Source organism: Triticum urartu, chromosome 4A, assembly GCF_056163025.1.
Source record: "Triticum urartu cultivar PI428250 chromosome 4A, HENAU_Tu73, whole genome shotgun sequence".
NCBI classification, from domain to species: Eukaryota; Viridiplantae; Streptophyta; class Magnoliopsida; order Poales; family Poaceae; genus Triticum; species Triticum urartu.
Window position 1 is genome coordinate 583176223 of NC_141876.1, and position 68214 is coordinate 583244436.

General features: G+C 44.7%; 3 protein-coding genes across 4 annotated transcripts in view; 2 read left to right on the top strand and 1 right to left on the bottom strand.

Moving 5' to 3' along the window:
• Positions 1-44041: 44041 nt before the first annotated feature.
• On the top strand, positions 44042-48251 carry LOC125552959 (uncharacterized). 2 transcript variants are annotated; one of them, XM_048716682.2, is made up of 6 exons: positions 44042-44340; positions 44585-44726; positions 44847-44905; positions 44994-46610; positions 47106-47271; positions 47362-48251. In XM_048716682.2, exons 2-6 carry the CDS (start codon positions 44606-44608, stop codon positions 48078-48080), a joined length of 2682 nt encoding a protein of 893 aa, XP_048572639.1. In that variant the 5' UTR covers positions 44042-44340; positions 44585-44605; the 3' UTR covers positions 48081-48251. The 2 variants fall into 2 exon arrangements, with proteins under 2 accessions (XP_048572639.1, XP_048572640.1); XM_048716683.2 differs by having other exon boundaries at positions 47124-47271.
• Positions 48252-53949: 5698 nt separating this feature from the next.
• LOC147976826 (uncharacterized) lies at positions 53950-55239 on the bottom strand. Its single transcript, XM_087520984.1, has one exon. The coding sequence runs from the start codon at positions 55237-55239 to the stop codon at positions 53950-53952; it is 1290 nt and encodes a 429-aa protein (XP_087377110.1).
• Positions 55240-67709: 12470 nt separating this feature from the next.
• Positions 67710-68214, top strand: part of LOC147976827 (uncharacterized) — a 1440-nt gene continuing 935 nt past the window's right edge. Inside the window, exon 1 of the mRNA XM_087520986.1 lies at positions 67710-68039. Coding sequence (XP_087377112.1) covers positions 67710-68039 — 330 coding nt within the window. The remainder of the gene's footprint in view (positions 68040-68214) is intronic.

Sequence of the window (68214 nt, forward strand, 5' to 3'; positions counted from 1 at the left end):
AAGCTTATGTACGTTCCTAAAAATAAGGGTGAATCCTCCAGTACGGATGCGGATCTCAAATCTATATGTATTCATCCCAATATTTTTGCTATTATTAAGGAACCATTTGTTACAAATGAATTTTTGGATCTTGTGCCTAAAAGTTTGATAATTAATAAAAAGAAAGAAATTCCTAAAGATGGCAATACTTAGACCTATCCTTGCCTTTTATGCCTAGCTAGGGGCGTTCAACAATAGCGTTTGTTGTGAGGCAACCCAATTTTATTTTCATTCCTTTCTTTTTGCTCCTGTTTAGTAATAAATAATTTACCTAGCCTCTGTTTTGGTTGTGTGTTTTGTGTTTAATTAGTATTTGTGCCAAGTAGAACCGTTGGGAAGACTTGGGGAAAGTCTTGATATCTTGCTATAAAAACAGAAACTTTAGCGCTCACGAGAACTGATGCCATTTTTATTTGGAAAGCGATATTTAGTTAATTCGTTTTGCACATGATTTATAGATAAATTCCTCACGTCCAGAAATTTATTTTAGAATTTTTGGGGTTCCAGATCTTGCGCTAACTACAGATTACTACAGACTGTTCTGTTTTTGACAGATTCTGTTTTTCGTGTGTTGTTTGCTTATTTCGATGAATCTATGGCTAGTAAAATAGTTTATAAACCATAGAGAAGTTGGAATACAATAGGTATAACACCAATATAAATAAAGAATGAGTTCATTACAGTACCTTGAAGTGGTCTTTTGTTTTCTTTCGCTAACGGAGCTCACGAGATTTTCTACTTTAAGTTTTGTGTTGTGAAGTTTTCAAGTTTTGGGTAAAGATTTGATGGATTATGAAACAAGGAGTGGCAAGATCCAAAGCTTGGGATGCCCCAGAAGGCATCCCCTCTTTCGTCTACTTCTATCGGCAACTTTACTTGGAGCTATATTTTTATTCGCCACATGATATGTGTTTTTTGCTACTTCTGTCGGGGATGAGCAATGGTCTTTTCCTACCAATCTATCCCCCTAGGAGCATGCGCGTAATACTTTGCTTTGATAACTTGTAGATTTTTGCAATAAGTATATGAGTTCTTTATGACTAATGTTGAGTCCATGGATTATACGCACTCTTACCCTTCCACCTTTGCTAGCCTCTCTAATACCACGCACCTTTCGCCGGTATCATACACCCACCATATACCTTCCTCAAAACAGCCACCATACCTACCTATTATGGCATTTCCATAGCCATTCCGAGATATGTTGCCATGCAACTTTCCACCATTCCGTTTATTATGACACACTCCATCATTGTCATATTGCTTAGCATGATCATGTAGTCGACATCGTATTTGTGGCAAAGCCACCGTTCATAATTCTTTCATACATGTCACTCATGAGTCGTTGCATATCCCGGTACACCGCCGGAGGCATTCATATAGAGTCATATTTTGTTCTAAGTATAGAGTTGTAATTGTTGAGTTGCAAGAAAAATAAAAGTGTGATGATCATCATTATTAGAGCATTGTCCCAGTGAGGAAAAAAAGAAAGAAAGAAAAGAGGCCATAAAAAGAAGAAGAGAAAAGGCCAAAAAATGAGAGAAAAAGAGAGAAGGGGCAATGCTACTATCCTTTTACCACACTTGTGCTTTAAAGTAGCACCATGATCTTCATAGTAGAGAGTCTCTCATGTTATCACTTTCATATACTAGTGGGAATTTTTCATTATAGAACTTGGCTTGTATATTCCAATGATGGGCTTCCTCAAATTGCCCTAGGTCTTCATGAGCAAGCAAGTTGGATGCACACCCACTTAGTTTCTTTTTTAGCTTTCATATACTTATATCTCTAGTGCATCCGTTGCATGGCAATCCCTACTCACTCACATTGATATCTATTGATGGGCATCTCCATAGCCCGTTGATACGCCTAGTTGATGTGAGACTATCTTCTCCCTTTTTGTCTTCTCCACAACCACCGTTCTATTCCACCTATAGTGCTATGTCCATGGCTCACGCTCATGTATTGCGTGAAAATTGAAAAAGTTTTGAGAATGTCAAAAGTATGAAACAATTGCTTGGCTTGTCATCGGGGTTGTGCATGATTTAAATATTTTGTGTGGTGAAGATGGAGCATAGCCAGACTATATGATTTTGTAGGGATAACTTTCTTTAGCCATGTTATTTTGAGAAGACATAATTGCTTAGTTAGTATGCTTGAAGTATTATTATTTTTATATCAATATGAACTTTTGTCTTGAATCTTTCGGATCTGAATATTCATACCATAATTAAGAAGAATTAAATTAAAATTATGCCAAGTAGCACTCCGCATCAAAAATTCTGTTTTTATCATTTACCTACTCGAGGACGAGCATGAATTAAGCTTGGGGATGCTTGATACGTCTCCAACGTATCTATAATTTTTTGATTGCTCCATGCTATATTATCTACTGTTTTGAACATTATTGCGCTTTATTATCGAGATGAGAGGGGCGTTTTGGTGGACGAGCTGCATGGAGGCCGCTATCTGGAGCGGTCGTCTTGGCGCTGCGATGCGTGATGGCTGCTATTTTTACTATATACGAGACCTATTTAGTGCATATACAGAGGTGCCGCGTACTCATGTTCACAATTTGTACGTGGGCCTGTGATTTCGACTCCGCCTCGTACGCACAAGATGTACTACCTGGGCGGCTTTGAAAATTGGCCCACTACGCGGCCTGGGAGCAGGTGGTGGTTGGTATGGGAAATAAATGTATCTGTTGGGCCTGTCCAGCCACAGCGACGACCATTAAGCCGTCTGTGGTCGTGTGTGGGCACTAGACCCGGGCCAGGTGACCGCTGCTTCTCTCCATGGACGGCATAGAATTCTTCTTCGAGGATTCTGCAGCTGGGTAATGTTCTCTAAAAATCCTATTTCGCGCCAAAGTTTCCGCTGTTGGGTGTGGTTTTGTGAACTGGATTTCGATTTGGACTGTAATTTCCCCCCGTCTTGTTCTTATAAGAGTCAGATCTGGCTGTCCTCTTGACTGCCTTCGCAGGCTCGTGCCGCGCTTGGACGGCGGAGACGTCCTAAGAGATTTAGTTGCCAGCGTGCACCTGCCTGGTGGCGGCACCAGTGGAAGTGCTGACGCGGACGAGGGCTTGATTTCTTCTCTGCCGATGGGGCGAGCTGGAGGACTGATGGATTACGAAGGGGGCGAAGATACATGTGAAACAATGCTCACGAGGAGGGGGCGCGGCTCGCCTGATCTTGGCGGCGAAGGTGTGGGCGATTCCTGCGAGATAGGCGATACAGATGTTGCCTCTGGCGCCGAGGATAACGATGCAGTCGAAGAGGGCGTCGCGGTGTCAAACACAAATCAGTCTTGTTGGACCAAGAGGTGATTTTACCGTCCCCGAACTTTTAGCCTCTTTGCTATTTTTAATGATTTTGCCCTGAACTAGAATTTATGCCTATCAGTTTGGCTAATGGATTTGCTGTGATGCTGTTCATCTGTTGGCTTGTCTTACTAGTCGCTGCACCAAAACTGAAAATTACTGAAGTATATGAGAATTGTAATATCTGAAAAAAGGACAGTAATCCAGCAGCACCAGAGCATTCATGCCCACATGCAGGATATGCTATGTGGATTTCAAGCCGTGGCTAGCATGCCCAGATTACAGATAACGAATGATTTTGCACACTGAAAAAAGAAAAGAGGATGTGCTATCTCTTGTTTCTTTTTTGGTCGGTACAAGTGAATTTTTTGTGAATTACTTGATGATAATTGTATAGCTATGTTCGGTAAACATGTACGTTCTGTGATGTATAGGATGCAATGGTTTAAGACACCATAACCATCTCCTGTTTCATCTATGGGCAGCGATCCTATGGTCGCCACTGTATTTGCTGTTCTCTCAATCCAATTAATTTCTGAAATGGCAGGCTGCTGTTCTTGGGCGGTATAAATAGAGCATTTCCAAACGGTCTGATCGTCAGACCCAACGTTCGGATTCCAAAACGGCTAGCTCGCAGCCTCATCTCCGAACATGGGAGAATAAGCTTGCCCATGTTCGTCAGTGAGTGGAGCTGCTAGCACTGCATGCACATTATGGGTGGGTCAATGGCACGTCTAACCAGCCTGCCATGCTTCGACGTCAGACCTGGGATGCTACTGTATAAAAATACAGAATATGGTGCGGCATATATCATTGCCAGCTCGAATACATGTCATTAAATGCGGCGCTGCAGCTGCTAGATGCGATTACAAACGACTAGGATACCGAGCTGCATGGAGCTCGTCCGCCAAACGGCATTTTCGTTTATTATCCACTTTTATATTATTTTTGGGACTAACCTATTAACCGGAGGCCCATCCCAGAATTGTTGTTTTTTGCCTGTTTTAGGGTTTCAAAGAAAAGGAATATCAAACGGACTCCAAACGGAATGAAACCTTCGGGAACGTGATTTTCTCAACAGATAAGACCCGGGAGACTTGGACCCTACGTCAAGAAATGTAACAGGAGGCCATGAGGTAGGGGGCGCGCCCTACCCTACCAAGCGCGCCCCCACCCTCGTGGGCCCCCTGTTGCTCCACCGACGTACTTCTTCCTCCTATATATATATCCACGTACCCCCAAACGATCAGATATGGAGCCAAAAACCTAATTCCACTGCCGCAACTTTCTGTATCCACGAGATCCCATCTTGGGGCCTGTTCTGGAGCTCCGCCGGAGGGGGCATCGATCACGGAGGGCTTCTACATCAACACCATAGCCCCTCCGATGAAGTGTGAGTAGTTTACCTCAGACCTACGGGTCCATAGTTAGTAGCTAGATGGCTTCTTCTCTCTTTTTGGATCTCAATACAATGTTCTCCCCCTCTCTTATGGAGATCTATTCGATGTAATCTTCTTTTTGCGGTGTGTTTGTTGAGACTGATGAATTGTGGGTTTATGATCAAGTCTATCTATGAACAATATTTGAATCTTCTCTGAATTCTTTTATGTATGATTGGTTATCTTTGCAAGTCTCTTCGAATTATCAGTTTGGTTTGGCTTACTAGATTGATCTTTCTTGCAATGGGAGAAGTGCTTAGCTTTGGGTTCAATCTTGCGGTGTCCTTTCCCGGTGACAGTAAGGGCAACAAGGCACGTATTGTATTGTTGCCATCGAGGATAACAAGATGGGGTTTTCTTCATATTGCATGAGTCTATCCCTCTACATCATGTCATCTTGCTTAAGGCGTTACTCTGTTTTTAACTTAATACTCTAGATGCATGCTGGATAGCGGTCGATGAGTGGAGTAATAGTAGTAGATCCAGGAAGGAGTCGGTCTACTTGTCTCGGACGTGATGCATATATACATGATCATGCCTAGATATTCTCATAATTATGCTCAATTATGTCAAATGCTCAATAGTAATTTGTTCACCCATCGTAGAATACTTATGCTCTTGAGAGAAGCCACTAGTGAAACCTATGGCCCCCGGGTCTATCTTTATCATATTAATCTCCTACTACTTTGCTATTTACATTGCCTTTATTTTACTTTGCATCTTTATCACAAAAATACCAAAAATATTATCTTTATCATATCTATCATATCTCACTCTCGTAAGTGGCCTCATAGGGATTGACAACCCCTATTTGTGTTGGTTGCGAGGATTTATTTGTTTTGTGCAGCTACGAGGGACTCGCGCGTAGCCTCCTACTGGATTGATACCTTGGTTCTCAAAAACTGAGGGAAATACTTACGCTACTTTGCTGCATCATCCCTTCCTCTTCGGGGAAAACCAACGCAGTGCTCAAGAGGTACCAATGGAGAACAATCATCCCCACAAAACTTGGACACACCATATTTATCTTGAAGCTTGTTCACAACTCATGAGCATCCCGGAACGACATGAGTTGAAATATAACTACATTGCTCAAAGCATCAAAAAGCACATTAGAAGCTTGAGCATTGAGATAAGAGTTTTTCTCATCCTCTAAAGATAATCTTGGGGGATCCTTTGGAGGAGAAAAACCCATATCTACAATGCGCTCTAAATTTGGGTCCATGACCCTAAAGAGATTAAGCATGCAAATTACCCAAACATCAAAATTTGTGCCATCAAAACTAAGAGTGTCAGAGAATCCTAATCCCCTAGTCAACATCTTTACTCTCTAGGCGGTTAAGCCTAAACACGAGAGATGAGGCTCTGATACCAAGTGAAAGATCGTGGATGTCGCCTAGAGGGGGGGTGGAGAATAGGCATTTTAAAATAATTATGGTTTAGGCTTGAACGAATGCGGAATAAACCTAGCGGTTAATTTGTCAAGCACAAAACCTAAAACAACTAGGCTCACCTATGTGCACCAACTACTTATGCTAGGCAAGATAAGAAACTATGAGATAGCAAGATATATGACCAAGAACAATATGGCTATCACAAAGTAAAGTGCATAAGTAAAGGGCTCGGGTAAGAGATAACCAAGGCACGCGGAGACGACGATGTATCCCGAAGTTCACACCCTTGCGGATGCTAATCTCCGTTTGGAGCGGTGTGGAGGCACAATGCTCCCCAAGAAGCCACTAGGGCCACCGTAATCTCCTCAAGGCCTCGCACAATGCAAGATGCCGTGATTCCAATAAGGGACCCTTGCGGGCGGTCACCGAACCCGTACAAATGGCAACCCTTGGGGGCGGTCACCGAACCCGTAAACTTTGGCAATCCTTGGGGGCGGTCACCGGAACCCGTCAAATTGCTCGGGGCGATCTCCACAACCTAATTGGAGACCCCGACGCTTGCCCGGAGCTTTACACCACAATGATTGAGCTCCGAACACCACCAACCGTCTAGGGCACCCAAGCACCCAAGAGGAACAAGCTCAAGGGTACCAAGCACCCTAGAGTAATAAGCTTCTCAACTTGTAACTTCCACGTATCACCGTGGAGAACTCAAACTGATGCACCAAATGCAATGGCAAGGGCACACAGAGTGCCCAAGTCCTTCTCTCCCAAATCCCACCAAAGCAACTAATGCTAGGGAGGAAAATGAGAGGAAGAACAAGAAGGAGAACACCAAGAACTCCAAGATCTAGATCCAAGGGGTTCCCCTCACATAGAGGAGAAAGTGATTGGTGGAAGTGTGGATCTAGATCTCCTCTCTCTTTTCCCTCAAAAACTAGCAAGAATCCATGGAGGGATTCAGAGTTAGCAAGCTCGAAGAAGGTCAACAATGGGGGAAGAACACGAGCTCAAAGGATAGGGTTCATTGGGGAGGAAGACCCCCTTTTATAGGTGGGGGAAAATCCAACCGTTATGCCCACAGCCCGCACAGAGCGGTACTACCGCTCCAAGGAGCGGTACTACCGGTAGGGCAGTAGTACCCCTTTGAAAAACAACAACGAGGAGGCAAAAGGCCAGTAGAACCGCCGGAGAAAAAGGCCAGTACTACCGCTCGACCGCACGGTACTACCGCTAGGGATAGCGGTACTACCGCAAATGGTAGCGGTACTACTGCTTGCGAGCGGTACTAAAAATATACTTCCGTGCCTACCTCCGCTGAGCAAAACACGAGATTTTGGTCCGGAGCGGTACTAGCCACGGAAGTAGCCGCGGTAGTACCGCTCCCATGGGCGGTAGTACTGCTGCAGCTTTTTTAAGGACACCAAAACTGACACAACTTCTGCAAACGGACTCCGAATTCAACGAAACCAAGTTTGTTGGAAAGCTAGCGACAAGGGCTAACACAATCTTGAAAGAACTAACAATAAAAAGCAAACTAGAAAAGGACCATAAGAAAATGGTGAGAACCCTTCCTTGGATAAGACCGGTAAAACCTCCAACACCGAAAACATCATAGAAGATGTATGCGAACTCTGTTTTTGATGAACTCAAGCTTGTCATCAAGGTGACCATAAGCTCTAAGACTCAGAAAGAGAACCAAACAAGAATCAATAAAGATTTTGCAAGGATGCAATGGTTTGAGCTCTCTACGAATGATACGATCAAGCTACTCATCGAGAGCCCCCCTTGATAGTACGAAATCGATCCTATAACCCGGTCTCCCAACTACCATCATGAGACCGGTAAAATAGAAAACCTATCAAGGGCAAACCTTTGCCTTGCACATGGTCCACTTGAGCTAGATGATGACAATCCTGACTCCCTCAAGTTGGACCATCTTTCTTGATTGCGTTGGCTCGATGAAGACTAGTTGATTGCTCCCCCATACTCCACTGTGGGTGAGCCACTCTTCCGCACATCTTCACAAGTCCATTGTCACCACAATGGACGGCAAGCTTCAAGCATTTGATCTCTTCGTGATGCTTCACTTGAATTTGCACACCGCAACCTAACCCCACAAAGAACTCTCACGAAGATCATGGGTTAGTACACAAAGCGTAGTTGACAATGCTTACCATACCATGGGATCGCTTGATCGCTCTAAGTACATCTTCTATGCTTTGTGTGTTGATCAACTTGATTCACTCTTTTACTTAGTCTTGATCAACCTCTCACAAGACCAATCTTTAGATAATTCCTTGAATAGCACCTTGGTCATCATAAACTCTGCTTGAAACCAACAAATGTACTCCAAGAAAAGCCTATGGACAAAACCTTCAAATATAACTCAAGGCAACCATTAGTCCACAGAGATTGTCATCAATTACCAAAACCAAACATGGGGGCACCACATGTTCTTTCAATCTCCCCCATTTTGGTAATTGATGACAATCACTTTCAAGAGAGTTTATACAAGGAATTATGCATCACCATGCAATGCAACAACCAATAATGCATGCGTATGAGATGCAAATGCTTAGGAACAAAACCAAAGTAAGGAGAAAACTCTGAAGACTTCTCCACAAAACTCTTTGAAACTTCTCCCCCATTGGCATCGATTGCCAAAATGGGCGAAAAGCTTAGAGGGCCAATATAAATTGTGGTCCTCCATAAATTGTGTATTTCTCAACAAGAGAGTGGAATGCACTACACATATCCAACTGTCAATACTTGGAGGAAGACAAACTATATTGAGGCCCAAAGATTGCAACAGAAAGATATGTCACAAAGACAAAACAAAGAGAGACACAAGCAATCAGAAGATACCAATTAAAGCAAGTAATCAACGGATATCAATTGAACCAACTAGACCAATGATCCTACGTGCCACATGAATAAAGATATTATGATATGAGCAGAGGATTGTTCTAAAGAAACTAGAGAAGCTCCCCATGATTTGTGCACATCAAGAATTTTTGTATTTGGATACAAAGTGCACAAAATAGGATCATAGCTCCCCCAAAATCAATAGAAACTTACAACAAGTGCAAGTGAGCATATAGGAAACAAAGCCTAGTACTTGAAACAAACACATGGTTGAGCAACAAGTAAAAGAGGCAACTTAAGAATGGGCTCAACCAAAATGATGTGTGTGAGTCAAGGCAATGCACTTGAGAAGACTAATGTACGGATGAGCATTAAGCATCTATAAAGTCTTGAAAGAATGAGGCACACGGTGCAAGGCCTATCATTCCCACACACAACTAGCAAATGGGTTCACAAGCTTACTAATAAGCATATAAAGAACCTATGCTTGTGACAACCCGTGTTGAAGATAGAAGATGAAAGCCTCATCAAGATGAGGGATACCAATTAAGATGGCAAAAGCCTCGTAAAGATAAGCATGAGGAGAATAATCTTCACCACACATGAGTGCACCAGGATGCAACGATAGAAGACACGCACTCAAGGCAAAAGCTTTCATGGAGCCACCAAAGAAATAACATAAGAAAGACAAGGTGGACATGAAAGAAAGGATATCAACTATATATACAACTTCTCTCAAGTGTATAAGATTCTAGGTAGACGAAATCATGATGATATATATCTACAAAGAAGGATGTACACCCAAAATAGTTACAACATGAGGAACAAGATATCCAAAGGGAGGTCATACATATAACAATAAGATATTTGCTTGGAAGGATAGCACATGGCTAGATATGGTCTTATTGTATATAAATGAAGTCCACACACGAACAACAAAGACATCACAACTAGCAACAAGAGATCATTGTTGGGATGCTTTGAGAATGGAAACAAGTATCACAAGTATGAATGAATAACATGCCATGATACAACCTAGTTTTCATCACGATCATATGATTTGCATTCGGTACTTTGATAATTTGGTATGTGGGTGGACCGGTGCTTGGGTGTCGTCCTTACTTGGACAAGCATCCCACTTATGATTAACCTCTATTGCAAGCATCCGCAACTACAACAAAAGTATTAAGGTAAACCTAACCATAGCATGAAACATATGGATCCAAATCACCCCCTTACGAAGCAACGCATAAACTAGGGTTTAAGCATCTATCACTCTAGCAACCCATCATCTACTTATTACTTCCCAATGCCTTCCTCTAGGCCCAAATAATGGTGAAGTGTTATGTAGTCAACATTCACATAACACCACTAGTGGAGAGACAACATACATCTCATCAAAATATCGAATGAATACCAAATTCACATGACTACTAATAGCAAGACTTCTCCCATGTCCTCAGGAACAAACGTAACTACTCACAAAGCATAATCATGTTCATAATCAGAGGGGTATTAATATGCATATAGGATCTGAACATATGATATTCCACCAAATAAACCAACTAGCATCAACTACAAGGAGTAATTAACACTACTAGCAACCTACTAGTACCAATCCCGGACTTGGAGACAAGAATTGGGTACAAGAGATGAACTAGGGTTTTGAGAGGAGATGGTGCTGGTGAAGATGTTGATGGAGATTGCCCTCTCCTGATGAGAGGAGTGTTGGTGATGACGATGGCGAGGATTTCCCCCTCCCGGAGGGAAGTTTCCTCGGCAGAACAGCTCTGCCGGAGCCCTAGATTCGATCCGCCAAGGTTCCGCCTCATGGTGGCGGAGTTTCGTCCGAGGAGATGGCTTATGATTTTTTTTTCTCATCGAAAGACTCCATATAGCAGAAGATGGCCATCGGAGGGCCTCCAGGGGGCCCACGAGGTAGAGGGGCGCGCCCAGGGGGGTAGGGCGCGCCCCCCACCCTCGTGGGCAGGGTGTGGCCCCCTGGTGAACTTCTTGCGCTCAGTATTTTTTGTATATTCTGAAAACGTCTTCCGTGAAGTTTTAGGACTTTTGGAGCTGTGCAGAACAGGTCTCTAATATTTGCTCCTTTTCCAGCCCAGAATCCCAGCTGGCGGCATTCTCCCTCTTTATGTAAACCTTGTAAAATAAGAGAGAACTAGTTGGGCATAAGTATAATAGATAGGCATAAGTATTGTGACATAATGTGTAATAACAACCCATAATGCAATAAATATCGATATAAAAGCATGATGCAAAATGGACGTATCAACTCCCCCTAGCTTAGACCTCGCTTGTCGTCAAGCGAAAGCCGAAATCAAAAAATATGTCCACATGTTTAGAGATAGAGGTGTCGATAAAAGTAAAATACGGACATGAGGGCATCATGATCATTCTTAGAACAACAACTTACATAATTCTTGTCATATGATTTCTTATGCTAGAGTAATAATTCAATCACAATTTCAAGTATGAATCGTAAACTTCATTGAAAACTACAAACAATAATCTTAGTCATTGGAGCAATTACAATTTATCATAACATAGGAAAGAGTCAATATATAAGAGCTTTTCAGCAAGTCCACATACTCAACTATCATATAGTCTTTCACAATTGCTGACACTCACGCAATACTTATGGGTATGGAGTTTTAATCGGACACAGAGAAAGATAGGGGCTTATAGTTTTGCCTCCCAACGTTTTACCTCAAGGGTAATGTCAACAATAATAGTTCATGAAAACTCACATCCAATTAGCCATATATACCAGGATCTTTCCAACATACTGTGCTTGCCAAAGGATAAACTGTAAAAAGGAAGGGTGACGATCACCATGACTCTTATGCCAGGTAGGAGATAAAAGTAAAAGATAGGCCCTTCGCAGAGGGAAGCAGAGGTTTTCATGCGCTTTTATGGTTGGATGCACAAAATCTTAATGCGAAAGAACGTCACTTTATATTGCCACTTGTGATATGGACCTTTATTATGCAGTCTGTCGCTTTTATTTCTTCCATATCACACGATCGTATAAAGCTTATTTTCTCCCACACTAATAAGTCATACATATTTAGAGAGCAATTTTTATTGCTTGCACCAATGACAACTTACTTGGAGGATCTTACTCAATCCGTAGGTAGGTAGGTAGGTATGGTGGACTCTCATGGCAAAACTGGTTTAAGGGTATTTGGAGGCACAAGTAGTATCTCTACTTGGTGCGATGAATTTGGCTAGCAAGAGGGGGAAAGGCAAGCTCAACCATGTTGGATGATCCATGACAATATAATTTATCTTAGATGTAAGAAAACATAACCCATTATGTTGTCTTCCTTGTCCAACGTCAACTCTTTAGCATGTCATATTTTAATGAGTGCTCACAATCATAAAAGATGTCCAAGATAGTATATTTATATGTGAAGACCTCTCTTTCTTTATTACTTCCTATTAATTGCAACGATGACCAAAACTATGTTTGTCAACTCTCAACAACTTTTATTCATCATACTTTTTCTATGTGAGCTCATTACTCTTCATAAGATCCATATGATCTCGTTGTTTCCTTTTTTATTTATTTCTCTTTTCTTTTATTCACTAAGGATCATGGCAAAATAATCAAGCCCTTGACTCAACACTAATCTTTATTATATATAGCTCACGGACTCGATTACATAGAGGGATCATAAAGCAAAACTCAAAACTAGATCATGCCATAAACTTTATTCTACTAGATCAAGATATTACCAAAATGATCGAACTAAGAAAAATGGTAAAGATAAAAGTGATGGTGATTGAAAGCACAAGTGCTCCCTAGGTGGTTTTGATAATTGATGACAACATATCTCTTGTTGGACTAACATTTCTATCTAGCATGTTTCAGATAAGTTCAACAATGGAGTGGCATGGACTAAAGGTTGTGGGAACTCCTTCAAGATGCTAAGGACAAAGGATTGGCTAAAGCTTCAAGCTCAAGACTCTTCATTTTACATTTTAGTGATCCAAGATCACATTGAGTCCATAGGAAAAGCCAATACTATCAAGGAGGGATGAGGTGTTGCTTAATGAGCCTCTTGCTTCATGTGCTTAATGATATGCTCCAAAATCCTCAGCTACTTTCCCACTTCCACATATGACCTAAAACCTAAGCCAAACTCGGTCCTACCGATTCTTCCTATCCGGCGCCACCGAGTTTCACTTGTCATAAGCCACTGCCAAACCCTAATCATTTCGGTCTCACCGATGGGATCTCGGTCTCACCGAGATGGGCTTGCAAACTCTCTGTTACCCATTGCAATATTCTCGGTCCCACCGAGATATGCAATCGGTTCCACCGAGTTTGCTTGGCCAAATCTCAGTTTCACTTATTACCCAAATCGGTCCCACCGAGTTTGAGTAATTGGTCAAACCGAGTTTTGGATTTACCCTAACCCTAGCACATCGGTCCCACCGAGTTGATCCAGTCGGTCCCACCGAAATCTCTAACGGTCACTAGGTTTACATTTTCGGTCCGACCGAGTTTATTGATTCGGTCCCACCGAGATTGGAAAACTGTGTGTAACGGTTGGATTTTGTGTGGAGGCTATATATACCCCTCCACCTCCTCTTCATTCGTGGAGAGAGCCATCAGAACGCATACACCATTCCAACTCATATGTTCTGAGAGAGAACCACCTACTCATGTGTTGAGACCAAGATATTCCATTCCTACCATATGAACCTTGATCTCTAGCCTTTCCCAAGTTGCTTTCCACTCAAATCTTCTTTCCACCAAATCCAAATCCTATGAGAGAGAGTTGAGTGTTGGGGAGACTATCATTTGAAGCACAAGAGCAAGGAGTTCATTACCTACACACCATTTGTTACTTCTTGGAGAGTGGTGTCTCCTAGATTGGCTAGGTGTCACTTGGGAGCCTCTGACAAGATTGTGGAGTTGAACCAAGGAGTTTGTAAGGGCAAGGAGATCGCCTACTTCGTGAAGATCTACCGCTAGTGAGGCAAGTCCTGTGTGGGCGATGGCCATGGTGGGATAGACAAGGTTGCTTCTTCGTGGATCCTTTGTGGGTGGTTGCTTCTTCGTGGACCCTTCGTGGGTGGAGCCCTGTGTGGACTCGCGCAACCGTTACCCTTGGGTGGAGCCCTGTGTGGACTCGCGCAACCGTTACCCTTCGTGGGTTGAAGTCTCCATCAACGTGGATGTAGGATAGAACCACCTATCCGAACCACAGGAAAAACATCCGTGTCTCCAATTGCGTTTGATCTCTCCAAACCCTTCCCTTTACATTCTTGCAAGTTGCATGCTTTACATTCCGCTGCTCATATACTCTTTGCATGCTTGCTTGATATGTATTGTGTGTGTTGAAATTGTGCCTAAACTCCACTTAAACCGAAAAAGCTTAAAAATTGCAACTTGAGCATTATGTGTCTAATCACCCCCCTCTAGACACATCTACTTCTAGATCCTACAAGTGGTATCAGAGCCTTGGTCTCCATTGCCTTGGTTTAATCACCATTGGAGGAAGATGGATGTGTCTACATTAGGGAGTCTTAGACATAGAGTGCCTATTCTTGATGGATAGTATTTCCATGAGTGGAAAAATGAGATGCTTGTAATCTTCAATCAATATCATTTGAACAAGTATATTGCTAGCCCTTGTGCACCTCATATTGATCCTTTGCATCCTACCCTAGATGAAGATATTGACATGATTCACAATCTTAGAACTATTGAGCTCATCATTAGAGGATTGCCCAAAAATTTGATTGCTAGTTTGCCTACTCACAATTGTGCCTATACCATATGGAAATTTCTTGAGGAACGATTTCCCGATTATTCCTTGAAAACTTTGGATGAAATTCTCCATAAATCTATTGCCTTGAGTAAGATGAACTCTAGTGATCCTAGTTTTGGTAAATGTCTTTTTGAACTTGCCAATCTTAAGCATGCTAAAGGAGATGTTGGAATCATTAATGATATCATATTCAAAGCTATAAGAATTCATAAAAGTAACCACTTTGATCATTTATCTAATGAATTACCCTCTCTAGGAAATGATGAGTCACAAGATCATGATGAACATGAATATTATGATGATGATGATGATGATGATGATGATAGTGACTTTGATCTTGACGATGCAATGAGACATTTTGGTCTTATGGCAAATCTTCAGGGATATGAATCAGGAGGAAAGGAATGGGTTCTTGATAGTGGATGTACTGATCATATGACCGGAGATGAAGAGATGTTTCGTGAGCTTGCTGAAAACAACGGCCCTCGAAAATATGTCACCTTTGGTGATGATTCAAAGGGTAAAGTGGTTGGCCTTGGTAAGGTGGCCATCTCACATGATAGTTCCATTCAAAATGTCATGCTCGTTGAATCTCTTGGCTACAACTTACTTTCAGTATCTAGACTTGCTGATTTTGGTTTGAATGTCCTATTTACTGAGGTAGATTGCCAAGTATTTCGTCGAGACAATCATAAAATGGTCTTTACGGGTATGCGTAGAGGTGATCTTTACATTGTCGATTTCTCTAAAAAGGCACAACCTAAAACATGCTTTGTTGCTAAATCCTCAAAAGGTTGGTTGTGGCATAGACGACTAGGTCACGTTGGCATGAGAAACCTTGAGAAGCTTATTAAAGGAAATCATATCCTTGGAGTTAACGATGTCATATTTGATAAGGATAGACTTTGCGGTGCTTGTCAAGCAGGTAAACAGGTTGGAGGAAGACATCCCGTGAAGAACATCATGACCACAAGGAGGCCACTTGAGCTACTTCACATGGATCTTTTTGGTCCCAACGCCTACAAGAGTCTCGGTGGAAACTCTTTTGGTCTAGTTATAGTTGATGACTTTTCAAGATTTACGTGGGTGTTCTTTCTTAATGACAAGTCGCAGGTCCAGAAGATCTTCAGAAACTTCGCTAGGAAGGCCCAAAATCAGTTTGATGTGAAGATCAAGAAGGTTCGGAGTGACAACGGAACGGAGTTCAAGAACGCAAATGTGGACACCTTTCTTGACGAAGGGATTTCACACGAGTTCTCGGCTACGTACACACCTCAACAAAATGGAGTTGTTGAGAGGAAGAACCGGACGCTCATCGAAATGGCAAGAACGATGCTTAATGAATACAAGACACCAAAGCACTTTTGGGCAGAAGCGGTTGAGATAGCTTGTCACGCAACAAATCACTTATATCTTCACAAGCTACTCGGCAAGACGGCATACGAGCTTCTCACCGGTAACAAACCCCAAGTTGGATACTTTCGAGTATTCGGCTCAAAGTGCTACATTCTTGATAAGCATCATCGTTCAAAGTTTGCTCCTAAAACTCATGAAGGTTTTCTACTTGGTTATGGCTCAAACTCTCACACTTACCGTGTCTACAACAATTTCACCCGAAAGGTTGAAGAGACGGTAGATGTGAAGTTTGATGAATCTAATGGCTCGCAAGTAGAGCAATTGCCAATTGGTGTAGGAGACAAAGACTCTTCAGAAGCAATTCAAGACTTGTCCATCGGCAAAATTCGTCCAACGGAGGTGAAGGAGAGTACTTCATCCGTCCAAGTGGAAGCTTCTACTTCACGACAAGGTGAACCAAGAATCGACACGGAAGCATCCACAAGTGGGACACACCAAGATGAAGAAAACGAGGAAGTACGTCAAGATGAACATCAACAACCTCCTTCTCCACCACGACAAGAGAACAACGACGTCAACAATGAAGAAGGCCAAGAAGAAGAACAAGATGAAGAAGATGTTCAACGAAGACCCAAGCAAAAGCTCTCACGAGTTCGAGCAAGAATTGCCAAAGATCATCCCGTCGAGCAAATCCTCAATGATATACAAACCGGGAGAATCACTCGCTCAAAAACTCGTTTAGCTAACTTTTGTGAAAACTATTCATTCATCTCTAGCATTGAACCAATGAAGGTTGAAGAAGCATTGGAAGATCCGGATTGGATAAACGCTATGCATGAAGAGCAACATAATTTTGAGAGAAACCAAGTTTGGACATTGGTTGAGAAGCCCGACAACAACCACAACATCATTGGTACCAAATGGGTGTTTCGCAACAAGCAAGATGAAGATGGACAAGTGGTTCGCAACAAAGCACGTCTCGTCGCCCAAGGGTACACACAAGTCGAAGGTATGGACTATGGTGAGACGTATGCTCCCGTTGCTAGACTTGAGTCCATTCGCATCTTACTTGCCTATGCTAATCACCATAATATCACCTTGTACCAAATGGACATTAAAAGTGCTTTTCTAAATGGTGAAATAGAGGAGGAAGTTTATGTCAAACAACCTCCCGGCTTTGTCAATCCTAAGAAACCAAATCATGTTTACAAACTTCACAAAGCTCTTTATGGTCTTAAACAAGCTCCTAGAGCATGGTATAAATGCTTGACCAAGTTCCATACTACAAGTGGTTTTGAAATTGGTAAAATTGATTCTACTCTTTTTACTAAAAGGGTTAATGGAGAACTATTTATATGCCAAATTTATGTTGATGATATCATATTTGGTTCAACTAACCCTCTCTTTAGTGAAAAGTTGGGAAAGCTAATGTCAGAGAAGTTTGAGATGTCTATGATGAGTGAACTCAAATTCTTTCTCGGGTTGCAAATCAAGAAAACTAAGGAAGGTACATTTGTCTCTCAAACAAAGTACACCAAGGACTTATTCAAGAAGTTCAATATGCAAGAATGCAAAGGTATGTCTACACCCATGCCTACTAGTGGACATAATGATTTGTCCAAAGATGGTGAACCTGTTGATCAAAAGGTTTATCGCTCTATGATTGGTTCATTGTTATACCTATGTGCTTCACGTCTCGATATTATGCTAAGTGTGTGCATGTGTGCGCGATATCAAGCTGCTCCTAAAGATTGTCATCTTAAGGCTGTGAAAAGGATAGTGAGATATTTAATCCATACACCAAATTTTGGCATTTGGTATCCTAAGAGGTCTTCTTTTGATCTTGTTGGCTATTCTGACTCGGATTATGCCGGAGACAAGGTTGACAGAAAGTCCACTTCGGGTACTTGTCAATTTCTTGGCAGATCTCTTGTGTCTTGGTCTTCCAAGAAACAAAACTCGGTATCCTTATCCACCGCCGAAGCGGAATACATTGCCGCTGGTTCATGTTGTGCTCAATTACTTTGGATGACCCAAACTCTTAAAGATTATGGGATTTATGTGAAACATGTTCCACTGCTTTGTGACAATGAAAGTGCTATCAGAATTGGTCATAATCATGTACAACATTCTCGAACTAAGCATATTGAAGTTCGTCATCATTTCATTCGAGATCATGTTGCTAAGGGTGACATCAATCTTAAGCATGTTCGCGCCGACAAGCAATTAGCGGATATATTTACTAAACCACTTGATGAGAAAGTGTTTTGCAGGTTGAGAGGAGAATTGAACATCATTGATGATTCGAACTTGGAGTAGAAACTCCACTAGATACATGCAAGACATGAGCTTATGACTAATCCATGATATATCTCTTATGATAACTATCTATGTCTTGGATATATTTGCACCTTGCATGTTGTCTAACCCATGTAGGTGCTTGGTTGAATCTAATTCCATGAGATTGCGACTCACTCATATCTTGAGCAATCTCTACATCACCAAGACTCTACACAATAGTGGTTGAAGACAGGGAAGCACAAAACCACTCAAACATATCCTTTGACAAATTCTATGTTAAGCTTCATGATTGTCATTTTTGGATACACAAGTGCTCTTCCTTGCAAGAACTAACCCATGTAGGTAGATGAACTCAAACTCCAAGTGGTGCTCCCAACTCTTGATGAACTACATCAACCTTGAGCACCCACACAAGTTCAACTACATGAGCAAGAACCACACCACCACCCAAGGTATGTTATTCCATCTTAGAGAAGCTTTACTCCAAGACATGAGTCAAAGCAACTCAACAAGATGTGAATACATCAAGATGCTTAAATGAAAAATGGTAACCCCATTTTGAGCTTAAACAATGAGTATGACCTATGATCAAGTGTTCTCACTTGACTCCTAAGTCAATATACTCTAACATAGGTGACTATGTCACCGCCCAATTCTAGATGAAGTTCTCTTGTGTTCTTTTCTGAGTTATTGCATTTGTCCCTTGCATATTTGTTTCCTTCTTTTTCAAACAAAACAAAAACAAAAACTTCATCTAGAAACTTTCACTCTTTTCTTTTTTTTTGGTTCTTGTTCTGCATATTTCTGCATCAAATTCATTGCAAATCTTTGTGAGATCTTACTTGACTAGTGAGCTGAGGTGACAAGTGTTTTTCTCTGTGATGAACTCGGTTTCACCGAATTGCCATTTTCGGTCCAACCGAATCCCTTCGGTACTACCGAAACATGCCACTCGGTGCCACCGATTTCGCAACAGGAAAAACAGTTTGCCACATATTCTATATTTCTTCTGATCCAGCTCCACTCAATGAATCTTGTCCTCTACAAGCATCACAGTTTTATTCCCTGCTTTGTACTGAATCTCAAGGACCAAACCTATTCGACGGATTCTAGGAAAAACCTTCTTGGAAATTGATGTCAAAGGGGGATAGAGAGATCACATCAAAGCTTATCATCAGGGAGAGAGAGATCACATCAAAAGCTTATCACCTACAAAGGAGAAAGTACTAAGGGGGAGAGAATACTCAAGGATCCCATATATTAAGGGGGAGAAAGAAATCTCCAAGGGGGAGAGAATACTCAAGGATCCCAGATGCTTGATGTTCAAGAGGAGAGATGCCACATGTCTTTTTGGGGGAAAGACATGTTCATATGAACTCTGGGGAAAGACATGTTCATATGAACTCATTTGAATTAAGTTCTATTCATATCTTTCAGCTCTGATTTTCTGTTTCCTATCTTCTCCCAATATCCCATGTACGATTCAGGGGGAGCAAGACACCTAAGGAAAAGAAATCAGTCAAATTCATTGCATATCTTTATTCTTGGGGACATGTTGAATTCAATGTGGTACCTTCTACTCACTCTCTACATGTCATCCCAGTCTTAGTATTCTTGTGGTTTCTTTTGTTTGCTCTGGCTAGTGGACGTACCTGTGTTATCTAACCTTGTTTGTGCAGGTCCATTCCATCCTAAGCCAACTCAAGACCACAAGGTAAGTATATGCATCAAAATCATGAGTATGAGGAGTTCTTGCTTATGTACATACTGTTTGCAAGAAGGACTCATGAGCATGAAGGTATTTTCCTTGATAATCTTTTGCTCTGATGCATATGGCCAAGATGCATGTAACACATTGCCTACTCTGTCATGGTTATGCTCTCACATGCCTCTATATTTCATATTTACATGAGTGCATACATGTAGGGGGAGCCTATGCTCGTTACATGTCCTTCCAAAGCTTTACTTGCTGTTCTTTATATCTTTATCTAAAGCTTTGATGTATGTTGCCATCAATTACCAAAAAGGGTGAGATTGAAAGCACAAGTGCTCCCTAGGTGGTTTTGATAATTGATGACAACATATCTCTTGTTGGACTAACATTTCTATCTAGCATGTTTCAGATAAGTTCAACAATGGAGTGGCATGGACTAAAGGTTGTGGGAACTCCTTCAAGATGCTAAGGACAAAGGATTGGCTAAAGCTTCAAGCTCAAGACTCTTCATTTTACATTTTAGTGATCCAAGATCACATTGAGTCCATAGGAAAAGCCAATACTATCAAGGAGGGATTAGGTGTTGCTTAATGAGCCTCTTGCTTCATGTGCTTAATGATATGCTCCAAAATCCTCAGCTACTTTCCCACTTCCACATATGACCTAAACCCTAAGCCAAACTCGGTCCTACCAATTCTTCCTATCCAGCGCCACCGAGTTTCACTTGTCATAAGCCACTGCCAAACCCTAATCATTTCGGTCTCACCGATGGGATCTCAGTCTCACCGAGATGGGCTTGCAAACTCTCTGTTACCCATTGCAATATTCTCGGTCCCACCGAGATATGCAATCGGTTCCACCGAGTTTGCTTGGCCAAATCTCAGTTTCACTTATTACCCAAATCGGTCCCACCGAGTTTGAGTAATCGGTCAAACCGAGTTTTGGATTTACCCTAACCCTAGCACATCGGTCCCACCGAGTTGATCCAGTCGGTCCCACCGAAATCTCTAACGGTCACTAGGTTTACATTTTCGGTCCGACCGAGTTTATTGATTCGGTCCCACCGAGATTGGAAAACTGTGTGTAACGGTTGGATTTTGTGTGGAGGCTATATATACCCCTCCACCTCCTCTTCATTCATGGAGAGAGCCATCAGAACGCATACACCATTCCAACTCATATGTTCTGAGAGAGAACCACCTACTCATGTGTTGAGACCAAGATATTCCATTCCTACCATATGAATCTTGATCTCTAGCCTTTCCCAAGTTGCTTTCCACTCAAATCTTCTTTCCACCAAATCCAAATCCTATGAGAGAGAGTTGAGTGTTGGGGAGACTATCATTTGAAGCACAAGAGCAAGGAGTTCATTACCTACACACCATTTGTTACTTCTTGGAGAGTGGTGTCTCCTAGATTGGCTAGGTGTCACTTGGGAGCCTCCGACAAGATTGTGGAGTTGAACCAAGGAGTTTGTAAGGGCAAGGAGATCGCCTACTTCGTGAAGATCTACCGCTAGTGAGGCAAGTCCTGTGTGGGCGATGGCCATGGTGGGATAGACAAGGTTGCTTCTTCGTGGACCCTTTGTGGGTGGTTGCTTCTTCGTGGACCCTTCGTGGGTGGAGCCCTGTGTGGACTCGCGCAACCGTTACCCTTCGTGGGTTGAAGTCTCCATCAACGTGGATGTAGGATAGCACCACCTATCCGAACCACAGGAAAAACATCCGTGTCTCCAATTGCGTTTGATCTCTCCAAACCCTTCCCTTTAGATTCTTGCAAGTTGCATGCTTTACATTCCGCTGCTCATATACTCTTTGCATGCTTGCTTGATATGTATTGTGTGTGTTGAAATTGTGCCTAAACTCCACTTAAACCGAAAAAGCTTAAAAATTGCAACTTGAGCATTATGTGTCTAATCACCGCCCTCTAGACACATCTACTTCTAGGTCCTACAGTGATACGATACCGGGGCACTCCCCCAAGCTTGGCAGTTGCCAAGGGGAGTGCCCATACCCATGTGATTATGTCTCTCTTTTTGGGGATGGTGATGTGATATTCTTGGCGATGATGCACCTCAGGATACGATTCTCCTCCTCGAGCTTAGTGACTTGCTTCTTGAGGTCCATTATTTCCTTTCGGAGTTTTCCTGTAACAACCAAAGCTCCCTGCACCCAAGGGTGTTGCATAGCTGCGGTAGAACCAGTGACACTCTTTTTCATATTCTCATAAGAAAGAAATCTAACGTTGGAAGGGATAACCGAGTTTGGAATAGCCGAGCTCTGCAGTTCTCCCATTGTGAATCCATCTCGGAAGCGGGAAGTGACTTCTTGATCCTTTTCCATGGCATCTATCCTCTTCAAATCAGCCTCCATCTCTTCCTCCATTGCTGGCCCAAAGAGGTCAACATTGTTGTTTGTCATTGATCTCGGTGCCGGATGAGACACCCGGCTCTCCCCGACTGACTATTGCAAAGACATCATGCTCTAATCTGCAGCAGCAACAGATCGAAACACAAACAGAGGATAATTGTGTGATGCGGGAGTCAAAACCCCCGGGATATTATATAATGAATTTTTACCGACCAAAATACGTGTCGTGTAAGAAAACAGAGTCCGGACTCATGTGGTGCCCACAAGGTAGGGGGCCGTGCCCAGTAGGGTAGGGGGCGCCCTCCACCCTCGTGGAGGCCTTGTGTCCTTCCCGGTCTGCTTCTTATTTTTCTATTTTTCTAAATATTCCAAAACGGAGAAATATTGCCTTAAAAACTGTTTTGGAGTCGGTTTACTTACCGTACCACATACCTATTCCTTTTCGGAGTCTGAAACATTCCGAAAAGTGTCCCTTATGTATTCCTCCGGGGTTACGGTTTCAATAACATTGGTTTCAACATTTATGGGATTACCTGAGATATAATGTTTGATTCTTTGACCGTTCACCACCTTCAGATTTGTGCCTTCAAAATTGTTGATTTTTATGGCACCGGAACGATAGACCTCCTCGATAACGTAAGGACCTTCCCATTTAGAGAGAAGTTTTCCTGCAAAAAATCTTAAACGAGAGTTGTATAGGAATACATAATCACCTACATTAAACTCATGCTTTTTTATCCTTTTATCATGCCATCTTTTAACTTTTTCTTTAAATAATTTGGCATTCTCGTAGGCTTGGGTTCTCCATTCATCAAGTGAGCTAATGTCAAATAACCTCTTCTCACCGGCAAGTTTGAAATCATAATTGATCTCTTTAATAGCCCAATAAGCCTTATGTTCTAGTTCGAGAGGTAAGCGACATGCTTTTCCATAAACCATTTTATACGGAGAGATACCCATAGGATTTTTATATGCAGTTCTATAGGCCCATAATGCATCATCAAGTTTCTTGGACCAATTCTTTCTAGATCTGTTAACAGTCTTTTGCAAAATTAATTTGAGTTCTCTATTACTAAATTCTACTTGACCACTAGACCGTGGGTGATAAGGAGATGCAATTCTATGATTAACATCATACTTAGCAAGCATTTTACGGAAAGCACCATGAATAAAATGTGAACCACCATCAGTCATTAAATATCTAGGGACTCCAAATCTTGGAAAAATAACTTCTTTAAGCATTTTAATAGAAGTGTTATGATCAGCACTACTAGTTGGAATAGCTTCTACCCACTTAGTAACGTAATCAACAACAACTAAAATATGTGTATATCCATTAGAGGAAGGAAAAGGTCCCATATAGTCAAAGCCCCAAACATCAAATAGTTCAATAATGAGTGAATAGTTCATAGGCATTTCTTGACGTCTACTAATATTACCAATTCTTTGACATTCATCACAAGATAAGACAAACTTACGGGCATGCTTGAAGAGAGTAGGCCAATAAAAACCAGATTGCAATACCTTATGGCAGTTCTATCTCCAGCATGGTGTCCTCCATAAGCTTCGGAGTGACACTTGCGTAGGATCTGTTCCTGTTCATGCTCAGGTACACAACGTCTAATAACACCATCTACTCCTTCTTTATAAATATGTGGGTCACCCCAAAAGTAATGCCTCAAATCATAGAAGAACTTTTTCTTTTGCTGGTATGTGAAACTAGGTGGTATGAATTTGGCAACAATGTAATTAGCATAATCAGCATACCATGGAGCAGTATGAGAAGCATTTATGGCATTTAATTGCTCATCAGGAAAGCTATCATCAATAGGTAGTGGGTCAACAAGCACATTTTCTAACCTAGACAAGTTGTCTGCAACGGGGTTCTCAGCTCCCTTTCTATCAACAATATGTAAATAAAATTCTTGTAGCAAGAGAACACATCTAATAAGTCTAGGTTTAGCATCTTTCTTTTCCATAAGATATTTAATAGCAGCATGATCAGTGTGAATAGTTACTTTAGAATCAACAATATAAGGTCCGAACTTATCACATGCAAATACAACTGCTAAGAATTCTTTTTCAGTAGTAGCATAATTTCTTTGAGCATTGTCTAGGGTTTTACTAGCATATTGAATAACGTTTAATTTCTTATCAACTCTTTGCCCTAGAACAACATAATCACTAGCATCACACATAATTTCGAAGGGTAAATTCCAATCAGGTGGCTGAACAATAGGTGCAGAGATCAATGCTTTCTTAAGTATTTCAAATGCTTCTACACAATCATCATCAAAGACAAATGGTATATCTTTTTGTAATAAATTAGTCAGAGGCCGAGAATTTTTTGAAAAGTCCTTAATGAACCTCCTATAAAATCCGGCGTGACCAAGGGAACTTCTTATACCTTTGATGTCCTTGGGGCATGGCATCTTTTCAATAGCATCAACCTTGGCTTTATCAACTTCAATACCTCTTTCAGAAACTTTATTCCCCAAGACAATACCTTCATTAACCATAAAGTGACACTTTTCCCAATTCAAGACAAGATTAGTTTCTTCACATCTCTGCAAAACTCGATCAAGGTTGCTCAAGCAATCATCAAAATAAGTTCCATAGACGGAGAAATCGTCCATGAAAACCTCACAAATGTTTTCACAAAAGTCAGAGAATATAGCCATCATGCATCCTTGAAAGGTAGCAGGTGCATTACATAAACCAAAAGGCATACGTCTATAAGCAAAAGTACCAAAAGGGCAAGTAAAAGTAGTCTTTGATTGATCCTTGGCTGACACAGGTATTTGAGAGAAACCAGACTAACCATCTAGAAAGCAAAAATGTGTATGTTTGGATACTCTTTCTAGCATTTGATCGATAAAAGGTAAGGGGTAATGATCCTTTTTAGTGGCCTTATTTAATTTGTGGAAATCAATTACCATCCTATAACCTGTAATAATTCTTTGAGGAATCAATTCATCTTTATCATTAGGAACGACAGTAATACCTCCCTTCTTAGGGACACAATGGACATGACTTACCCACTGACTATCAGCAACAGGATAGATTATACCTGCCTCAAGGAGCTTTAGTATTTCCTTCCTTACCACTTCTTTCATTTTAGGATTCAGCCGTCGTTGATGATCACGAACTGGTTTAGCATCTTCTTCCAAATTTATTTTATGTTGACATAGAGTGGGACTAATGCCCTTAAGATCATCAAGAGTATATCCAATAGCAACACGGTGCTTCTTCAGAGTTTTCAATAATCTCTCTTCCTCATGCTCTGAAAGTTTAGCACTAATAATAACAGGATATATCTTTTTCTCATCAAGATAAGCATATTTAAGAGTATCAGGCAACGGTTTAAGCTCAAACACGGGATCACCCTTGGGTGGAGGAGGATCCCCTAGGATTTCAATAGGCAAATTGTGTTTCAGAATAGGTTCCTGTTTAAAGAATACTTCATCTATTTCCCTTCTTTCATTCATAAACATATCATTTTCATGGTCTAGCAAATATCGTTCTAAAGAATCACTAGGAGGTACGGCAATAGAAGCAAGACCAATAATCTCATCCTTACTAGGTAATTCTTCTTCACGGTGTTGTCTACTAAATTTAGATAAATTAAATTCATGAGACATATCATCTAAACCGATAGTAACAACATCCTTTTTGCAATCTATCTTAGCATTAACAGTGTTAAGGGTCTACCAAATATAATGGGACAAAAGCTATCTTGCGGGGAACCAAGAACAAGAAAATCAGCAGGATATTTAGTTTTCCCACACAAGACTTCAACATCTCTAACAATTCCCATTGGTGAAATAGTATCTCTATTGGAAAGTTTAATCGTGACATCAATATCTGCTAACTCAACCGGTGCAATATCATGCATAATTTCTCTATATAGGTCAATAGGTATTGCACTAGCACTGGCACCCATATCACATAAGCCATGATAACAATGATCTCCTATTTTAATAGAAAAAACAGGCATGCCTACCATAGGTCTAGGTTTATCTTTAGCACAAGGTTTAGCAATTCTAGCAGTTTCATCACAGAAATAAATAACGTGCACATCAATATTATTAGCCAAAAGATCTTTAACAATAGCAATATTAGGTTCAACTTTAACTTGCTCAGGAGGTGTATATGTTCTAATATTGCTTTTACGAACCATAGTTGAAGCTTTAGCATGATCCTTTATCCTAACAGGGAAAGGTGGTTTCTCAACATAAGAAGTAGGAACAATAGGATCATTATAAGTGATAGTATTTTCTTCAACTTTAATAGGTTCAGCTACTTTTACTTCTATGGGAGGATGATATTTAAACCACTTCTCCTTGGGGAGATCAACATAAGTAGCAAAAGATTCACCGAAAGAAGCTACTATCTCAGAGTCAAGTCCATATTTAGTGCTAAATTTACGGAAAACATCGGTATCCATAAAAGACTTAACACAATCAAACTTAGGTGTCATACCTGACTCCTTATCTTCGTCGAGGTCCCAATCTTCAGAGTTGCGTTTAATTCTTTCCAATAAATCCCATTTGAATTCAATAGTCTTCGTCATAAAAGAGCCCGCACAAGAAGTATCAAGCATGGTGCAATTGTTATCAGAAAGCCGAGCATATAAATTTTGAATAATCATCTCTCTTGAGAGCTCATGATTGGGGCATGAATATAACATTGATTTAAGCCTCCCCCAAGCTTGAGCGACGCTGTCTCCTTCGCGAGGCCAAAAATTATATATATAATTACGATCACGATGAACAAGATGCATAGGATAAAACTTCTGATGAAATTCCAATTTCAATTGTTTGTAGTTTCATGACCCCGTATCATCACATAGCCTATACCATGTCAATGCATCTTCCTTCAAAGATAAAGGGAAGACCTTATTCTTAATAACATCTCCGGGTACACCTGCAAGCTTAAATAATTCACAAACTTCATCCGCATATATTAGGTGCTCATCAGGATGCGTTGTTCCGTCTCCTGCAAAAGGATTAGCTAGCAGTTTTTCTATCATACCCGAAGGAATTTCAAAGAAGACATTTTCATTTTCAGTAGGTTCAGTAGGTTGAGGAGCAACTCTTTGCTCTACTGGTCGGGGTGAAGATACCCCGAACAAGCCCCTCAGAGGATTACTTTCATAGTAACAAGTGACAGTCAATTTCAGCACACTATATAAATTTTCCTTACCAAATTCCACCTACCAAAGGCGCTTCACTCCCCGGCAACAACGCCAGAAAAGAGTCTTGATGACCCACAAGTATAGGGGATCTATCGTAGTCCTTTCGATAAGTAAGAGTGTCGAACCCAACGAGGAGCAGAAGGAAATGATAAGCGATTTCCAGCAATGTATTCTCTGCAAGTACTGAAATAAGGTGTAATAGATAGTTTTGTAATAGGATAATTTGTAACGAGCAACAAGTAACAAAAGTAAATAAAGTGCAGCAAGGTGGCCCAATCCTTTTTGTAGCAAAGGACAAGCATGGACAAACTCTTATATAGATAAAAGCGCCCCCGAGGACATATGGGAATATCGTCAAGCTAGTTTTCATCACGATCATATGATTCGCGTTCGGTACTTTGATAATTTGGTATGTGGGTGGACCGGTGCTTGGGTGCTATCCTTACTTGGACAAGCATCCCACTTATGATTAACCTCTATTGCAAGCATCCGCAACTACAACAAAAGTATTAAGGTAAACCTAACCATAGCATGAAACATATGGATCCAAATCACCCCCTTATGAAGCAACGCATAAACTAGGGTTTAAGCTTCTGTCACTCTAGCAACCCATCATCTACTTATTACTTCCCAATGCCTTCCTCTAGGCCCAAATAATGGTGAAGTGTTATGTAGTCGACATTCACATAACACCACTAGAGGAGAGACAACATACATCTCATCAAAATATCGAACGAATACCAAATTCACATGACTACTAATAGCAAGACTTCTCCCATGTCCTCAGGAACAAACGTAACTACTCACAAAGCATAATCATGTTCATAATCAGAGGGGTATTAATATGCATATAGGATCTGAACATATGATCTTCCATCAAATAAACCAACTACCATCAACTACAAGGAGTAATTAACACTACTAGCAACCTACTAGTACCAATCCCGGACTTGGAGACAACAATTGAATACAAGAGATGAACTAGGGTTTTGAGAGGAGATGGTGTTGGTGAAGATGTTGATGGAGATTGCCCTCTCCCGATGAGAGGAGCGTTGGTGATGACGATGGCGATGATTTCCCCCTCCCGGAGGGAAGTTTCCTCGGCAAAACAGCTCTGCCGGAGCCGTAGATTAGATCTGCCAAGGTTGCGCCTCATGGCGGCGGAGTTTCGTCCGAGGAGATGGCTTATGATTTTTTCCTCATCGAAAGACTCCATATAGCAGAAGATGGCCATCGGAGGGCCACCAGGGGGCCCACGAGGTAGGGGGGCACGCCCCCACCCTCGTGGGCAGGGTGTGGCCCCCATGGTGACTACTAGGAAAAGGGCTATAGATAGGATTGACACTAATGGCGCACCAGGGAAGAAGTGCGCCACTACTATATACTAATGGCGCACCAGAAAATGCGTGCGCCACTAGTGATAAATTTTTTTTACATACATACTAATGGCGCATCCTACCGAAGAACTAGTAATGGCGCACCAGACATGGAGTGCACCACTACTGAATTTTTTTTATTCTTTTTTTGCAAAACTACTAATGGCGCACCGCCTCACAATGCGCCATTACTAGTTTAAACTACTAATGGCGCACCCTGTAGAAGTGCGTCATTAGTATATATTTTGATATCATGAATATTTTTAAATTTCATGGGCACTTTTTGATATCATGAATATTTTTAAATTTCATGGGCACTTTTTGAATTCATGAATATTTTTTAAAATTTGATGATATTTTTTCATATTCAATATGATAAAATATTGAATATTCATGAGGACACTCGATCTCGATCCCCCTCCATCTCGATCTCGATTCCCCCTCCATCTCGATCTCGATCCCACCCGCGCCTCCTCTCCCCTCTTCATTTTTTAAAAAATAATAATAAAAAAGTGTAGACTACAATTGTTGTTAAATAACAATTATTACTGTTTTATAAAAAAATATTACTGTTTCATATTCATATTCATTTTCTAAAAAAATATTACATTCAACAAAAAAAATTACTTATGGCGCACCTCCGGCTGGTGCGCCATTGCTATATATAAAAAAAGATTACTAATGGCGCACCTCTGCCTGGTGCGCCATTGCTATGTAAAAAAAGATTACTAATGGCACACCTCTGCCTGGTGCGCCATTGCTATGTAAAAAAAGATTACTAATGGCGCACCGACCACAGGTGCGCCATTAGTAAGATTCCCCCTAGCTAATTCCCTCCCCCTCGCCAAATCCCCTTCATCCCTCTCCCTCGCCCCCTAGCTAATTCCCCCCGCTGCCCCGACCCACGCCGCCGCCGCCGACCCCCCGCACCCTTCCCCGCTCCACCACCGCCGACGACCCACCGCACCCTCCCCCGCTCCACCGCCGCCGACGAACCCCCGCTCCCTCCCCCACTCCACCGCCGCTGCCGACCCCCCGCACCCTCCCCCGCTCCACCGTCACAAATGAATGGAACTAAAAATCCAAAAAAACAAATTTGTTTATATTTTCAAATAACAAATTTGATGATATTTTCAAATAATAAATTTGATGATATTTTTTTGATTCATAAATATTTTCAAATAACAAATTTGATGATATTTTTTAAAAAATATTACTGTTTTTATAAAAATTTATTACTGTTTCATATTCATATTCATATTCATATTCATATTCATTTTCATATTCATTTTCATATTCATATTCATATTAATTTTCTATTAAATTATTAGATGCAACAAAATAATAATAAAAAAATCTTACTTATGGCGCACGGCTGGCTGGTGCGCCATTGCTATCTAAAAAAAGAATACTAATGGTGCACCGTCTCGGGGGTGCGCCATTGCTATAAAAAACATACTAATGGCGCACCTCCAGGGGGTGCGCCATTAGTAATCTTCCCCCCTAGTCGCCCGATCCCTTCGTCCCTCCCGCTCGCCAGATTCACTCCCCCCTCGCCAGATTCATTCCCCCCTAGTCGCCCGACGACCCCCGCGCCCCGCCTCGCCGTCTCGGTCCTCGCCGCCGACGGCCTGCCCCGCTCCTTCCCTCCACTCCTCAATCGCCCTCTCGGTCCTCGCCGCTGACGGCCTACCCCGCTCCTTCCCTCCACCCCGAGCGCCGCTGCCGCGCGTCACCGCGGCCACCGACCACCCCGTCCTCCGTCGTCATGCCTAGGAGCTGCGCCAGGAGCAACACCATCATCACCTTCATCGCCTACGTCCACGGATTGGAGCCGGGTCATCAAGGATCGAGCGCATCGACCTCTTCTTCCTCATCACCGACCACTGCTTCTTGGTGTCGATCCGCGCTGCCCCGACCACCCTCGGCCTCGCCGTCTCCTTCCCCAGCTCCGCGGTTAGCGTCTCCATCGATTCCCCTGTTTTTCTCCTTGTTTAGTCACCGTTTGTGCATGCGGGCTCGTGCTCACTGCGCTGGCCGCCCCTCGCTGTAGATTCTCCTTGTTTAGTCACCTTCAGTTAAAAATTCAATTTTAGAGCTTGGCTCCTGATCTAAATATAAAGTGTACGGCAAGCTTATATTGCAAGAAAGTTTAAAATTCAATCTAAAACTCAATGTAAAATTCAGTTAAAGTGATCTGAATATAAAAACTCTTGGAGTAAAAATTCAGTCTAAAAGTCAGTTAAAGTTTCAGTTTTAGAGTAATTTTCAGTTTGTAAAACTAAGAAGTGTATTTTTTATTTTGAAACTTAGTGTAACTATTTTCAATTTTGATGGAAAATCAGTCTAAAAGTCAGGAGGGGGATCTCTGTAGATTGCATATACAGATTTCTTGAACAGTGCTATTAATTACAAATAGAGCAATGTTGAAAATGAAACAAAAGGAATTGGAAAACCAGAAAGATAGGCATTCTGTTGTAAGTAAGCTAAGATAAAAAAAAGTGTTTACTTTAAGTAATTATTTACAACAAGCATTGTGTAGGAAAATGTCATGCAGGCTGTAACTTGAACTTGAAGAACTCCTTAGATAGTTTTTTAGTCTCCTTATACAAAGCAAGCTGAAGTTTGAAACCTATTTCTCCTAAGCAGACACTGAAAAATTGCAGATAAGTAGACACTAAAAATTGCAGCCATGTCAAAGTGTCATTTCATTTGGGAGCAGTAACGAAAACTGTATGTGATGTCATAGGTGTTGTGCTGTCAAAAACTGTATGTGCAATCTCCAGAACAATTATGCTTATGTGAAAACTGTATGTGCAATCTCCAAATGTATCATCATAATGTAGGTGCTGTGTTGTGTGATTCTTCATGCTGAGAACTTCAGCTTTTTCAACTCGCTGGACTATATGTTCATTGGTACTACTTGTGATGCTGTTGCTGTACTACTTGGGAATTTTGTCAACTTGTGATGCTGCTGCTGTACCCCGAGAGGCCCTTGAGTTTGCCGGAATGTCGATTAACTTCCATTCCGGCAAATTCGGGTACTCCATATGTCCTATTTTCAGCAAAGGTCATGCTGAAATTTTCCGTGAATTTTAGCATGACTTTGCTAAAAATAGGACATATGGGGTACTTGCGACTAATGCATGGGCCGGGGTATCTTAGTACTTAGTTAAGTAGGATCAACTGCCCCGCCATTCTTGCTGCATTAAACCATAGGTGGCAATAGAGCCAAGTGATTAGGCCCAACTTAGAATTCTCGTTAGCATCGATAAACCCTAGATGATAAACCCAATATAGGTGGCAATAGAGCCAAGTGATTAGTGCCAAGTGATTAGGCCCAACCTAGGGTGCCTCGGCATCGATAAACCCTAAATGATGAAAACTTAAATTCGCTTCTATAGGGTGCCTCGGTGTCGATGAGAACCTAAATGATGTACGCTTAGGCTTTTAGGGTGCCTCGGCGTCGACAAAACCTAAATGATGAAAGCTTAGGCTTTTAGGGTGCCTCGACGTCGACAAACCCTAAATGATAAAACCTTGGCTTTTAGGGTGCCTCGGTGTCGATAAGAACCTAAATGATGAAAGCTTAGGCTTTTAGGGTGCCTCAGCGTTGACAAACCCTAAATGGTAAAAGCTTAGCTTTTAGGATGCCTCGGTGTCGACAAACCCTAAATGATGTAGTTTTGAATTATGAACGTAGGATATGTCGTCATCATCATCGGACGAGGAAAGTCTCCCGGCAGAGTGCGACTGGTGTCATGACAATCGAGGTCTGTGCGACATGCCTCACCTGGACGATGATCGGCGCTTCGGCATTAAGCTCGAGGAGACCTTCGAAGTTGAAACGGTACACAACGACGACAAGTGTTATTTTCATAATTAAGCATGACTTCAACTATTTCAACGTGTAATTTTCATCTTTTACAATTCGAGTATAGCTTATCCCATGCCATGCAAGACGCTATGTCTTGGAGAGGATGGATTTTGAAGACCATGAAATTTCTGAAACAAAGAAAATTCACCTAAGGACTCATCACGATGTGGACTTTGAAGTAAATCTATATAATTCTGAGAGCGTAACCCATTTTGGTTGCAAAAATTGGGAAGCATTTTGCAAGATGTATGCTTTTGATGAGGGTATGCTTATCACCATGGATCTTGGTAATCCTGACATCAACCAAGACAATATGGACATTTGGGTCCTTGTTGATACGCCTCCAGTTCTACCGCTATGTGAGTTTCTCAAACATAGTTATTAGCTAATTTATATTGTTTATTTCAAAATAGTTGACAGCTTATTTCCATTGACAGCTTATTTTTATTGTTCAAAGAATGTGCGGGAGATGGTAGACAAAACCCACTACACCGATGGCTCCGAATTAACAACTTACAAGGAGAAAAATCATCTGGTCGGATTTTGTACTGACATTGAGAATTACACTATCCACAATCAAACTCCTCAACATTATGGTAAATACGTGCCACTCGTGCATGTGTTCAACTATGGTAACTATCATGGAGATACCCTGGTAAGATTTTTACTATTACGACATCCGTGCATCTTTTGCATACTTCTAAAACTAGTACATCATTGCTAACTATGAAGTTATTACTATGTTTTTCAACAGATAATCCCAGAGAATTGTGTGCCTCATATGATGTATCAGAAAGGTAGTGTTAATGTTTTGAACATACAACCAGGTCGTCCTACGAATATCAACTGTCCATACGAGATTTCTAAAAGAAGTGGAGACATGAAAATCAAAGGATGGAAAAAATGTATGGACAGTCGTAAGGAGCTTCTTGGAAGCAAAAGGAAGCGAAGCGCAAGAATTGGAGACAGGATGTTCTCCATTCTCCACAATGGAGAGTCTGGGTCTATATTGTTTTATGCTATTTTAGCTTAAATAGGGTATTTAGGTCCTGCCTAATACTGATGATCATGTGCTAAGAACAATTAAGTAGGGTTGGTTCGATGACTATCAAGATGATGATCGTATGACTTGTTATGAATAACGAGTAGAAGTTGTATGATGATGATTAGTAGGACTTGTTAGGATTAGTATTACTTCCGACAAACTCGATACTCGCGGTCTCGAGACTTGTAATGTTTTATCTTTGTTCGGTCTTTTGAATTCGGAGACTAATCTTCTATTGTATTCGATGAATCTGCTGTTGCTGTGTGATACTGTCTATATTCTGTCAAATAATATATTTTGTAACATGTGCAAAAATCAGAAAAGTAAAAAAACCTAATATTCATACTAATGGCGCATCACTACAGAGTGCACCATTAGTATGCCAAGTATACTAATGGCGCATCTATCTGCAGTGCGCCATTAGTGTGCCAAAGCACATGGTTAAATTTGGCCCCTGGGAGGCACACTAATGGCGCATGGTGTTATATACTAATGGCGCACTGGATGGTGCGCCATTAGTAAAAATTACTAGTGGCGTGCTACTAATGGCGCACCAGTGATGCGCCATTAGTAGGCAAAGCTGGTGCGCCATTAGTAGGCCTTTTCCTAGTAGTGTACTTATTGTGCTCAGTATTTTTTGTATATTCTGAAAACGTCTTCCGTGAAGTTTTAGGACTTTTGGAGCTGTGCAGAATAGGTCTATCATATTTGCTCCTTTTCCAGCACAAAATCCCAGCTGCCGGCATTCTCACTCTTTATGTAAACCTTGTAAAATAAGAGAGAATAGGCATAAGTATTGTGACATAATGTGTAATAACAACCCATAATATAATAAATATCAATATAAAAGCATGATGCAAAATGGACGTATCACTCCCCCATAATGGGATATTCCATTAATCTCTCACAAGAGGCAACTAAGAAATAAACAAGATGCAAAAGGCTCAACACATGACACACACGTACATGACGTGCAAACCAACACACACAATCTTGATTGCTCAAGATAATCAAGTTGGAAGCACAACATATACAAACACATGCAAGGAACGAAACCAAACATGAAAAGTGGCAAGTAACTTCAATGTAAGCACTTTAAGCACGAGTTACCGCAAGGAGGAACATTGGATATAAGATAGAAACTTGATAATCCGAATGACTTGGCTTGAGACAATAAGAATGATGAAGTCCCTTTAATTATTCATAATGTAGCCAAGTCTCCAATGACCTCCACGAACACCTTTGATCAAGTATGAGCTAGTTGGTCCCCAACTAAGTTGGGTCCTAAGAGGTTAGTCACAATAGGCTTGGCTACCCAAATGGTTCTTTTCTTGACACCACTTTGAGTACCAACAACTTTGGCAAACACATTGCCAACATTATCCTTCCCAAGAGAATAGATATCATCAATAATAATTGGGTTGGATAAGTTACCACTAGTGCATGAAGAGGCGAGGTGACCTTTCTCATGACATAGGTAGCAACGTCCACTCTTCACTTTCTTCTCACTTGATTTCTCAACGTGAGAAGCATAAGCTTGAGTTTTCTTGGGAAGAGGCTTTTCTTCAACTTGAGGTTGAGCATGAGAATGAACTTGTGGCCGCTTCCCTTGTTGCTTGTCACTAATGGCCTTCTTCTTCAAAGGGCAAGATCTAACATGATGCCCTTCAATTTTGCACTTGAAGCAAATGATTTTGGCCGAATTCTTGACTTGTTTTGGCCCTTGTTGTTGTTGCTCTTGGACTTCTTCTTCTTATTGGAGTTGAATCCAAGTCCACCTTTGTCATTGGGGGATTTTTGTACACTCAAGATATTGTTGAGTGTGGCCTTCCCTTCATGACACTTTTCCAAATCATTCTTCAAAGAAGTGACTTGGGCCTTGAGCTCTTTGATTTCCTCTACATGGTTAGTCTCAACACAAGCACTAGAGGAAGTATAAGCTTCATCGTTAAAGCAACAAGGCAAGGAAAGCAATTCATCACAAGATGTACCAATGTTATGCATGGTTGAATTGCGAGGACTAGCACAAGGCAATATAGCATTTTGACTAAATGTAGTGCTAGTATCCACATGAGGCTCACTAGATGTTACCTTAGCAAGCATGGCCTCATGAGCTATCTTTAGCACATTATGGGATACTAGAAGATCATCATGAGAGCTTGTGAGCTTTACATGATTTTCTTCCAACACCCCATAATTGCTAGATAGCAACTCAATTTGAGCCCTTAGATCAACATTCTCCTTCAATATGGATGCTTCACAAGAGATAGAGTTAGTAGCACAAGCATCATCATTAACAAAAAGAGGAGAAGACAACTTGGCAAGCTCTTTTGAATACGAAGCTTTAAGTTGAGCATGAGACTCGTAGAGTTTGATGAGCTCACTCTTAATGACCCTTGAGCCATTTTCGAGGTGCTCAAAGTCCTCAAGGAGTTTAGCATGCGCAACTTCAAGCTCCTCATTTTTAGTTTCAAAATCATTGGCCACCTCAAGAGCTCTATCACGAGATTCCCTCACTCTAGATAATTCTAGAGCAAAAGTCTCCTCAAGAGATTCCTTGGTGGTTTATTCAAGTTCAAGAGCTTGAGAGAGGTCCGCAATCTCATTAGCGTAATCACGCTCATGACCTTCCATTTTATCAATGGTGACCTCATGCTCCTCAAGACGAGATTCCAACTCATCAATATATTTCTTGCCCTCAATAGCAATAGACATGATTTCCATGAAGTTGGAACGAGCAATTTTATTCTTAAGAAGAGCTTTAAAAATTATTTCCCCCTTAATTTTTAAGGAGGCAACATCATCATTCTCTTCATCATAATCAACATCATCATCATTCTTGCCATCATCAATATCATCACAAGATATATTGGGATTCAAAGTGGGAGATACCTTTGAAGCCTTGGCCATAAGGCAAAATGCAATAGATGATGATGTAGGATCCGTTGAAGCACCATTCAAGACCACATCTTGTTCCATGGGATATTGGGTTTCCTCTACATGGTATGTCTTGACTTGTGCGTAATGTAATGCGAGGGATAAGAGTTTGTGATGGGTACTTGGTATGTCTTGACTTGTGCGTAGACTCCGGCAACGGTGCCAGTAATGGCTCGCTGTCGGGAGTCAAATCTTGACTTGACTTGGCGCGAATCTTCCCGGCAACGGCGCCAGAAATCCTTCTTGCTACCTCTTGAGCACTGCATTGGTTTTCCCTTGAAGAGGAAAGGGTGATGCAGTAAAGTGGCGTAAGTATTTCCCTCAGTTTTTGAGAACCAAGGTATCAATCCAGTAGGAGATCACGCTCGAGTCCCACGCACCTACACAAACAAATAAGAACCTCGCAACCAACGCGATAAAGGGGTTGTCAATCCCTTCATGGTCACTTACGAAGGTGAGATCTGATAGATATGATAAGATAATATTTCTGTATTTTTATGATAAAGAGAAATAAATATGCAAAGTAAAATAAACGACAATAGAAATAGCTAAGTATTGGAAGATTAATATGCTGGAAGATAGACCCGGGGGCCATAGGTTTCACTAGTGGCTTCTCTCAAGAGCATAAGTATTACGGTGGGTGAACGAATTACTGTCGAGCAATTGATAGAATTGAGCATAGTTATGAGAATATCTAGGTATGATCATGTATATAGGCATCACGTCCGCGACAAGTAGACCGAAACGATTCTGCATCTACTACTATTACTCCACACATCAACCGCTATCCAGCATGCATCTAGAGTATTAAGTTCATAAGAACAGAGTAATGCTTTAAGTAAGTTGACATGATGTAGAGGGATAAATTCATGCAATATGATATAAACCCCATCTTTTTATCCTCGATGGCAACAATACAATACGTGTCGGTTCCCTTTCTGTCACTGGGATCGAGCACCGCAAGATTGAATCCACAGCTAAGCACTTCTCCCATTGCAAGAAAGATCAATCTAGTAGGCTAAACCAAACTGATAATTCGAAGAGACTTGCAAAGATAAACCAATCATACATAAAAGAATTCAGAGAAGAATCAAATATTGTTCATAGATAAACTTGATCATAAACCCACAATTCATCAGATCTCGACAAACACACCACAAAAGAAGATTACATCGAATAGATCTCCAAGAGAATCGAGGAGAACTTTGTATTGAGATCCAAAGAGAGAGAAAAAGCCATCTAGCTAATAACTATATACCCGTAGGTCTGAAATAAATTACTCACACATCACCGGAGAGGCCATGGAGTTGATGTAGAGGCCCTCCGTGATCAATGCCCCCTCCGGCGGAGCTCCGAAAAAGGCCCCAAGATGGGATCTCTTGGGTACAGAAGGTTGCGGCGGTGGAATTAGGTTTTCGTGGTGCTCCTGGATGCTTGGGGGTACGTGGATATATATAGGAGAAAGAAGTACGTCGGTGGAGCAACGAGGGGCCCATGAGGGTGGAGGGCGCGTCCAGGGGGGTAGGCGCGCCCCCTGCCTCGTGCCCTCCTCGATCGTTTCTTGATGCACACTCCAAGTCTCCTGGATCACGTTTGTTGAGAAAATCACGTTCCCGAAGGTTTCATTCCGTTTGGAGTCCGTTTGATATTCCTTTTCGGCGAAAAACTGAAATAGGCAAAAAAACAGCAATTTGGGATGGGCCTCTGGTTAGTAGGTTAGTCCCAAAAATGATATAAAAATGTAAAATAAAGAGCATTAACATCCAAAATAGATAATATAATAGCATGGAGCAATAAAAAATTATAGATACGTTGGAGACGTATCATCCCGCCAGTTGTGGCATACATGAGCGAGCGAGGGGCACAAATAATCAGCGAGCACTCCTTCAAGAGCCTCCACAAGGGTCATTTTTGGTGGGATGAGAGCATGCGAGTTGGCGCATTCTTAGCCGTCGCTATGTGTCGCGCTTTGGGCGTTTCCTCCGGATTTTTTTCTATACGCGTTTTCAACTTTTAAATGATTTGTATTTACGGTTTTTCCATGGTTTTGGACAAAATTTATTTTTTGAAAGAATTTTTTTGCGTCAAAAAAAGAATTTTTTTTCATGAGAGGCACATATTTACTTATCGTGGAGGCACGGATTGTTTCCACGAGAGGCACAATCATGCCTCTTGGAAAAGTAAAAAAATTCTTTCCTTCCGCGAGTGGCGCAGATTTAATTCTCGTGGAGCACAAATTTGCTTTCGCGGGTGCCTCTCGAAAAAGGGAAAAAACACATCATTTTCCTTCTGTGCCTTTCGGGAAAAGAAAAAACACGTCATTTTTCTTCCGCGAGAGGTAAAGATTTACTCCACTTGGAGGCACATATTTATTTCTGCGAGAGGTACAATCGTGCCACTCAAAAAAGAAAAAATAATATCTTTTTTCCGCGAAAGGCATAGATTTGCCTCTCGTGGAGGCACCGATATTCTTTAGCAGAGACACTGTTGCGCCTCTTTCGAAAGGAAAAAAATTATGCTTCCAATTTGTTTTTTTGTTCATTTTAGAAACCAACGCACAGTTTAAGAGATAAAATGTTTTGAATAAAAAAATTTACGAAAAAAAAACTCACAAGTTACAACAAGTGATGCACATGCAATGTACCGATTCTCACAACGTAAAGAAGGCACGAATGTTCTTTATTTATGTACTCTGGCGAGCGAGCCTCGTGGCAAGCAAATCGAGCCCTCCGGCCATAGACCGGCCCGTCTCGGCGGAACAAAGCCCCCCAGCCACCATCATCCCCTGATTAAGCAATCCATTCTTCTCAAAAAAGAAAAAAAAATTAAGCAATCTGTAACCCTAAAAAACAAGCAATCATGCTAAAAAAAAAGCAATTCGTACGTGTTCGCCTCTCTCTCTTTTTTGGGCTTAGGCCAACTTCACCGCACGACTCCAAACGGACGTCCGTTTTATCCGGATTTTGTCTTTTTGGGATGACAATGGATAGACAAACGGACATGCTTGTCCGGCTACTGTTGGAAGTGCCCACCGCGGCAAATTACCCCAAAATGTCCGCCCGCGCGTTTGTCACCCTGTAGCAGCATTCAGTTCACCCCCGCTTGCCGGCGCCGCAGCTCACATGCTCTTCGGCCGCGCACAGCCGGTGCACTCGTCCACGCAAAGAAGATGCAGCGGCTCGCGCAGGTGCTTGGCTGGGTAGCATAGCTAGCTAGCTAGCTAGCACACGCCGCAGCCCAGCACACCCGCATGAGCTCGCCGCGCCAGCAGCCACCGCCTGCAGCCGCGCACTGCCCGCGCCGCACCCTGCTCGTCGCCGCGCCGGGCCTGCTCACCGTCGCGCACCGCCCGCGCCGCGCCCAGCTCGCATGCGCGCCCCGCCGCCCGTCGACGCGCCTCGCGCCCGCGCCCGTCGCCCCCTGCGTGCGCGCCCGCGACCTGGCCGCCCCGCCGCTCGTCGCCCCCTGCGCGCGTCGCTCGGCGGGGCAGGCGAGGCGCTCGCCGCTGCAGCCGCCGCGCCCGGCCTGCTCGCACTCGCGCTCGCCCCCGGCCGCCACTGCGCGCGCCCGGCCTGCTCGCACTCGCGCTCGCCCCGCTCGCCCCCCGCGCCCTCGCGCCCGGCCGGTGCCGCAACCACTAGCTCGCCGCCGTGCCTGCTCGCGGCCCGCGCTCGCTGGCCGCTGCCCGCGCATGCGTGCCCGCTCGCTTGCGCGCTCGCCGCCGCGACCGCTTGCATGCGCGCCCGCGTCCGCGCGCCCGCTCGCCCTCTGCCCTGCCGCACGCGCGCCCGCCCGCTCGCCCGTGCCCTGCCGCCTTCGCGCTCGCCGCTGGCCGCGCACCCTACGCCCCCCCTGCGCATGCTCGCCGGCCGCGGCGGCGGGGCCACGCCTGCCGCCACCCGCTCCAGGGCGGGCGCCCGCTCGCCCGGCTCGTCCTGCTGCCGCGCCCGCTCGCCGCTGCCTCGTCGCGCCACGCGCGCTCGCCGCCGCCGCCTGTACCCGTCGCCGCGCCCGCTCCTGCTGCTGCTACGGCATGCTATTGCTGCGTCGCCGGGATGCCGGGGGACGCGGGCCGGGAGGGCGTGAGGAAGAGAGAGGAGAGAGAGAAAAGCGAGGTAGGTGGGAGGGAGGTTGACATATGGGCCCGGCCGGACACGAGCGGGCGAGGACGAGGCTCGCTGCGTCCGTTTTCTGTCCGCTTTTGCCCCAAAGCGAGACCAACTTTGGGCCAGAGATGGGGTGAAACGGGCACGAAGCGGACGAAAAAGCAAGATAGGGTCTGCCGCTGGGTCGTTGCATGTGTCCGCTTTTACCCTATTTGCGTCCGGAGGACAAGATAGGGTCGCGCGGTGGAGATGGCCTTATGGTGAAGTGGAGTGCATGACCAAGGCATTCTGAGTTGAGAATCTGCCCTGGTCCGATCGATGTCATGTGATGGTTGCGACCAGCATGTGAAGGAGATCGACCACACGACGTTGGGCAGACCCCAGAATGGCAACGCCATCGCGTGGTCTCTACTCTACGTTCAGCGCCCATACTGATACCGCCCATACCATACAGCAGCAGCATCAGGTTGCGTACGTATCATCTTTCTCTTGAGCGCCTGGCTGCTTTTGCTCACCACCATTGCTTGGGTTAAACTTATACTCCCTCTGTCCGGAAATACTTGTCATCAAAATAGACAAAATAAAATGTATCTAGACGTATTTTAGTTTCAGTTGTGGAAAACCTTATGGAAGCTCAATTTTATTTCCAAAGTGCGAGTCTTTTGGTGGAGAGTTCTTCGTGGCATTCTCCCAGACGAAAGTACTCTCAAATATCGTCATATTGCAGTCATAGATCGATGCAAAGTTTGCATGGCTATGAGGAAGGATTTGAAGCATGCACCGATACACTGCGCGCATGCTCGTCGCTTTTGGGAGGAAGCGTATGCGTGGTTCGGCCTCCGGCTTCCGCGACTCCACCCAGATTCATGGGCGCGCGATATCATATGTGACGCGAGGTTTTATGATGACGACCGTGCTAAAATCACAACAATCATGTGGTCAATCCAGCACTCCCGAAACCGCATCAAGCATGGGGAAGAAAGACGTGATCCGGCAGCCACTATCCGATCTACTAAGGAGGCTATTGCTCTCCTGAACCTTCCGTGCAAGGCAGCTGAGATTCTGCCAGAATTTGGTTGGCGGCCACCTGAGGGGGAAGTGGTTAAAATCACCATGGATGGCGCGCTCAACTTTGAAGATGGTCGAGGCGGAGCAGGAGGGGTTGCTCGCTCGGCCGCTGCTCTACTAGGCTCGTGGTGCAAGCCGTACACGGGGATCTTGGATCCTCTCATCATTGAAGCTTTTTCTCTGCGAGATGGAGTTCTTTTTGTTGCCTTAAGGGGACTCCCGCATGTGATCATGGAAGTGGATTGCCTGGAGCTGGTGATGCTCTGGAAAACCCGTCACCATTCTCGTTCAGTTATGGCCCCTATCTTGTTAGAAATAGGAGAGCTTAGCGATAGTTTTGTTTTATTTGATGTTCAACATGTAAACCGGCCGGCAAATCTTCCTGCGCATCTTTGTGCAAAACATGCATGCACATTGAATGCAACGGATTGCTGGCTAGAGGAAACCCCTAGCTTCCTTGTGACCAGCCTTTTGGCTGACTGTCCGAAGAATGCCTTTATTTGAATAAAGCTCTCTAATTTGCCCGCAAAAAAAAGTATACCATTTGTTCTTTGCAAAAGCATCAAACTTACTCCCCCAGTCCGCGGTTATAAGTGTGCATCTAGCATACAATCCACCCCCCCCCCACCCCCCAAAAAGGAAAATTGCACATCGACACTTCTCATGCAGTTAATAAATGCAATTGCCTTCTAGTAATCACTGCCCCCACTCTATCCTCCAATCCCATTCTTCTTCCTTGTGTCTCTCTCAATCCTCATTCTTCTCCTTTAATTTAATTGGTGAAGACTAATAAGAGAAGAGAGAACTAATATGTCATCCATTTTCTAGATGTACACTTATCACCAGACAGTGGGAGTATGCATCTACAAAGAGTATGCATAACGGGGTGTCACCGAGCTAGGGATATCCGCGCCCTTCACCCGTTTTAGCAGAAGAAATGCTCAAAAAAGTCCCATTTGTTACCAAAATCCTCCAAGATATGTTCTTGCATTTTTTGTCATAGAAGAGACATAAAGATCGACAAATATATACCTCCTCATCAAAGAAGAGTGAAAAAAAAATCCCCATCTCCTCCATTTGTCGCCACCCCTACCTTCTCCTCTGCATCGTTCAATACACACTTTGATATTCATACACTCCACCTCTTTACTATCAAAACCAATGCAATCATGTTCTTGAAAAACGAATGCAAGTGGCCTCATATCTCGTTTTCAAATCGATGGCTTCGCTACATGAGTGCTAGTTTGTGAGGTGATTGTGTCCGTCACATCTAACCCACAAACAAAGGCCCCATTAAAAAAATTCTTTCATTGGCTAAGCTAGCGCTTCTGGCAGAGGGAACATGAAACAAGAAATACAAATACGTTCTATTCAATTTATTTTGCGATAATTTTTTTATCTATTCATCAACTGTCAAGGTAGTACACAGAATACAAGAAGTCAAAATACATCTATGTCCGTAGACTACCTAGCGACGACTACAAGCACCAGAGCGAGCCGAATGCGCGCCGCCCTCATCGCCCCTCCTCATCGGAGCGGGACAAACCTTGTGGAACGAACACCACACCAATGCCACATCTAGTCCACGAGACAAAACTACAATCCAAAACCAAATCACCGTCTTAATTTTGTTACTAGTTCAATTTTCTTACCAGTGTTTTCAACATTTTTATAGGGATTTATATGTGATGTTTTTTTTACTTTTATCTTTTTTTTATTTATATAGTCAGATCAGACCGTTGGAGGAGGATTAGGCATAAGCATTTTCTAAGCAGCAATTGGGCCAGGCCTAGGGCTGTAGAGCGCTTTACCCCAGGGCCCAGGGCTCCATTCCCCATCCGCCCCAACCCTAACACATGACGCCTCCTCCACGGCGCCGTTGGCTCGACCTCGTTTGAACGCTCTGCTCTCGGAGCTCGCCCCCCTCCCCTCTCCACCGACGAGCCACCGTCCGCTCCAGCGCGGCTCGATCCGGCCTCCTCCGCGGCGGCGATCTGGCTCGTTCCAGGGCGCTGGCCCCGCGAATCCGGCGCCGCTGACCCCGCGCCGCGCGGCGGAAAGGGCGGATCTTGGCGGCGTCCTCCCCCGGCCGCTGCCCCCCCGGGGCTTCTCCCGGCGTTCCCTTCTCAGGTGAGGGCTTCCTGCATTGCTGCCTTGCCGGTAAACCTTCCGGAGGTTGCAGTAGGCGTTCTGCTATGGGTTTGGGGTCCTTGGGTTTCTCCGGGACGAATTCGAGATGGAGATCGGGTTGGGGCGGATTCGTTCGTCGCCGGCCCATTTCTTGATCAGCTTGCTTCGGAAGCGTTTATGTTGGGTTGAATGCGTCTCCTTTTCTTCCATTTCTTGTGCTTATGCGTGCCGTCTCCGCCTGCAGGTTTTAGGTGGCGAGGAAGGGATGGATGTGGAGAGAGCTGCGTCCAAGGGGCATGGCATCCTCAGCCTCTTTGATTGGGGCAAGAGCAAGAAGTCCAAGAAGCGGCTGTTCGCCGGAGGCGGGGGCGCTTCTCCGACGCCCGGTAAGCAAATGTGTCCTAGGAGTCAGCGTGGACTGATTGAGTGGTTGCCATAAAGCTTGATACATTGTCGCAGAATGAAAACAGGGGAGCCTGAGCTTACACATCAATCTCTCTTTGCAGGGAGCACGGTAGACGGGAAGGAAGCTGTGGGCAGCAGGCCGAGCACACCTTCAAACTCGGTTCGTTTTCGGGCGTTTGATCTTTCCGTCTGTAGTCCTGGTTGCTGCTTACTGTCGTTTTAATGAGTCAAACTCTGCACATTGGCAGATCCTCGAAGATCCGTCGAGTTTGAGGGAAAGCAGCGAGCATAGCTCGTCATCCTCGGTAATTGATGAGGACGCCCGTGCAATGAAAGGACCCACTGTTGTGGCGAGGCTTATGGGTTTGGATTCCATGCCTGCGGCCAGCTCATCTGGATCCTACCCGATTCCTTCTACCGCGCAGCAAACCTTCACAAACAATGTCCATGACGAGTTCATTGGCAGAAGCTACATTGGCAGTCCTAGTCCTCATAAGATGCCGAGCAGCCCTATTGACCGGTTTGGAATGGAAGCGCTGCCTCAGAGATTTGCCAAAAGGTCACTTTCAGGTGCGCAGCACAAGTTGTTCTCCCCGGTAAAGAACCCTAATCATACGTCAGGCAGAAATGCTGCGGATATAATGGAGGCAGCTTCTAGGATCATTGGGCCTGGAGTTGAGAGTAATAGCTCATACAGAGTTCGGGATGTTGGGTACTCAAATGTCGTGCGTGCCTTCAACACATCAGAGATTGTTAGAGTCCAGCAAATGTCCCAAGCGGCGAAGAAGCGTGACACCTCAGCATCTGCGAAGGCACCGAGAGCAAAACCTTTTGATGGAAGTTTGGCAACTTCAGAGTCAGCCTCTTCTTCCAGGTTCTCAGAGTCAAATGGAAATGCTCCAGTTGCTCCAAGGGTCAGGGCCGCCAGTAGGTTGTCACTAGATCCGAGAGCTGCAAGTACCCAAGGAAGTGGAGGTAGAAGCAAAAACAGCAGGAAACCTGCAACTCATATGGATCCTGAGCATAACATGGCTGAGAGAAATCGGGGCAACCAACAAAAGTGCAATAACCAAACTGCTGCAAGCTCATCCAATTCGCTTGAGCAAAATAACAGGAAGCGGAATGCTATGGGTGTTAAGCACAAGGTGAATCCAAAGTCAGCAAGACTCAGCCAACAGGGAAGCAACATTCATTCAACAAATGCCTCTCCCAGGAAGGCCGGGATCACCAGCACCCGCGCTGAAAGCAGTACGAAAGTCAACGCAAAGGGAGAAATGCAGCCAACCAACTATGGAAACAGAAGACCAAATTCTACAGCCAAAACAATCCCCAAACCGAGAAGATTGCCAGATGGGAGGATGAACCCAAAGAAAAACCAGTCAATTGATAAAATTCTCGCCGAGAGGATTCAAAGGCGTGTTCAGAACAATATTGGGACAGATGAGCAGTCATCTATCTCCACAAACAAAAACAAAGTCAGCACTGAGATTGTTTCGTTCACATTTACCTCACCAGTTCACAAATCATTACCTGGTTCTAGATTTCGCAATCATTCAGTGGAAACACGGTCGATAGAGAGCATGAACTCAGCACCAACTTCAAGCAATACATCGAATACTAAACCTGATGACATAGATGGTGATTATTTGGGAATTCTTCTGGAGCAGAAATTGAGAGAATTGACCTCTCGGGTAAAGTCACCCTATTCTAAGCTAGCCAATGGGGTTCGAGTATACGCCCCTTCACCAGGTTCGGAAGATACATCTAGCATTGCATCTACTGAGTATGACAGGGAGTCCTCTCAGCCTTTCAAGGACGGGAAAAACAAATTCCACCAGAACGATCTTGAATCGAAAAGTGGTCAGGTATGTGACCCGAGACACTTATTTTCCTATTATACCCATTTCTTGTTAACTCGTTGTCATATGCACACTATTTCCTTGTGAGCAACATCATATGATTAATGCCAGAAGGTCTGATGCTCATATCTGGAGTTGAACATAGGAAAATTAACATCCCATTAAATAGTTAGGCGTAGTATATTTTCTCCATGTAGCTATGTGCATTCTAGAGTCCACACATGTGATTAGTTTTTCTTGTACGCCTGTTTCAAGTTTGAGACGACTTACAGTGGGTGTCTGCCTACATGATCAATTATAAGCATAGTTAGGAGCCATAGAGTTAGCGATGGAATTCAGGTTTGTATAGTATCTCAATAGTTTGAACACTTGAACCTTCTGAGTTCTGACTTCATGTTAAAGCTGGTACCTAACTGTGCCACCAATGCAAGGGCTGCCTGAGCCTACATTTTTCTATATATACATTCATGACAGGTTAATAAATGGTTCATGTGCTAACAGATTTCTGTTTATGGCCAGTCGTCTCAATCAGTGAAGTATGATAATGAGTTCATCGATCAAGTGGAGTTAGAGCATCTTCACTTCAGCCCCCGTTCTACATGGGAAGTCTCTGTTTCAACAGAAACGGAAACCTGCTGCTCCGTGGAGAGCTGGACGAATCCAAACGGTGAGTTTACAGTTGCTTGGTTGTTGCTATTTCTCACTAGCCACAGGCCTTCCATAATACCTTGTGTATAATACTTCCCTCTTTTTGCAGAATCAAGGTTGTTTGGTTCGGCAGAAGGGGCAGCGACTTCTAGTTCTGCACAGGACGGTGGATCCCAAGAAGTGGACGCCTCATCCGAATATTCTGACACAGCATCGTCAGTCACGGCGACTACAGCCGAAACAACGCACCCATCAGAAAGCAGCAGCTCATGTCGTGCGGACCGCGATCCGGAGATAGACTTCCTGAGGGAGCTACTGAACGCCAGTTCTCTGAGCGGACAGTCTTCATCAGTTTTCGAGCGGTCTGGCAGCTCAGCCATCCTGGACCCTCATCTGCTGGAAGAACTAAACAGGAGCGCCAGGCCTGCAGCTGGCGAGGAAGACGGCGGCAAGGCTTGGAGGATGTCCCGGAGGCTGCTGTTTGACTGCGCGAACGAGGCGCTGAGCGGCAAGTGCGCCTACTACCTGGACGCGGGGTACGGGTCGTGGTTCACGGGCGCGGCGGTGCTGGCGAAGCTGTCGGCGGAGGAGCTGCACCGGGAGATGAGCGGCGGCGGGCTGAGGGTGGCGGAGGAGTCGGCGGTGGACGAGCTGGTGTACAGGGAGATGGGCGGGCCGCGCGGCGGGGCGTGGGTGGAGTTCAAGGCGGAGTCGTTCGAGGCCGGCAGGGACGTGGCGGCGGCGCTGCTGGAGGCCCTGGTGGACGAGGCCGTCGCCGACCTCCTCCTCGCGGGCTCCGGCGGTGCTGTTCCTTCTCGTTGCTGTTGATTGATTTGTTCATTGGTGCTGCTGTTGTCTGTGCGTCGTGTGTTTGATTGATCATTGATGTATGTAGAGAGTCATGGAGTGATGGAGGATGGTTGGTCGGTCTGTTATTTTTGTCTAGTGGAAAGGAAAATAATCTGTTGCTTGGTTAAAAGAAATTCTTCTACTACAGTAGTGTGTTTTGCATGGCCGTGGATGCCGTGGCTGCCATGGCAGCAGGAAAGGTAGCTCCGCCGTCGCTTGTGAGGGCGGTGCGGATGCGTCCGGGAGCCGGCTCCCGTTTTGGTCGGAGCGGCGGGCGGGCGAGGCGTGTCGTGTGGTTGCCGTGTCCGTGTGCACTTGTATTTGTCTCACTTGCTCGGGTGGCCGTCGTGTGCACCACTACCAGTACCAGGTGCAGGTGGTAGCACTCCACTCCACTTGGTCATGATGGAAATCTGGGAAAAGGCTTCCGTGCTACTCTGTTCTAAATTACTCGTCGTAGAAATAAATGTATCTAGAATTAAAATACGTCTAGATATATCCATTTTTACGACGAGTAATTCGGAACGGAGGGAGTAGTACGTAGGAAGGATCGACAAAAGTGTTTCTTCTTGGGCTCATTCAGTCAGTCATGGAAAGGAGCAGCGCAAACGGACCGCTAGTAATATCACTAATACTCCATCCATTTCAAAATAGATGACCCAACTTTGTATTAATTTTATATTAAAGTTAATACAAAGTTGGGTCATCTATTTTGAAACCGAGGAAGAATTTTGTTTTTCTACTGTACTGTACTTGATAGAGCGGACCCCGTGCCTTCGCGCTCTGGTGCGTTGTGTGTTAGGTGTAGTGCGCATGCCATGACTGTCCGTTGAGTACTACGCACAAGTGCACCCAACTCCATTACATAGTTAGCTCTAGTGTCACTTGGCTGGCTTCGGCTCCTCTGCAGTCCAATTATTACTGCACGGGGGCTCTAGACATCCACATCGACCGTAGGCCGCCACTGCTAGAAGCAGAGGCAACGACGAAAGCGTAAGGAAAAAAAATCCATTTTAAACCTTGAATTTGCAGAGGTTGGACGAAACAAACCCCCACGTTGAAGAAATCCATGTCAATTGCACCCTGAACTATGCAATCCCGGTCTAAATCGAATCCTGGCAAAATGTCAACCAGGATCCATCTGACTGGTGGGCTAGGGAGCAGTAGTGTTGACCACAGAGCGCTCCCGTCCTCCACGCTGGGCCGGCCCAGTTGTCTTTTTTTCCGGTTACACTTATATTTTGGTGTTTGTGGCATTTCAAAATATATTTAAATATTGTATATATATATATTTTAAAAATGTAGGTTGCATTTGAAAAATGTTAACGCGCTTCAAAATAATGTTCGTGACATTTTGAAAAATGTATACAATGTACAAAAATGTCACGTAGTTTTAAACAATGTTTAATACCATCCCAAAAATGGTTAACACGTTTTTGCAAAAAATTTCAAATACCATGTATTCGTGTTTTCGATATGAGTTCAGTGATAAAATTTTTACTCCCGCTGCAGTCGGTCTCGTTGGTTAAATTTATGGTCAAACTTGGATCCCTGGAAGCGCGAACGCACTACATTATGGAATGGAGGGAGTATCACATATCATCAAAATTATTATGAAAGCATAAACATAAACATATAATTTTAGTTAGCAAATAAAGTCTTAATACAGAATTTATATGTGATTATACGGTGCAAGTGGTCGTTATAAGATACACGTACTCAACCATAAACAACTATTGAATAAACACAACATGGTCAACGGTGGGGGGGGGGGGTGCAAATGCCCCCTATCCACCAGATAATAGTGTTAACTTTATGTCATGAAAATCACAATTTTTTTTATAAAGAGAGACCCCTCTCCGACTTCCATTACTAAAAACCACAATGTCTTTTGAAACTACGATGATTCCCTTGGACCTTCTCCAACTGACCCATGCATCAACGATGTCGTTGTCGAAGGTTCCTCGACAGTGTGACCACCTATTCGGCAAGATCTTCGCATGTGTCTTCTCGGTCCGAGTGAGCTTCAGAGCCCACCCATTGTGCAAGAGGCAGGTGTGTGCGAGTGATGGTGCAGAAAACTGTCAGATCTCTCGATAGGGTGTCTGACGTGATCAGAAGTATCGGGTGAAGGAAATATGCCCTAGAGGCAATAATAAAGTTATTATTTATTTCCTTATATCATGATAAAGGTTTATTATTCATGCTAGAATTGTATTAACCGAAAACATAATACATGTGTGAATACATAGACAAACAGAGTGTCACTAGTATGCCTCTACTTGACTAGCTCGTTAATCAAAGATGGTTATGTTTCCTAACCATGGACAAAGAGTTGTCATTTGATTAACGGGATCACATCATTAGTTGAATGATCTGATTGACATGACCCATTCCATTAGCTTAGCACCCGATCGTTTAGTATGTTGCTATTGCTTTCTTCATGACTTATACATGTTCTATGACTATGAGATTATGTAACTCCCGTGTGCTGGAGGAACACTTTGTATGCTACCAAACGTCACAACGTAACTGGGTGATTATAAAGGTGCTCTACAGGTGTCTCCAAAGGTACATGTTGGGTTGACGTATTTCGAGATTAGGATTTGTCACTCCGATCGTCGGAGAGGTATCTCTGGGCCCTCTCGGTAATGCACATCACTTAAGCCTTGCAAGCATTGCAACTAATGAGTTAGTTGTGGGATGATGTATTACGGAACGAGTAAAGAGACTTGCCGGTAACGAGATTGAACTAGGTATTGGATATCGACGATCGAATCTCGGGCAAGTAACATACCGATGACAAAGGGAACAACGTATGTTGTTATGCGGTCTGACCGATAAAGATCTTCGTAGAATATGTAGGAGCCAATATGGGCATCCAGGTCCCACTATTGGTTATTGACCGGAGACGTGTTCTCGGTCATGTCTACATTGTTCTCGAACCCGTAGGGTCCGCACGCTTAAGGTTTCGATGACAGTTATATTATGAGTCTATACGTTTTGATGTACCGAAGGTTGTTCGGAGTCCCGGATGTGATCACGGACATGACGAGGAGTCTCAAAATGGTCGAGACATAAAGATTGATATATTGGAAGCCTATGTTTGGATATTGGAAGTGTTCCGGGTGAAATCGGGATTTTACCGGAGTACCGGGAGGTTACCGGAACCCCCCGGGAGATATATGGGCCTTAGTGGGCCTTAGTGGAAAAGAGAAGAGGCAGCCAGAGATGGGCCGCGCGCCCCTCCCCTCCCTTGGTCCGAATAGGACAAGGAGAGGGGGCGGCCCCACTTCCTCTTTCCCCCCCTCCGTGAATCCTATTCCAACTAGGATTGGGGGGGGGATCCTACTTCCGGAGGGAGTAGGACTCCTCCTGGCGCGCCTCTCCTAGGCCGGCCGCACCCCCCTTGAGCCTTTATATACGGAGGCAGGGGCACCCCAGAGGAACACAAGTTGATCCACGTGATCATATTCTTAGCCGTGTGCGGCGCCCCCTGCCACCATAGTCCTCGATAATATTGTAGCGGTGCTTAGGCGAAGCCCTGCGACAGTAGTACATCAAGATCGTCACCACGCCGTCGTGCTGACGGAACTCTTCCCCGACACTTTGCTGGATCGAAGTCCGGGGATCGTCATCGAGCTGAACGTGTGCTAGAACTCGGAGGTGCCGTAGTTTCGGTGCTTGATCGGTCGGGCCGTGGAGACGTACGACTACATCAACCAAACGCTTCCGTTGTCGATCTACAAGGGTACGTAGATCACACTCTCCCCTCTCGTTGCTATGCATCACCATGATCTTGCGTGTGCGTAGGAATTTTTTTGAAATTACTACGTTCCCCAACAGTGGCATCCGAGCCTAGGTTTTATGTGTTGATGTTATATGCACGAGTAGAACACAAGTGAGTTGTGGGCGATATAAGTCATACTGCTTACCAGCATGTCATACTTTGGTTCGGCGGTATTGTTGGATGAAGCGGCCCGGACCGACATTACGCGTACGCTTACGCGAGACCGGTTCTCCCGACGTGCTTTGCACATAGGTGGCTTGCGGGTGACAGTTTCTTCAACTTTAGTTGAACCGAGTGTGGCTACGCCCGGTCCTTGTGAAGGTTAAAACAGCACCAACTTGACAAACTATCGTTGTGGTTTTGATGCGTAGGTAAGATTGGTTCTTGCTTAAGCCCGTAGCAGCCACGTAAAATTTGCAACAACAAAGTAGAGGACGGGGAGGGGGGGGGGGGTTATTTCAAAATGATAGGGTTACAGTCTCCTCTATATGTAGGGGTCCTTTGTGTAGTCATCCATCAGCGCTACACTCAGTATGACTAGATGTCGCCAATCGATGGACGAGGATTTAGAGCTCTCAGGTGCTCCGCATCCCTATACGTACAATACTAGGAATAAAAATACCGAGAAATTTGAAAAAAAATCTGGGATTATGGGATATCAAACGTGGGTTCCCGATGTACTTTCGTTTGAAATTTGATGAAAAAATATCAGGAAACATATTCGCGGCAAAAAAGACAAAAAATTTCTATGTATAGCAAAACACTGTTTGGATACATTTTTTTTCGGGCAGTAATTTCTTCACCACGAATACGTTTTTTGGTATTTTTTCACGAAATTTCACATGGAAGTAGATTGGGAAACCAGGATTGGCATCCCGTAATTTTTGATTTTTTCGGTTTTTTGGGAATTTTTTACGAATATTTTTTGTATAGGGATGCGGAGCACCCGAGAGCTCCTGTGTATTTTCCACCAATCGATCTGCTACTCTATTTTGACCCTACGAAGCTTTTGAGGAATAAACTCCCGACTTCCCATCAATGCTTGGATTTCAGCAACCAGATGATCATACCCTAAACGAGATAGGTCATCTCCTTGTAAGCATGCTAAGGCCTCGGAATAATCAGACTGTACAATAATTGGCAAATTTGAATGTTGCGAAGCAAGAGCCATGCCCTGCATGAGACCGTGGATCTTCGCCTCAAGAGCATCATTACAATTAATTAAACAAAAATCTGTATGCAGCAAAGATCACACTCACATCCTGCTTTCTGAGAACCATTTCTGTTGCGGCCGTTCCATCATCAGAGAGAAAAGATCCATCGACTGAGATGTCTACAAAACCAGCCGAGGGTTGCAGCCATGGCAGGGGTGGCTTGGGGACCTTCACTGTCCTAGTCTAAGAAACCTTCATCGGCATCTTGCCTTTTAATATTTCCTCTGTGGTGAACCGCTTGGCCTGGTCAATCTAGTTCATATACTCCCTTCGTTTTAATATAGATGACTCAACTTTATACTAATTTTACAAAGTCAGTATAAAGTTAGATCATCTATTTGGAAACGAAGGGAATAACTCTCAAGATAACCACACGAAATTTCAGCGGGCGAAACCTCCTTGCTGGGCGGTGTACTAGTACGTACGTTGAGTTGTCGCCAACCTACTACGCACAAGTGCAGAGGCCGGACTCAAACTTGAAACCACCCCAAGCTCAAGCTGCAGCCAAGTCCATTACATGCATATGCGCCTGAGGCTAACTCCATCGCGTGACCCTAAACGGACATCCGTTTTGTTCTATTTTTGTCCCTTTGATAGGGATTTGAAGTCGTGGGCCTGTCCTGAAATGCGGTGTCCGTGCGCCCAGCGCGCGGCCGCATCCTTTTGCCCCACCTTGTCCGTCAGGGCCAAGAAATGCCCAAATTTACATTAAAACTATTTTCGAACCCAAATATTTGTCTGAAAATTAAAATAGTTTTACAACCCAATTGAAATTGTCTTTAATAAAATAGTTTTACAACCAAATCAAAATTATCTTGACTGAACATAAAATGGAGAAATACATCTATTGGTTGCCAATGTGATCCCACACGTACTCAACCAAGTCATTTTGAAGATTCACATGAGTGTGCCAATCACGCATCTCACGGTGGAATTGGGCAAACTGTTCAAATGTGGCCGGGTCTTGGTTCAGGGGCTCAATATTTTCACCTTGGTAATCAAATCCTTGGTCGAAGATACTCTCATCCCGCTCGTCCTCGACGATCATGTTGTGCATGATCACACAAGCAGTCATCACCTCCCAAAGCTTCCCTTCATCCCATGACAGTGCAGGGTTTCGAACGATACCCCACCGGGATTGAAGCACACCAAAAGCACGTTCCACATCCTTTCTAACACTCTCTTGCATTTGGGCAAATCTCTTTCTCTTCTCACCTTGGGGTTTCGAGATTGTCTTCACAAAAGTTGACCACTGAGGATATATACCATCTGCTAGATAGTATGCCTTGTTGTAATGGTGGCCGTTGATCTCAAAGTTGACAGGTGGGGAGTGGCCTTCTGCAAGCCTCGCGAAGACTGGAGAACGCTGCAGCACGTTGATATCATTGTGAGAACCTGCCATGCCGAAGAAAGAATGCAATATCCAAAGATCTTGTGATGCCACCACTTCTAATATGACAGTGCACCCGTTAACATGCCCCTTGTACTGGCCCTGCCAAGCAAATGGACAGTTCTTCCACTCCCAGTGCATATAATCTATACTGTCAAGCATACCTGGAAATCCTCTAGCTGCGTTGCTCGCCAACAATCTCTCTGTATCAGCGGCAGTTGGCTGCCTCAAGTACTCTGGCCCAAAGACCTCGATCACAGCCTGGCAAAACTTGTACATTGACATCAGACATGTTGTCTCACTCATACGCACATACTCATCCACCAGATCGCCTGGAATTCCATATGCAAGCATGCGGATGGCCGCGGTGCATTTCTGATAGGAGGAAAATCCAAGCTTGCCAAGGGCATCCGTCTTGCACTCGAAGTATGGGTCATGAGCAACCACTCCCTCTCGGATACGATTGAACACATGCCTTGCCATACGAAAACGGCGACGAAATTTATCCGGCCTGAAGAGCGGGGTGTTGGCAAAGTAATCTGCATAAAGCAGGGCGTGGCCTCTCTCCCTGTTGCGGTTCAGGTTGGGAGCACGGCCAGGGACTGACCCCCTGTACCGAGGAAGCTGCCGTTGAATATGGTCGTGAACGACCAGTGCAGCCACCACAAGATCGTCATCATCCGACGACGAATCGTCTGATGAACAAAGGAAGTGATGGAAGAAAAACTCGTCTCCACTGTCCATACCTTTGTTGGCAAAAGGTCGAACACCTTGCGGTCGTGGTGGCGAAGAGGCGCGATGATCACCTCGACGCAGCAGGGTGGTTGCCGGCCGGCTACAGGCCGCTCTGGAGCTCTCGTCGGAATCTGCCTCGACCGCCGTGGTACGTCGCCGGCAGTCATGTCCGACTCTGCCATCGGCAAGGACGGCCACGGCCAAACCTCCTCCGATCGACGACCAAAACTACGGCGAAAGCGCGGGCGTGGTGGCGGCCATGTCGAGACGTGGTTTGATATGGACGGCGGGGGGGGGGGGGGGCTGCGCGGTGAGGAGGCGGCCGGAGAATAGCGGCGGCGCCGGCGGCGGGGCGGGGAGAGAGGGTGAAGCGTTGGGAGCGGAGAGACTGCTAGTGTTCCCGACAGGCGGGCCAGGAGAGGACAAGTGCGCGCGTCCCGCCCGTCCGTGTGGTGTCCGTTTCACCTTAAAACCGGCGCAAATTTGGGTCGGGAATGGGTCGAAAACGGACACAAAGCGGATAAAAGTCCGTTTGTTCCCGCGCGCTAGGCCGTTTTTTTGTTCTTTTTATTCCAAACAGACGAGGCCGGATAAAATAGGGTCGCGCGGTGGAGTTGGCGTGACAAAGCGCAACGACGGTGGAGGTTGTTGCGCCTTTGCGTTGCGCTGCGTTGCGTGCGGCAGGAAAAGAAGGCAGCATCTCATCATCTCTACGTAGGAGTATCTCTTCTACTTGACAAGAGTAGAGAGGAAACGATCCAACGCCAACCGCCAACAGTGCATTACACATGCACCGTCACTGTCACCAGGATTAGCAGGAGACGGCCAGCAGTTTAGGGTCACCAACGGTATCAGTGGTTACTACTAGTATGATACAAGGAAGGAGCGATGGAGCTTAAGATACGTACTACGTACCTAGGGACCCGGCTCCATCGTATCCGTATCCATATCCTCCGGTCCTTGTCCTAGTAACACCCGGGTCCGGCTGGACACCATGGATCGGATCGGAGGGAATATTGTTAGCTCCCCTGTCACTTGCCTGCACGCACTAATTGAATGCAAGAAAGCAGCAGGCAACTCTCGAGTCTGGATACACGCGTAGTACGTGCCTTGCGGACAAGACATGCAGAGGAACCGGGCGCTTCTGCTTCTGCTTCTGCTTCTGCGTTGGTCTCGTCTGTCGGGCGAGACGTCGCGCTCGCCGGCCGGCTGTATCTCCCCCCGCCGAGAGTTTCATTCTGGTGGGTGGATCCAATTCAGACAACCCGGCCGTTTCAAGTTTCCGGACACGCGATCAGCGGCCTCCCCACGTGTTGTTTCGCCAGGAACCCCAATCACAGCATGAAAAAAAAAACAATTTTTTTACCGGAACTCTATTAACTACTCCCTCCGTCTTTCTCATAATGTAACATGTTTTTTGATTCTTACTCCTACATTATAAGACAGAGGGAGTAGATGATAGCCTACGTCTTGCTGATATGTTTGGCCCCACCTTGAGTGGTCAAAATGAGAGGTGTGAGAGTTGTGTTTTCTAAATCCACAGACACTGGTAAGACCAGAGCAGGGGTGAGCAACCTAAACTTTCTCTCTCATTCTGTGCTAATTCTCTTTGTCCAACTTTAGTGGTCTGGTGGAGGATCTATTAACCACTGCATGTATTTTCTGAATCTTATTCATACCAATGCTTATTTCCAAACTCAAGCGTAACCAAACAACATGCCCGGTCCTAGTATTATGGAGGCCAAATGAGGTACCATATAATAGACCTAACAACTACTCCCTCCGTTCCTAAATATAAGTCTTTGTAGAGATTCTACTATGAACCATATACGGATGTATATAGATGCATTTTAGAGTATAGATTCACTCATTTTGCTCCGTATGTGGTCCATAGTGGAATCTCTCCAAAGACTTATATTTAGGAACGGAGGGAGTATAAAATAGTAGTAACAGAAGTACTTCTGTCAATAGATATAGTATATAATCAAAATTATTATGAAGGTATAAACATAGAAAAAATGTAATTTTAGTTAACAAATAAAGTCTTAATACACCATGTATATGTGATTATATGATGCATTATGAGATACACATACTTAATTATAAATAACTATTGAATAAATACAACATGGTCAACGGTGGAGAGGAGGGGGGGGGGGAGTGCCCCCTGTCCACCCCATAAGGCCTCATTTGGTCGCAAGGGATCCTGGGAGATCCCGGCTATTTTTCGATCGGAGAGCCACATACTGAATTGGCCCGGGGAGACCTGCCGCCACATTTGAATGCATCTGTTCATGAGGTAACCTTGCCCGACCCACGACATTTCCACGGGGAGTAAGTAGAGTCAAATTTCATGATTTCTGAATATTACAATATTTTATAAGATATTTTACATTTTCCTATCATTTTTCTGGACATGATCTCCACCCCTCTTCCTCTCGCCCAAACCGGGGTGGTGATCCCCCTATGGTGGGAAAGAGGAACCCCCCATGGCCATGAAAATCCCCCCGAGGGGGGACTCGAGCCCAGGGATACTTGCCACTTTGGAACCAAATTAGGCCTAATAGTGTTAACTTTATGTCCAGAAAATCACATTTTCAATATTATTTTTATAAACAGAGACCCCTCTCGAATTTCTATTACTAGAAACCACAGTGTCATACGAAACTATGATGCTTCCCTTGGACCTCTCCGACTGACCCATGTAGCTACGATGTCATTGCTGGTGAGGCCATTCCTTGACAGCACCGCCACCTTCTTCGCCAGGATCATCACATGTGTCTGCTCGGCCTGAGCGAGCTTCCGAGCCCACCTGTTCTACCAGGAGGCGGGGCACGGGGGCGAGTGTTAGAATACAACTAGTAATAGGATTAGGACTCCTACTCGGTTTGTAATAGGGCTAGGTCAGGTGCGGCTTGGCTCTTATATATACCTCTTGTACTGGCACAATATTGCATCAACAATTATTCAATACAATTCTACATGGTATCAGACTTTTCGATCCTAGGGTATGGCTAACCCGCCAGCCCCGCCACCACCGCCGCCGCCCGGCTACTTCGAGCGGTGCGCCGCCATCGTCGCCACCAAGGTCGCCGCGGCCATGCACGGCCTCCTCCGCCTCTACCTCTACTCTAGCTTTAACCCCACCAATACCCCCTTCCATCTCCTTCACCGACACCATCTCCGATATTAGCCCCTACATCCCCATAACCCTAGACCTTGCTGCTCACAACTACTACCATTGGCTTCACCTCTTCGACGTCCACCCTTGGGCGATGCAATCTCCGCTCTCATGTTGCCGACGACTCTCTTCCTCAACTTCATGATCCGCAATGGGTCAAGGATGATCTCGCCATTATTCAATGGATCTACATGTGAGTCTCCACAGAGATCTTCAATCTCGTCCACTGTGACGGTGCCTCCGCCACCGATCTATGGGCGGCCCTTCGTCAGCTCTTCCAGGACAACATTGACGCTCGCGCCAACAATCTCCACACCGAGCTTCGGAATACGGTGCAAAGTGATTCACCAGTCGGCGTCTACTACCAACGCCTCAAGGCGACCGCGGATGAACTCCGCGAACTTGGTGATCCAATCGACGATTGCCAGATCATCAACGTCCTCCTCCTCGGCCTCAGCGAGCGGTTCGAGAAGCAGGCCTCCTTCATCCCTATGATGCATCCGCGTCCCTCCTTCACCGAGATTCGCTCGATGCTCCAATGGGCTGATCGTGCCCTAACTACGAAGGACTCCCGTCCTCAGGTCTTCACTGCTTCTCCTCGCCCGCCTGCGTCGACGCCGCCACCGCCACCTCCACCGGCAACACCTCCTCAACCATCCGGCAGGCGTCCAAGTCCCAACTACCGAGGCAAAAACCCTAGGCCGCCGCAGTTCTGCACGGCGCCCGCTCCTACTTCGCCCCCGGCTCCACCAACTGCACCACCACTGCCCCCGGCTTCATCGACTGCACCACCACCGCCGCCAGGGTGGCGCCCATCTCCTGATCCATGGACAGGGCTAGTCCCGGCGTGGCCTATGCCCTGGTACGCCCCTACGCCATATGGTGCCCCGCCTTCCTATACCGGTGGCTGGCAGCCCGGTGCTCGCCCTCACACCGGCGCGCCCGTCCTCGCGCCCCGACAGCCGACGGCCGCGTACCATGCTGCTCTCGCCTACGCGCCACCGATCTACAACACTAGTCCTTATGCATCCTATGGTGCTCCATCTCCCCCTACATGCAGCAGTACAATGATGGTGCCTCTCCCTTTACGCTGATGTCGGCCCTACTGCCGACGCCACCACACCCGCAAGCTCCCATGACTACACCGGCGTCTACTTCGACTCCGAGTTGGGACCAAGCTGCTTTTCTACAAGCCATGAACAACTTTGCTGCACAAGGGAACTCAGGTACGGATTGGATTTTCGATTCTGGTGCTTCTCGTCATATGTCTGCATCGAGTAATTTGCTTTCTTCTTGCACACCTTCGCCTTTTCCCTCCATTACTCTCGGTGATGGATCCTCTATTCCTATTTACGGTGTCGGTCAGGCTCAAATCCAATCCCCAACCAAGCCTTTGCTTCTTCGTGATGTTCCTGTAGCTCCTGCTCTTATTAAAATCTATTTTCTGTTCACCAAATCACCATTGATAATCATGTTTTTGTTGAGTTTGACCCCTTCGGTTTGTTTGTGAAGGACTACCCGACCAAGGCCGAGATCACTTGATTCAATAGCTCCGGTGATTTATATTCTCTCCATGGTGCTCCGGTCGCTGCTCCTCCAACATCTATGGTGGCCTCTGTTGATCTGTGACACTTACGTCTCGGCCATCCCAATAAAAATGTGTTATCCACACTTCTTAGTGAATTTTAAATACCTTGTAATAGAGATTCTCATAATTCTTCTACGTGCTAGTCATGTCAATTGGGCAAACATGTTCGCCTTCCCTTTAGTTCCTCTCAATCCTCTAGTACTTTTCCTTTGAATTACTTCATTGTGATCTCTGGACATCACCAATAGAAAGTGTATCTGGTTTTAAGTATTATCTCGTGATTCTTGATGATTTTACTCATTATGTTTGGACTTTTCCTTTACGAAACAAATCCGACGTTCATAATATATTCCTTAACTTTCAGCGCTATGTCTCGGTCCACTTTTTCCTCCCTATAAGATTCATACAATGTGATAATGGTCGTGAATTTGACAACTTTAAAAATCGAAATTTCTTTCTACAATATGGAATTCTCTTACGTTTCTCCTGTCCTTATACCTCCCCACAAAACGGCAAACCTGAGCGTTCTATTCGTACCCTTAATGACATCATTCGCACTCTCCTTATTCAATCTTCTATGCCGTCGATGTTCTGGGCAGAGGCACTCCACACGGCCACATATTTACTCAATATTCATCCGTCTAAAGTTAACCCACAAACTACTCCTTACTTCTCTTTATTTCTCTCTCATCCAAATTACTCCGACATTCGCGTCTTTGGTTGTCTTTGTTTTCCAAACTCCTACTCCACTTCTCCTAACAAACTTTCCCCGCGCTCTATCCCATGTGTCCATCTAGGTTTTTCTGACGAGCACAAGGGTTATCGTTGTCTAGATCTTGTTAGTGGTCATGTTCATGTGTCTCGTCATGTAACATTTGTTGAAAACATTTTTCCCTTTTCCAGTGTCAACAATTAGATTCCAACTCACCCGCGTCGTCCACTAGTCCCTCTCGTCGCAATCATCTTCCCTTCTTTCACCCGCCGACCAATCCAGTGAAACCAGCCGCAGTAGTAGATCCTGCCGCCACCACTTATGTCATCACCTCTGTCCCGACAGAGGAAAACACATTACACTCTGAAGCGGCAGACCTCCTGCAGCCGCAGTCTTCACCACCATCCCCTGCGTCTTCTTCCTTCGCTGCGCCGGACACGTCCACCATATCTTCCCCCACCCCTCCTGCTCATGCTATTCCCGTTCCAGCTCCTACTAACGATCATACCATGCGCAAACGTGCCAAGTCCGGGTTTCGTTTACCTGCAAAAGATCGTCTCAATATTCATGCATCTTCATCTCCTTCCTCTCTGCCCACATCTTACAAATCAGCTCTCCTAGATCCTAATAGGGCCGCAGCTATGAAAGATGAATATGATGCCCTTCTGCAGAATGACACGTGGCAGTTAGTTCCTCGTCCTTCCAATACAAATATCGTTTCGGGCAAATGGGTTTTTTGCCATAAATTTAATTCTGATGGGTGTCTTGCACGTTATAAGGCTCGATGGGTATGTTGTGGTTACTCTCAGCAACACGGGATCGATTATGATGAGACTTTCTCTCCAGTTGTCAAGCCCAACACTATCCGCACTCTCCTTAGCATCGCCGTCTCTTCTTCCTGGCCAATTGATCAACTAGATGTCAAAAATGCTTTCCTTCATGGCTCTCTTCTAGAAACAGTCTATTGTCAACAACCTCTTGGCTTCGAACATTCCTCCTATCCTAATCATGTTTGTCTTCTTCAAAAATCTCTTTATGGTCTTAAACAAGCACCACGTGCCTGGTTCCAACGTTTTTCTACTTTTGCTCAAACCATTGGTTTCACCCCTTCCCGTTCTGACACTTCACTCATCACCTTTCATCACAACAACAACACTACTTACCTTCTTTTATATGTTGATGATATTATCCTCACAGCTTCCTCACAACAATTTTTAGATCATATTATCTCTCTTCTTCGCCATGAATTCTCTATGACAGATTTAGGTCTTCTTCACCACTTCTTAGGTATTGTTGTTATCCGTGACTCCTCTAGTCTTTTCTTGTCTCAACGTCAGTACACTCTGGATCTTCTTTCTCGTGCTGGTATGCTTGATTGTCAAACTTCTCGTACCCCTATAGATACAGGTTCCAAACTCTCTGCCGACGGTGATCCTTTCTCTGATCCTTCTCTTTATCGTAGTCTTACCGGTGCACTTCAGTATCTTACTCTCACCCGTCCTGAAATTTCTTTTGCTGTCCAACAAGCTTGTTTATACATGCATGATCCTCGTATTCCACACTACAATCATGTCAAACATATTCTTCGATATCTCAAAGGCACACTAGACTTAGGTTTTCATATCCACAAATCCTCTCCCACCTCCTTGACAACTTACTCTGATGCAGACTGGGCTGGTTGTCCAGATACTCGTATGTCCACATCCGGATTTTGTGTTTTTCTTGGTAACAATTTGGTTTCTTGGTCTTCAAAAAGGCAGGTTACGGTCTCCCGCTCGTCTGCTGAAGCTAAGTACCACGCTGTGGCTCACGCGGTCACTGAAACGGTTTGGTTGCGCCAGTTGATGTCGGAGTTGCACCGTCCTATTGAGCAAGCTACTATTGTTTACCATGATAATATTTCAGCTGTCTACATGTCAGGGAATCCGGTTCAACACCGTCGCATCAAGCATATTGAGATTGACACTCATTTTGTTCGAGAGAAGGTGCCTCTCGGTAAAGTTCGCGTTCTCCACTTGCCTACTTCTGCTCAGTTCGCTGATATCTTTACTAAAGGCCTCGCGACTACTCCATTTCAAGACATTCGTTTCAGTCTCAACGTCGTCGAGCCTACCGTTGACACTGTGGGGGATGTTAGAATACAACTTGTAATAGGATTAGGACTCCTACTCGGTTTGTAATAGGGCTAGGTCAGGTGCGGCTTGGCTCTTATATATACCTCTTGTACTGGCACAATATTGCATCAACAATTATTCAATACAATTCTACATGGTATCAGACTTTTCGATCCTAGGGTATGGCTAACCCGCCAGCCCCGCCACCACCGCCGCCGCCCGGCTACTTCGAGCGGTGCGCCGCCATCGTCGCCACCAAGGTCGCCGCGGCCATGCACGGCCTCCTCCGCCTCTACCTCTACTCTAGCTTTAACCCCACCAATACCCCCTTCCATCTCCTTCACCGACACCATCTCCGATATTAGCCCCTACATCCCCATAACCCTAGACCTTGCTGCTCACAACTACTACCATTGGCTTCACCTCTTCGACGTCCACCCTTGGGCGATGCAATCTCCGCTCTCATGTTGCCGACGACTCTCTTCCTCAACTTCATGATCCGCAATGGGTCAAGGATGATCTCGCCATTATTCAATGGATCTACATGTGAGTCTCCACAGAGATCTTCAATCTCGTCCACTGTGACGGTGCCTCCGCCACCGATCTATGGGCGGCCCTTCGTCAGCTCTTCCAGGACAACATCGACGCTCGCGCCAAAAATCTCCACACCGAGCTTCGGAATACGGTGCAAAGTGATTCACCAGTCGGCGTCTACTACCAACGCCTCAAGGCGACCGCGGATGAACTCCGCGAACTTGGTGATCCGATCGACGATTGCCAGCTCATCAACGTCCTCCTCCTCGGCCTCAGCGAGCGGTTCGAGAAGCAGGCCTCCTTCATCCCTATGATGCCTCCGCGTCCCTCCTTCACCGAGATTCGCTCGATGCTCCAATGGGCCGATCGTGCCCTAACTACGAAGGACTCCCGTCCTCAGGTCTTCACTGCTTCTCCTCGCCCGCCTGCGTCGACGCCGCCACCGCCACCTCCACAGGCAACACCTCCTCAACCATCCGGCAGGCGTCCAAGTCCCTACTGCCGACGCCACCACACCCGCAAGCTCCCATGACTACACCGGCGTCTACTTCGACTCCGAGTTGGGACCAAGCTGCTTTTCTACAAGCCATGAACAACTTTGCTGCACAAGGGAACTCAGGTACGGATTGGATTTTCGATTCTGGTGCTTCTCGTCATATGTCTGCATCGAGTAATTTGCTTTCTTCTTGCACACCTTCGCCTTTTCCCTCCATTACTCTCGGTGATGGATCCTCTATTCCTATTTACGGTGTCGGTCAGGCTCAAATCCAATCCTCAACCAAGCCATTGCTTCTTCGTGATGTTCTTGTAGCTCCTGCTCTTATTAAAATCTGTTTTCTGTTCACCAAATCACCACTGATAATCATGTTTTTGTTGAGTTTGACCCCTTTGGTTTATCTGTGAAGGACTACCCGACCAAGGCCGAGATCGCTCGATTCAATAGCTCCGGTGATTTATATTCTCTCCATGGTGCTCCGGTCGCTGCTCCTCCAACATCTATGGTGGCCTCTGTTGATCTGTGACACTTACGTCTCGGCCATCCCAATAAAAATGTGTTATCCACACTTCTTAGTGAATTTTAAATACCTTGTAATAGAGATTCTCATAATTCTTCCACGTGATAGTCATGTCAATTGGGCAAACATGTCCGCCTTCCCTTTAGTTCCTCTCAATCCTCTAGTACTTTTCCTTTGAATTACTTCATTGTGATCTCTGGACATCACCAATAGAAAGTGTATCTGGTTTTAAGTATTATCTCGTGATTCTTGATGATTTTACTCATTATGTTTGGACTTTTCCTTTACGAAACAAATCCGACGTTCATAATATATTCCTTAACTTTCAGCGCTATGTCTCGGTCCACTTTTTCCTCCCTATAAGATTCATACAATGTGATAATGGTCGTGAATTTGACAACTTTAAAAATCGAAATTTCTTTCTACAATATGGAATTCTCTTACGTTTCTCCTGTCCTTATACCTCCCCACAAAACGGCAAACCTGAGCGTTCTATTCGTACCCTTAATGACATCATTCGCACTCTCCTTATTCAATCTTCTATGCCGTCGATGTTCTGGGCAGAGGCACTCCACACGGCCACATATTTACTCAATATTCATCCGTCTAAAGTTAACCCACAAACTACTCCTTACTTCTCTTTATTTCTCTCTCATCCAAATTACTCCGACATTCGCGTCTTTGGTTGTCTTTGTTTTCCAAACTCCTACTCCACTTCTCCTAACAAACTTTCCCCGCGCTCTATCCCATGTGTCCATCTAGGTTTTTCTGACGAGCACAAGGGTTATCGTTGTCTAGATCTTGTTAGTGGTCATGTTCATGTGTCTCGTCATGTAACATTTGTTGAAAACATTTTTCCCTTTTCCAGTGTCAACAATTAGATTCCAACTCACCCGCGTCGTCCACTAGTCCCTCTCGTCGCAATCATCTTCCCTTCTTTCACCCGCCGACCAATCCAGTGAAACCAGCCGCAGTAGTAGATCCTGCCGCCACCACTTATGTCATCACCTCTGTCCCGACAGAGGAAAACACATTACACTCTGAAGCGGCAGACCTCCTGCAGCCGCAGTCTTCACCACCATCCCCTGCGTCTGCTTCCTTCGCTGCGCCGGACACGTCCACCATATCTTCCCCCACCCCTCCTGCTCATGCTATTCCCGTTCCAGCTCCTACTAACGATCATACCATGCGCAAACGTGCCAAGTCCGGGTTTCGTTTACCTGCAAAAGATCGTCTCAATATTCATGCATCTTCATCTCCTTCCTCTCTGCCCACATCTTACAAATCAGCTCTCCTAGATCCTAATAGGGCCGCAGCTATGAAAGATGAATATGATGCCCTTCTGCAGAATGACACGTGGCAGTTAGTTCCTCGTCCTTCCAATACAAATATCGTTTCGGGCAAATGGGTTTTTCGCCATAAATTTAATTCTGATGGGTGTCTTGCACGTTATAAGGCTCGATGGGTATGTTGTGGTTACTCTCAGCAACACGGGATCGATTATGATGAGACTTTCTCTCCAGTTGTCAAGCCCAACACTATCCGCACTCTCCTTAGCATCGCCGTCTCTTCTTCCTGGCCAATTGATCAACTAGATGTCAAAAATGCTTTCCTTCATGGCTCTCTTCTAGAAACAGTCTATTGTCAACAACCTCTTGGCTTCGAACATTCCTCCTATCCTAATCATGTTTGTCTTCTTCAAAAATCTCTTTATGGTCTTAAACAAGCACCACGTGCCTGGTTCCAACGTTTTTCTACTTTTGCTCAAACCATTGGTTTCACCCCTTCCCGTTCTGACACTTCACTCATCACCTTTCATCACAACAACAACACTACTTACCTTCTTTTATATGTTGATGATATTATCCTCACAGCTTCCTCACAACAATTTTTAGATCATATTATCTCTCTTCTTCGCCATGAATTCTCTATGACAGATTTAGGTCTTCTTCACCACTTCTTAGGTATTGTTGTTATCCGTGACTCCTCTGGTCTTTTCTTGTCTCAACGTCAGTACACTCTGGATCTTCTTTCTCGTGCTGGTATGCTTGATTGTCAAACTTCTCGTACCCCTATAGATACAGGTTCCAAACTCTCTGCCGACGGTGATCCTTTCTCTGATCCTTCTCTTTATTGTAGTCTTACCGGTGCACTTCAGTATCTTACTCTCACCCGTCCTGAAATTTCTTTTGCTGTCCAACAAGCTTGTTTATACATGCATGATCCTCGTATTCCACACTACAATCATGTCAAACATATTCTTCGATATCTCAAAGGCACACTAGACTTAGGTCTTCATATCCACAAATCCTCTCCCACCTCCTTGACAACTTACTCTGATGCAGACTGGGCTGGTTGTCCAGATACTCGTATGTCCACATCCGGATTTTGTGTTTTTCTTGGTAACAATTTGGTTTCTTGGTCTTCAAAAAGGCAGGTTACGGTCTCCCGCTCGTCTGCTGAAGCTAAGTACCACGCTGTGGCTCACGCGGTCACTGAAACGGTTTGGTTGCGCCAGTTGATGTCGGAGTTGCACCGTCCTATTGAGCAAGCTACTATTGTTTACCGTGATAATATTTCAGCTGTCTACATGTCAGGGAATCCGGTTCAACACCGTCGCATCAAGCATATTGAGATTGACACTCATTTTGTTCGAGAGAAGGTGCCTCTCGGTAAAGTTCGCGTTCTCCACTTGCCTACTTCTGCTCAGTTCGCTGATATCTTTACTAAAGGCCTCGCGACTACTCCATTTCAAGACATTCGTTTCAGTCTCAACGTCGTCGAGCCTACCGTTGACACTGCGGGGGATGTTAGAATACAACTTGTAATACGATTAGGACTCCTACTCGGTTTGTAATAGGGCTAGGTCAGGTGCGGCTTGGCTCTTATATATACCTCTTGTACTGGCACAATATTGCATCAACAATTATTCAATACAATTCTACATGGTATCAGACTTTTCGATTCTAGGGTATGGCTAACCCGCCAGCCCCGCCACCGCCGCTTCCGCCCGGCTACTTCGAGCGGCGCGCCGCCATCGTCCCCGCAAAAGTCGCCGCGGCCATGCATGGCCTCCTCCGCCTCTACCTCTACTCTAGCTTTAACCCCACCAATACCCCCTTCCATCTCCTTCACGGACACCATCTCTGATATCAGCCCCTACATCCCCATAACCCTAGACCTTGCTGCTCACAACTACAACCATTGGCTGCACCTCTTCGACGTCCACCTTGGGCGATGCAATCTCCGCTCTCATGTTGCCGACGACTCTCTTCCTCAACTTCATGATCCGCAATGGGTCAAGGATGATCTCGCCATTATTCAATAGATCTACATGCGAGTCTCCACGGAGATCTTCAATCTCGTCCACTGTGACGGTGCCTCCACCACCAATCTATGGGCGGCCCTTCGTCAGCTCTTCCAGGACAACATCGATGCTTGCGCCAAGAATCTCCAAACCGAGCTTCGGAATACGGTGCAAGGTGATTCACTAGTCGGCGTCTACTACCAATGCCTCAAGGCGATCGCGGATGAACTCCGCGAACTTGGTGATCCGATCGACGATTGCCAGCTCATCAACGTCCTCCTCCTCGGCCTCAGCGAGCGGTTCGAGAAGCAGGCCTCCTTCATCCCTATGATGCGTCCGCGTCCCTCCTTCGCCGAGGTTCGCTCGATGCTCCAATGGGCCGATCGTTCCCTAACTACGAAGGACTCCCGTCCTCAGGTCTTGACTGCTTCTCCTCGCCCGCGTGCGTCGACGCCGCGACCGCCACCTCCACCGACAGCACCTCCTCAACCATCCGGCTGGCGTCCAAGTCCCAACTACCGGGGCAAAAACC

Excerpts from the sequence above, each read along its gene's own strand:
- LOC125552959 (XM_048716682.2), top strand. The coding sequence starts at position 44,606 with ATGGATGTGGAGAGAGCTGCGTCCAAGGGGCATGGCATCCTCAGCCTC. Across the intron at positions 44,727-44,846 it reads GGGCGCTTCTCCGACGCCCG|GGAGCACGGTAGACGGGAAG; the intron begins GTAAGCAAATGT and ends CTCTCTTTGCAG. Across the intron at positions 46,611-47,105 it reads TTGAATCGAAAAGTGGTCAG|ATTTCTGTTTATGGCCAGTC; the intron begins GTATGTGACCCG and ends ATGTGCTAACAG.
- LOC147976826 (XM_087520984.1), bottom strand. The coding sequence starts at position 55,239 with ATGGACAGTGGAGACGAGTTTTTCTTCCATCACTTCCTTTGTTCATCA.